Raw genomic sequence first — 68321 nt, forward strand, 5'->3', positions numbered from 1 at the left:
ACATCTGAGACACTGTACCCCTAGTTTTGCTCTGGGAACTTTTGACATGTCGCACTAAGATGTGGCCAAAGATTGTACTCCCATTAGAGTGACGTGAATCACCTATGCCACCACTGAGGTTATGAGAGAACGTATGGAAGATTTTGGCCTCCTTGGCAACTGCGCTGTCAGGACTCAGACCTTCTCATCCTCTGCTTTCTAGTGCTGAAATATTGCAGGCTCACCGGGCGTGGTGGCCTATGCCTTTAATCCCAGCACTGGGGAGGCAGAGGTAAGAGGATCGCCATGAGTTCCAGCCCAGCATGAGACTCGGTAGTGCATTCCAGGTCAGACTGAGCTAGAGTGAAATGCCAACTCAACCCCCCCCTCCAAAAAAACGTGTTGCAGTCTTAATGCACACTGAAGGACAAGGGAAGGACCATGCAGGTGGCTCAGCAGATAAAGGTCTTGTGCAGGGATGGGGATCTGAGTGTGGAATGCAGCAATCCTGTGAAAAGAAGAACGAGGAGGAGGAGGAGGAGGAGGAGGAGGAGAGAAGGAGGAGGAGGAGGAGGAGGAGGAGGAGGAGGAGGAGGAAGAGGAGGAGGAGGAAGAGGAAGAGGAGGAGGAGGAGGAAGAGGAGGGGGAGGAGGAGGAGGAGGAAGAAGAGGAGGAGAAGGAGGAAGAGGAGGAGGAAGAAGAAACAGAAGAAGGCGGCATTGCCATGCTAGTAATCCCAGCATGGGGGAGGTGGAGACAGACAGGTACCTGGGGCTCCCTGGCCAGCTGCTCTTGCTGGATCTGTGACTCATAGGTTCAATCAAAGACCCTGTCTAAAAAAACAAAGGGCAGACTTTTAAATGGCTCAGTATTAAAGGCCACATTCTTACAAATCTTGGTGGCCAGGGTTCAGTTCCCCAGTACCCAGTAAAACTAATGCCACTGGAGTTTGTTTGCAGCAGCAAGTGGTGGTGGCCCTCTCAGAGTCTGTGTCTCTACTCTCTCTCTCACTTTTCTGAAGTAGAGTCTCACACTAGCCCAGCATGATCTGGAATTCAGCATGTAGTGTCAGGTTGGCCTTGAACTCTCAGCAATCCTCATACTCTGCCCCCAAGTGCAGGGATTAAAGGCATGCGTCACCATGCCCCTCTTTTCTCTCTCTTTGGTATCTCTGCCAATGTCTCTCTCATTAAATGAATAAGAAATATTTTAAAAGCTAAGGTGGGAGCTGTTGTAAGATACTCAATGTCTACGTTGGCCTCCACATATGCATACACAGTTGTGTAAAAGCGCACACTCATACAGACACGCCCACTGAAAAGGAACACGAATGGACAATGATGACTCCCTGTTGTAAGGGAGAAGATAAATGTCCTGTTGTATGCACTGTTGGGCTGCTTTCATGACTGCTCACTCATTCTGTCTGGCCATTAGATGCCCTATCATTGCGATGAGGAAGGGGTTGCTCCTCACTCAAGGATGTTGGGATGACCAATGAGAACATGTATGCAGAGGGAAGCATGGCCCCTCCACCTTCCCTGCCTTAGAACAAAGCATTATCTTTATTGCACAGGGTGGACAGAAGGACAGTGAGGAGAAAACAAGTCTGCATCTCTTGCAGTGCCTACACCCTAGCACCTAAGGACCTTGTTCTCCCTGCTTCCCCTACCGACCTTCTGGTTCCCGACATAGGTCCTCTGGTCAGTGTGATCAGACTACTCCATTGTGCTGCACACACCTCTACCTGTGCGGGCACCTAGGTCATGAGTCGTATGCTTCCCAGGCTTTGAATAGGGACCTCCTGAACCAGGATGTCTGGGAGAGCCATAGAGCATCCCTGCCGGCTGTGCCCTAGAACTTATCTCGGAGTTGGTCCCATAAAGGAGCACACTACTAATATGGCTGAGAAATTTTAGGGTAGAGGGACAGTGAGACAGAGGATTAGGGATCCAGCACCAAGGAATCCACTGGAATACAAATCCTTATTGACCACATGAAAGCCCCTGCCATGTCTGTTTTCCCTCATCTTCCTCAGATCTGACACTCCACTCCTGCAGAGCAAAATCCCTTCCCTTCTCTAGTCTGCGCTTCCCTAGCCATGGAGGTTATAAAATTGTGCGGTGAGCGGTGTGTCTCCAACCCAGATGTTGCTGTGCAGAGAATGGCGTGTGAGGCTCAGCACCCATGCAGCTTGTGGAAATCACTTCCTGTCCCAGTCGGGTGGGTTGCTGGAGCATTCACCGAAAACAGAGTGACTTACAAACATCACAAGTTTATTGCTTATAGATAGGGAGGTTAGCAAGGCCAAAAGCAAGATATGGCAGAAGTCATGTCCGCTGAAGGCACATCCTCTCACAGATGGGGTCCTTCCATGTCTTCATGAGCTAAAAGAGGCAAACGACCTCTCGAGGCTCTCTACAATCATGGTCACTCATGTCTTTCATAAAGATCCCACCCCATGGCAGAATCCCCATCCAAAAACCCTACCTCCCATTACTATAACAGTGAGGATGAGGATTTATTTACTTTAGAGAAAGGAAAAAGGAAAGAGAGAGAGAGGGATTGGGTGCTCCAGGATCTTCAACCACTGCAAACAAACTCCACAAGCATGTTCCACCTTGTACCTCTGACTTAATTGGGTCCTGGGGAACCAAAACTGAGTCTTTTGGCATTGCTGGCAAGTGCTTTAACCACTAAACCTTCTCTACAAATTGGCATGAGTATCTTAACTCGTGAATTTTGGAGGGATTTTAACTTTACCTTCTAAAATTCGGGAAAGTGGTTGTATTGGCCGCCCACTTATCTTGATCGGGTGTCACAAGTTCCTTTTTGTGTGCACTCTCTCAGAGTCTTCCCCAGGCCTCTTCTTTGCAACTTTCTGCTCTTCTTAAGAAATGAAGACCGGGCTGGAGACATGGCTTAGTATTAAGCGCTTGCCTGTGAAGCCTAAGGACTCCGGTTCGTGGCTCGGTTCCCCAAGTACCACGTTAGCCAATTGCACAGGGGGTGCATGCATCTGGAGTTCGTTTGCAAAGGCTGGAGGCCTAGGCATGCCCATTCTCTCTCTCTCTCCCTCTATCTGTCTTTCTCTCTGTGTCTGTCACTCTCAAATAAATTAAAAAAGAAAGAAAGAAAGAAAGAAACTGAAGACCGTAGGAAGCAGATCAGTGAGAGCCCAGCCCTTCTGGCCATTGAAACGCTGGGCAAATTTAAATTCTTTATGTATATGCTATTTTAATCTTTTGTAGTCATGGACTGGAGAGAAAGCTCAATGCTTGCTTGGAAAGTTTGCAGGCCTGAGTTCAAATCCACAGCCATCTGTGTAAGGCCAGAGGTCAAAGGTGGTTTGTGTACGTGGAATTCATTCACAGTGGCAGAGTTCCTGGGTACTTACACACACACACACACACACACAGACACACACAAATAAATGAAGGAATAAAAATTAAAAATACCTCAGGGGTGCTGGTGGGATCACTCAGTGGTTAAGATACTGGCCTGCAAAGTCTAATGACCTGGCTTTAATAACCTAGTAACCATGTAAGGTTGTTTGCACCAAGTGTCAAAATGTCCAGAGATCATTACAGATGGTAGAGGTCCTGAATTGCCCATTCATTGTCCCCATCTTTCTCTCTCTCTCTCTCTCTCTCTCCCTCTGTTTCTCTGTGCAAATAAATATATAACTACTTAATAAAAAATTCCTTAGGCCAGGTATAGTGGCTCATGCCTTTAATCCCAGCATTCGAGAGGCAGAGGTAGAAGGACTGCCCAGAGTTCGAGGACAGCCTGAGACTACATAGTGATTTCTAGGACAGCCTGAGCTAGAGTAAGACCCTACCTCGGAAAAACCAAAAAAGATAAAAAGTTCCTCAAAAGTAGAAGGGAGGGGTTCAAGCTTCTCTAGTATGTCCCCAGTCGTGACAGAATAGTAACCTGTGTCTCTTCCTCCCTTTTGACGATCCTCTCTACCAGGCTCCACTGTACAGAGACCACAGAGTCAGTTCCTTTTTGTCTATTGTGGGCCATGCACCCGTACATGACATAGGCGTGCTTATTTTAATTATATATGTTTATATTTTTTCACACAAGTTCTTATAAATCCCAAGCTCATCTGAGACTCATTATGTAGACAAGCATGACCTAAACTCCTGATTTTCCTGCCTCCACCACCTCCTTTAATGCTGAGATTACAGGCATGCAACTCCTAGTTGAGCTTGTGAGGTGCTGGCTTTGAACCCACTGCCTTGTCTTACAGAGCAATCAATCTTCAAGCAGAGATATACTCCCAGTCCTCTGTGGGTTTCAATGGGAAGTACGCTCACCGCCACCTCTGCAGAGTCTCCTCTGCTCATGTCACTGATTGTAAAAAGAAGCCTGGCCTCGAATCTGGGTCAGGTAAACCCTTCACTCAACCTGCCACTTCCCCACTGAGCCTCCTCCCATGGGGAGTTCCTGCCACTGGAAGATCTCTCATCTTCTCCACGGAAAGTAATATGTGGGGGACAGGGTCCAGGCCACTGTGCAGAGTGTGCCATGACAGACTGCTGAGAAAATCAGGGTCACATCCTCCCCCAGCTTCCTGTGGGGCCTCCTTCCAGTTCCTCCTAGAAGCGTCCAGTAGGGCAGACTTTCCACGGAGGCCCTGAGCTACAGCTAGACATGCGGCCGCTCCTTCTGCTCCTGCTGCTCTGGGGCCCTGAGAGGGTGGATGGCGTGAGGAGTTCCCATGAGGATTACGTGCTGAATGTGCCAAGTCAGGTTACCGTGCAGGAGGGCCTCTGTGTCCATGTGCCCTGCAATTTCTCCTACCCCCGGTATGTGGACTGAATCAGACCCAGTTTATGGCTTCTGGTTCTGGAAAGGGTCCCGTACAAACCATGATTCTCCAGTGGCTACTAACAAGCCAGAGATTCCCGTCCAGAAGTCTACTGTGGGCAGATTCTACCTTGTTGGGGATCCACAGGACAACAACTGTACCCTGGAAATCAGAGATGCCAGGAAGAACGACACGAAGTCATACTTCTTTCGGCTAGAGAGAAGATATACAAAGTGGTACTATCAGAAATATCTACTTGTGAATGTGAAAGGTAAGTGAATGTAAACTTATATTCAGCCACATAGGAAGGTTATGGGTGTCCCAAGACAAGGCCAGGATGTTACCTTGACCTCAGGGATGCTGGGCTGGATCATCAGAGCTCAGTGGGGGGAGGTGGATCAAAGCCTGCACTTTCCCACAGCTGGACCTCCCCCATCCTCACTCAGTGCCTCTTCTGTTCACCAGCCCTCACTCACAACCCCCACATCGACGTCCCAGAGACCTTAAAGGCCGGCCAGCCCAGCAACCTGACCTGCTCTGCTCCCTGGGCATGTGAATCGGGCCCACCCCCCATGGTATCCTGGACTGTGGGCTCTGTGACAACCCTGGGCCCCAGTAACACTCGCTCCTTGGTGTTGAGCCTCATGCCCCGGCCCCAGGACCATGGCACCAATCTCACCTGCATGGTGACTCTACCTGGACGCAATGTGACCAGGAGAACGACCACCTATCTCAACGTGTCATGTGAGTCTAGGCTGAGACATTAGGATGTCTGATGGAGTGGGGTCCCCAGAGCATTGGGATCTTGGTCATCTTCTGTGTTCTGAGTAATGAGTGCTATAATCTTGGTGCTGGAGCTGGTCAGGAGTATCATGCCCTCACCATCCCTATGCAGTGTGTATACCGAGCTTCCTACTGATTGCCTTTCATGTTCCTGTTCTAGATGCTCCACAGAACCTGACTGTGACCACCTGGGAAGGAGTTGGAGGAGGTAGGTAGATCCTCTGTGGTCTGCGGGTGCAGGGCTAGCCTTACCTCACCCTAAGCTCACCCCAGTGGCAGAGATCCCTTGTTGGAGACATGTTCCCTCCTACATATTGTCCCCTCAGCTTCATTAGTACGTGTCACTGATTCTACCACTCTTTCGCTTGCTCATTGGTGATTAAAGGGACAAGATGACATTCACAAAGCAGAGCGACACATTCTAAGTCCTTCTCATCCATGGATACATTAATCTTCATCTTTGGCTTTTCATTCGCCTTATGATTTTTATTTGAATGCTTTCTCAAAGAGACAGGGCCACAGAGGAAACATTCAGAACACACACGGGAGTCTGACCCCAGTAGCTCAGTCACTTCCCTAGAAGTGACCAGTGCCTGCACAGGTTGTTTGAGCCTGGCTTGTCCAGCAGAGTATCTAAGAGGTGAATGCATGATAGGTACACAGACAGTCCTCATTCTCCCCGACTGTGGTTTCCACGGCATGGAAGGACCCGATTCTCTGGCTTCTTGTATCAATGACAGCCATGGCATTGATATACCTGACAATGAAGCAGTGTGCAATGATTAGTCTTATGTCTACATCTGTGTGTACGTGTGTGTTTGCTTGTGTGTTTGATCAGTTCCTAAGTTCAAAATGTTTCTACATTACATGGTGTCTCTACCTTTGAGAGTGACAGTCACATTGACCACACTGAAACCAGACACATTTACATCTTTGCTGGAGAGGGCTGAAAGCATGGATTTCCTGTAGTCTAGTCCATGTTGATGTGTCCACCTCCCTCCCATGTCTCCCGTGTTCTTTGTTTTAATCTCTTTGTCACTTGGTCCCTTCTCTACAGCATCCACATTCCTGGAGAATGGCTCATTTCTCCTAGTTCCAGAGGGACAGTCTCTGAGTCTGCTCTGTGCGGCTGACAGCAACCCCCCTGCTAGACTGAGCTGGTTCTGGGGAAACCTGAGTGTGGACCCTTTGCATCCATCCAACCCTGGTTTGCTCGAATTGTCTCCACTCCATCTCAAAGTGGGAGGAGAGTTCACCTGCAAGGCTCAGAACACTGTGGGCTCCCAGCAGCACTCCTTGAGCCTGGCCATGGAAGGTAAGTGACCGTTGGGTTGGAGCAAGACAAGAGAAGGACAGTGCCTGTTCATTCTTCACTGTCTCCCATCCATACCCAGTTCCCTTAGCTCACAGGAGAGCTTGTTTCCTCCCCGAGCTAAGCTGCAAGTTGTAAAATTTTCCTTTCAGCCACAGCCTGTTTTTAATTTTTCTGTATCCATTTCACTGGGACAAAGCCAGTGGAAGGGCTGTGCCAAAGAGCGTGCTGGGTTCACAAAGTACTGGGCTTTTGTAGCTTGAACTGAAGTCAGATTTTGCCCTTGACATAATATTTAGGGGAAACCAAAACTAAATGTCATAAGAACATTGATAAAACAACTGAAGAAGAAGATGTGTGTGTGTGTGTGTATACATACATACATATATATACACACACACACACACACACACACACACATATATATATATATATATATACACACACACACACACACACACACACACACACACATATAAGCACTGAAGGTTAAACCTGGCACTTAGGTCATTCTGGGCAAGTGCACTGCTATTGAACTACATCCCTAGTCCTCCCCATAGATTCTAAACCAACTTTGTACAACTGAGCCCAACCCCTAGCCCTTTTATTTATTTATTTATGATTATTTATTTGTTTATTAAAGAGAATGGGCATGCCAAGGCATCCTGCTGCTATTAATGAACTCCAGATGTATGTGCCACTTTGTGCATATGGCTTTACAGGGGCAGTAGGGAATCGAATCCAGACTGAACTCAGGCCATCAGGCTCGAGAGCAAGTGCCTTTAACCACTGAGCAATTTTTCCAGCTCCAGTTTATTTATATTTTGATACTGGGTCTCACTAAGTTTCCTAGCACACCTTGAACTTTTGATCCTCCTGTCTTCTTCAGAGGTAGCTGGGATTACAGGCACCTGTCCTCATGCCAGGTGTTGGTTGGTTGGTTGTCATACTTGAGATGTCACCTGGGGCCTGGGCATGCTACTGAAGTGCATTACCACTGAGATACATTGCCAGCCCATGATGCATTTTTTTTAAAACAAGTAAGAATGTATGTGAAATAATTCCAAAACACCGAACTTAAATCAAAGCAAGCCGCAGCACTTGATGCTTCCTCACCCTTGCTAGACTTGACCCGGACCCTGTCCCTTCTGGTCCTTAGTCTGGGTGTATGAGCATGAGGTAGAGAAAGCCAGAAGCCCAGTATCCAACTAGGGTGGGAGAAGAGGGAGGGCTCAAGGGTGCCTCTCCCTCCGCAGGTAACGCAGCTCTGTCCGGAGTGATGTGGGGGGTCTTCGTGGGCGCAGGCACCACAGCCCTGGTCTTCTCATTCTTCTGCATCATTCTCATGTTGTGAGCACTGGTCACGGGAGGGAGGGAGGACCCGTGGTGGGGAAGGACAAACCAGGCACCACACCCTGAGCTCAGAGCTGGACGGACCTGGGTTGGATGGCAGCCAAGGGGAGCTGAGTTCTGGGAAAATGTTTTCTGTGTGTCACCCTCAGGCCCCATTGTTCCTGAGGGAGAGAGGCTCCTCAGAACAGCAGCTTCTCTGATAAGAGCACTTTCCAGAGATTTAGTAGGAAGCACAGAGTGCAGGCAGGTACTGTGGTCCTGGATCTTGTCACACTGAAAGATTCTCTGGTGTCCTCACTCAGAGTAATGTTCTGGAGATTGAAGTCAGCAAGTACCATGGCGGAGGTGAAGGATCTCAGTGCCCTCAAGGGCTCAGTGTCTCAGGTGAGTGACATGGGCACCAACCATGTGCAGCCTCCCTGCCTGGACCCTTCTCTTGAGATGACCCACGGACTATTTGGCTGAGCTGGTCCAAGTTGCTCTTCTGTCTCTTGCTAGGAGCTAGCTAGCCTCTTTAGTCTGCTTTCCCATCTTGCTGATTGCAGACAATTCCCTCCACCCTGCAGGTCGAACACAAAGGAAGCCTTAGCTCCTCTCTGTCCTCCCTTTATTTCATTATGGCCCAGATGTCACTGGGTCATATAAGCCTGCTCTCCTGCTCTTGACCCCTGTCATTGCTGAAGTTGTCCCTTTCAATCTTGGACCTCCTCGGTTCCCTGTCTCTGTTCCCTGCCTACTACCAGAAGTTAGTGACCAAGAGCCAGTTTTATCCAGTTCCTTTGCATTTTAACATCTGTCCCCCAGCCCCTTTGTCTAGAGTAGCACCCTATTAACTTGATTGTTTTTCATTTATGTATTTGAGATACAGAAAGATAGAAAAGGAGAGAGAGAGAGAGAGCATGTCAGGGCTTCCTGCCATTGCAAACAAACTCCAGATACACTTTGTGCATCTGGCTTTATGTGGGTACTGGGGAATCAAACCCAGGCTATCAGGCTTTGCAAGCAAGTGCCTTTAACTACTGAGGCATCTCCCTAGGCCCCATAAACTTATTTTAAAAATATTTTACTTGGGCTGGAGAGATGGCTTAGCAGTTAAGCGCTTGCCTGTGAAGCCTAAGGACCCTGATTCAAGGCTCAGTTCCCCAGGTCCCACGTTTGCCAGATGCACAAGGGGCGTACGCGTCTGGAGTTCGTTTGCAGAGGCTGGAAGCCCTGGCGCGCCCATTCTCTCTCTCTCCCTCTATCTGTCTTTCTCTCTGTGTCTGTCGCTCTCAAATAAATAAATAAATAAAAATATTTTACTTGTATTTATTTATGATGGGGGGGAGAAAGGAAGGAAGGAAGGAAGGAAGGAAGGAAGGAAGGAAGGAAGGAAGGAAGGAAGGAAGGTAGGAAGGAAGGAAGGAAGACAGGAAGGAATGAAGGAAGGAAGACAGGTAGAGAATAGACACATCAGGGCCTCCAGCCACTACAAATGAACTCTAGATGCACACACCACCTTGCACATCTGGTTTATGTGGGTCCTGGGGAATCAAGCTTGGTCCTCTGGCTTTTCTCACAAGCACCTTAATGGCTCAGCCATCTCTCCAGCCCCCCCCCCACCCATAAACATTTATTTAAATTTATTTATTTATTTATTTATTTGTTTGAGAGCAATAGACACAGAGAGAAAGACAGATAGAAGGAGCGAGAGAGAACGGGTACGCCAGGGCTTCCAGCCTCTGCAAACGAACTCCAGACCCAGTGATATCTGGGCCATAATGAAAGAAAGGGAGGACAGAGAGGAGCTAAGGCTTCCCTCGTGTTCGACCTGCAGGGTGGAGGGAATTGTCTGCAATCAGCAAGATGGGAAAGCAGACTAAAGAGGCTAGCTAGCTCCTAGCCAGAGACAGAAGAGCAACTTGGACCAGCTCAGCCAAGTAGTCCCTGGGTCATCTCAAGAGAAGGGTCCAGGCAGGGAGGCTGCACATGGTTGGTGCCCATGTCACTCACCTGAGACACTGAGCCCTTGAGGGCACTGAGATCCGTCACCTCCGCCGTGGTACTTGCTGACTTCCTTCTCCAGAACATTACTCTGAGTGAGGAGCTCTCCAAAGCTTGACAAGCTGCCAAATGAGCATCAAGCATTGACCTCTCTATGCCTCCCCATCATTGGGCTTCTAGATACTCATCAACTTCCTTGGCAATTTCCCATGAGTTCTGAGGATTGAACCCATATTGTCTTGCTTCACCAGACAAGAGCTGTATTCAGTGGGTTTCTTCATCATCATACTCTTCCTTCTGCACTTATGCTATTGTATTGTTCAATAGTTCTAGAGAGAGTCCCTTCCCAACAGGGACTCATTAATCCACTTCCTTATCTGCTACCTTCCCTGCCCCCTTTCTTCCCACAAACACAGACTTTTGCCTTCATCACCTTCACTCTCCCTCCTCCACAATTTCTCCCACTATAGCCCATATCTCTCAATGTTCACTTCAGAAGGGTCATAAACCCAGAACTGGCCCTGTCCTTCCCCTGTCCAAACTTTTCAGCACCCGCTGAGCTCCCAGCACCTTCAGCAGTGCGTCTCTGTGCAGAAATAAGGGGCAGGAAAGCTGTCGGGGTTTTGGCATGTCACCTGGGGAGGTGTTGGGATATGTAGTGGAAAGAAGTGCTGGGACAAGGATGTCATGTCCTCCTTTTTCCTCTTCCTTTCTGTTGCAGATGAGAAGCAAAAGGACTCCTGGCCACTGGTCTTCACTCTGATCAGGGGGTCTGTCATGGGAACTGTCTTCCTCCTCATCTATGGCCTCACTTGGATCTACTATACCAGGTGAGTAGGTCTGCCCCTCTCCAGTGTGGCACCCCAATTTCCAGCTGGGGTAGAGCTGTCTTATACCACCTGTTGTTGTTGCTGTTGTTGTTGTTTGTTCATCTTCTTCTTCTTCTTTTTCTTTCTTGTTTTTGAGGTAGGGTCTCAATCTAGCTCAGGCTGTCATGGAATTCACTGTGGAGTCTCAGGGTAGCCTCAAACTCACAGCAACCCTCCCACTTCTGCCTCTGGAGTGTTGGAATTACAGGCATGTGCCAGTACACCAGGCCCACCTGTTATTCTTAAGCCACTGAGTCTGATGTGAGAGCCTATGGGTTGTGCAGGGGTGCCGGTGTCTATGGTGCCGGGCTCTGACACTTCACTAGTCCCCTCCTTGTTGACTCAGGACGTGCCGGTGGTCCGAGACCAGGAAAAGGAACATGGAACTGTCACTGTTGGCTTCTCCCTGGGAGCTCTCAAGTGACACCCCCCCCCATCCCTCAGCCCAGTGCTCTGATGCAGAGGTGTCCTTTGATGACTGTACTCTTATCACTGTAACATTCCTCTGTTTATGCCTACTACGTATTTGTGTTTTGCTTCTAGATTAAAATCACCGTCCACTTTGGTCCAAGAAACTTCTGCTTGCAGTGAGCATTGGTGACCACAGAGACTCCTAACTGGTCACAGTCTTGAGAATGAGAGAGTGGGCAATGCTCAGCCATAAATTGGAAACGTGCATCACCCCTGTATGGCTGAGGGACCATGGCAGAAAAATGTGGCAGCATTAGAGCTGGAGAAACTGGAGGAGAGGCGTGGAACTCTGTCTCCTGGACATGGCATGGCTGTGGCAGTGATGACTGAACTTACACCAAGTGTGGTTTCATGCACAAGACCTGTGAAAGGTTGGGCCTCTGAATACTTTGTTAAAGAAGAGGAAAGGGCTGTGAAGGGAGATTTGTGTATAAATAATAGTATTATATGGGAGGGAGTATTCAAGGAGGGATTTTTGCATAATTAATGGTTTATGAGGAAGGGAGTTACCAAGGAGGATTTTTCTGTGTAATTAACGGTTTCTGGGGCAGGATGTTATGAAGGGCGATTTGTGTATAACTAATGGCTTATGATTGAGGGAGTTATAAAGGGGGATTTGTGTATAATAGTTTTTAGTAGAGGGAGAGCCACTTTCTTCACTGGTGAAGCTGTTGGTAAGTTGTCCATGCTCGAACAAGTTACTGTAAGGAAAGTCACTGGTGGCCGTACACACGGATAAAAAGACATGAAATTAGAAGGGAAACTGGTTGGAAGAGGATGAGGATTGGCAGTGGGGAAGGGTTCATAAAAGTGTGATGGGGGGTAATGTGACAGAAATGCATTGTGTCCATGTAGGAAAATGTCACAAGCTTATTAGTATGAATAAAAATATGAATAAATCCTGTATTTTTTGGTTTTTCAAGGTGGGATAATGCAGTAGCTCAGGCTGAGCAGGATTTCATTATGTAGTTGCAGGGTGACCTCAAACTCACAGCAATCCTCCTACTTCTGCCTCCCAAGTGCTGGGATTCAAGGCGTGCGCCACCACATCCTGCTAACAAATCATGTTTATAAGTGCCCTAGTTAGCTTTGATTATGGCTCACTCACTACAGTGCTTTCTTGTGAGCAGGACCCGAGATGGAATCCCAAGGCTCACATAAACGCCATGCATGATCCCATGTAACTACAGTTCCAGTTGTGTGGAGGGAGAGACAGGAGGATTCAAGGGGCTCACTCAGCAGACATTTAGCTGACTTTGTGAGTTGTAGATCTATATGGAAATTTGAATATGAAATGTCCCACAAAGCCTCATGTTTGATAAGCCTCACTCTCAAATTTCCGGGTGGTGTCATTTTGGGAGGTGGAGGCTGGCAAAGGTGTGCTTCTGGGGGTGGCTTTGGGGCATTGAAGCTGCGCTCCCACTGCTCAGAGTTCAGCTCTCTCTCTTGCTGTCCCCTCCCAACTGCTGTGGCAAATGTGATGCCCAGAATCTGATCTATTATGCTTATCTCATGAGATGAAATGTACCTTCAACTCTGTAATACTCATAGAAACATCCTCTTCCCATAAGCTACTCCGGCTTAGGTGTTCTACCCCAGCCATGAGAAGGTGAATGGAACACTTGTCATTTCTGAGGCTCCAAGTGCATGGACTACCTGAGGATGACACATGACTGTTATCTCTAGCATGTACATGCTCAAGCACACGTGTGCCTGCACACATATGAACATGCATCCACATACAACTTCCCTTGCTAACCCGATAATTTTAAACACAGGCAGTGGCTCTTATGGTTATTCCACATGTGTTATCCCATAAACTATGAATCTGTATCTTTCTTAAAAAATTATATAGTTTTACTTATTTATTTGCAAGTAGGAACAGATAGAGAAGAGACAGAAGGCATGGGCGTATCAGGCCCTCCAGCCACTGCATCAAACTCCACATGCATGTGCCTTCTTGTGCATCTGGCTTTACATGGGCACTGGGGAATCAAACCCAGGTAGTTTGGCTTTGTAGACAAGATACTTAAGTGCTGAGCCACCTCTCCAGCCTAGGAATCTGTATTTTTCCCTCACCTACATTGAATGAAGCGCAGATCAAGCGTTCTGGCTGTGGATGAGTGTCGGCAGCCCTTGGGGACCAGAATCACCAGCCATGACAGTGGCTGATGCTAAACAGTCTTCCTTGCTCTGACCATCAGGATCTCACCCAGCTTGCTCTCCCACAGCCTACCCTGACGAGACAGCAGCAGTTGTTCTCTGAACACATTGACAAGTCCTTCCTCAACTGTCTGACTAACATAAATGTCACTGCCTCTTCTTCCCACTGAGATTATGAGAGAGAAAGAAATATGACTTACAAGACCTTGCACCATGGATCGGTTCCTTTCCTGGGTATATTTCAGGCCCTTCAGAGAAACAGAATCCATGAGTGTGGAATACATGTACACATAAGGGCATGTACACAAACATTTGCATATGCATCAACACTAATGATTTTCACATCGCCGTACATGGACGGTTGGTCTCTCGTCACACACAAGCTGTCTTTTGAAGTGGGGCTTTTTAAAAGAGGACATGAGGATCAGAGGAGGCCCCGCAAATGGGGATTGTCATGGCAGCATAAGTAGGTTTATAAGAAGAAGAACCAAGATCCAAGAGGGAACACTTGCTCTGTCTGCTGTGTAGCTGCTGTCCACCCTGTCATGATGCACACAGAAGGTGTCACCAGATGTCAAGCACATGTGGAGTCACTCTATGAGACCTTCTGAGATCCCAAAACTGTGAGCCAAGTATACACATTCTCTTTATAAACATTGCTGTGGGCTCTTTGGCCACCTCTTGTGTCAGGGTCTCAATGTCTGTTTCCTGTGTATATCTCTGCTGTCTATCCATGCCTCCTGGTCTCTATAACTCTGTCCCGGTCTTCCTCCTGTGTCTGTGTTATTGTCTGTATTTCTGTCTGCATCTCTCTGTGTCTATCTCTTTGCACTATCTTTCTTGGTCTTTCTGACCACATCTCTCTTTGTCTTCCTCAAATATGCCCCCACACACAAACATTCACACATACACTGACAGTCAGCATTGTAAGTATGCAGATGGTCCTTAGTCTACACTTTGCACTTGGGTGAAGGGCTCCTGTGAATAGGCAAAAGGACCCAACTGCATGTCAAAAATCACATACATCAGGGACAACGTCTTGGTGAGACGGTAGAGCTACCTTTGACATCCCCCAGAGTCTTCTGTGTGCCATCATACATTTTCCTTAGGGTGGTATATCTCCAAATCCTTGTGTGAGTTCTCAGCACTCCCTGTTTCATGGGGCTCCCTGAACACACTAAATTCTGCTCAGCATTTGAGCAGCCTTAGGCCACACCACTGAGATGAGTTAATGGATCAGTGACCGTGCATGAAGCTGCAGTGGTCTCGGGTCCCACTGACCTTCTGAGTGCTGTGGCCTCATCAATTTCTGCTTTGCATTGTGATCGGTGCGAAAATGGGCATATTCTGGACACCACAATTCAGCCTGGCTAAGGTGAAGGAATCCCAACTCCACAGGTGTCTTATCACTGGGCTTCATTTCCTGTCAGGCCTGGGTGATGCGCCTCAGCTGGACATATGTTTGTCCTGCATGCAGAGGCTCTTGGTTCTGTCGCTGGCCTTGCACACAGTACTCACGCTGTAATCCCAGAACGCAGGAGGTGTAGGTAGAGACTCAGCAGTTCAAGGTCATTGCCAGGTAGTGAATTTGAATGAAGCCTGGTATACATAAGACAAACAAATCCATAAACAAAGACTACAGACAACATCTGAGACACTCTAGCCCTAGTTTTGCTCTGGGAACTTTTGACATGTCACACTAAGATGTGGCCAAAGATTGTACTCCCATTAGAGTGACTTGAATCACCTATGCCACCACTGAGGTTATGAGAGAACGTATGGAAGATTTTGGCCTCCTTGTCAACTGCGCTGCCAGGACTCAGACCTTCTCATCCTCTGCTCTCTAGTGCTGAAAATATTGTAGGCTCACCAGGCGTCGTGGCGCATGCCTTTAATCCCAGCACTCGGGAGGCAGAGGTAAGAGGATCGCCCTGAGCTCCAGCTCAGCCTGAGACTCCGTATTGAATACCAGATCAGACTGAGCTTGAGTGAAATGCCAACTCAAACCCCCCCTCCAAAAAAACGTGTTGCAGTCTTAATGCACACTGAAGGACAAGGGAAGGACCATGCAGGTGGCTCAGCAGATAAAGGTCTTGTGCAGGGATGAGGATCTGAGTGTGGAATGCAGCAATCCTGTGAAAAGAAGAAGAAGAATGAGGAGGAGGAGGAGGAGGAAGAGGAAGGAGGAGGAGGAAGAGGAGGAGGAGGAGAAACGGGGGAAGGGGGCATTGCCATGCTAGTAATCCCAGCATGGGGGGAGGTGGAGACAGACAGGTACCTAGGGCTCCCTGGCCAGCTGCTCTTGCTGGATCTGTGACTCATAGGTTCAATCAAAGACCCTGTCTAAAAAACAACAGTGCAGACTTTTAAATGGCTCAGTATTAAAGGCCACATTCTTACAAATCCGGGTGGCCAGGGTTAAGTTCCCCAGCACCCAGTAAAACTAATGCCACTGGAGTTTGTTTGCCGCAGCAAGTGGTGGTGGCCCTCTCAGAGTCTGTGTCTCTACTCTCTCTCTCGCTTTTCTGAAGTAGAGTCTCACACTAGCCCAGCATGATCTGGAATTCAGCATGTAGTCTCAGGTTGGCCTTGAACTCTCAGAATTCCTCTTACCTCTGCCCCCAAGTGCATGGATTAAAGGCATGCGTCACCATGCCAATCTTTTCTCTCTCTTTGGTATCCCTGCTAATGTCTCTTTCATTAAATAAATAAGAAATATTTTAAAAGCTAAGGTGGGAGCTGTTGTAAGACACCGAATGTCTACGTTGGCCTCCACGTACGCATACACAGACGTGTACAAGCGCACACACTCAGACAGACACGCCCACAGAAAAGGAACAGAAAGGACGATGATGACTCGCTGTTGTAAGGGAGAAGACAAATGTCCTGTTGTAAGCAACTGTTGGGCTGCTTTCATGACTGCTCACTCAGTCTCTGTGGCCATTAGGTGCCCTGTCTTTGTGATGAGGAAGGGGTTGCTCCTCACTGAAGGATGTTGGGATGACCAATGAGAACGTGTATGCAGAGGCAGCATGGCCTCTCCACCTTCTCTGCCTTGGAACAAAGCATTATCTTTAGGACATTGCAGAGGGTGGACAGAAGGACAGTGAGGAGAAAACAAGTCTGCATCTCTTGCAGTGCCTACACCCTAGCACCTAAGGACCTTGTTCTCCCTGCTTCCCCTACCGTCCTTCTGGTTCCCGACATAGGTCCTCTGGTCAGTGTGATCAGACTGCTCCATTGTGCTGCACACACCTCAACCTGTGCGGGCACCTAGGTCATGAGTCGCATGCTTCCCAGGCTTTGAATAGGGATTTCCTGAACCAGGATGTCTGGGAGAGGCATCGAGCATCCCTGCCGGCTGTGCCCTAGATCTTGATCTCGGGGTTGGTCCCATAAAGGAGTGCACTACTAATATGGCTGAGAAATTTTAGGGTAGAGGGACAGTGAGACAGAGGATTAGGGATCCAGCACCAAGGAATCCACTGGAATACAAATCCTTATTGACCACATGAAAGCCCCTGCCATGTCTGTTTTCCCTCATTTTCCTCAGATCTGACGCTCCACTCCTGCAGAGCAATATCCCTTCCCTTCTCTAGTCTGCGCTTCCCTAGCCATGGAGGTTATAAAATCGTGCGGTGAGCGGTGTGTCTCCCACCCAGATGCTGCTGTGCAGAGAATGGCGCGTGAGGCTCTGCACCCATGCAGCTTGTGGAAATCACATCCTGTCCCAGTCAGGTGGGTTGCTGGAGCATTCAGCGAAAACAGAGTGACTTACAGACATCAGAAGTTTATTACTTATGGATAGGGAGGTTAGGGGGGCCAAAAGCAAGATATGGGAGAAGTCATGTCCGCTGAAGGCACATCCTCTCACAGATGGTGTCCTTCCATGTCTTCATGAGCTAAAAGAGGCAAACGACCTCTCGAGGCTCTCTACAATCATGGTCACTCATGTCTTTCATAAAGATCCTGCCCCATGGCAGAATCCCCATCCAAAAACCCTACCTCCCATTACTATAACAGTGAGGATGAAGATTTATTTACTTATTTATTTACTTTAGAGAAAGGAAAAAGGAAAGAGAGAGAGAGAGAGAGATTGGGTGCTCCAGGGTCTTCAACCACTGCAAACAAACTCCACAAGCATGTGCCACCTTGTACCTCTGACTTAATTGGGTCCTGGGGAACCAAAACTGAGTCTTTTGGCATTGCTGGCAAGTGCTTTAAACACTTAACCTTCTCTACAAACTTGGCAAGAGTATCTTAACCCATGAATTTTGGAGGGATTTTAACTTTACCTTCTGAAAATGGGGAAGGGGTTGTATGGGCCTCCCACTTATCTTGATCGGGTGTCACAAGTTCCCTTTTTGCGTGCCCTCTCTCGGTGTCTTCCCCAGGCCTCTTCTTTGCAACCTTCTGCTCTTCTTAAGAAACTGAAGACCATAGGAAGCAGATCAGAGAGCCCAGCCCTTCTGGCCATTGAAACGCTGGGCAAATTTAAATTCTTTGTGTATATGCTATTTTCATCTTTTGTAGTCATGGACTGGAGAGAAAGCTCAGTGCCTGTGTGGAAAGTCTCCATGCCTGAGTTCAAATCCACAGCCATCTGTGTAAGGTCAGAAGTCAAAAGTGGTTTGTGTATGTGGAATTCATTTGTAGTGGCAGAGTTCCTGGGTACTTACACACACACACACACACACACAAATAAATGAAGGAATAAAAATTAAAAATACCTCAGGGGTGCTGGTGGTATTGCTCAGTGGTTAAGATACTTGCCTGCAAAGTCTAATGACCTGGCTTTAATTCCCTAGTAACCATGTAAGGTTGTTTTCACCAAGTGTCACAGTGTCCAGAGATCATTACAGATGGTAGAGGTCCTGAATTGCCCATTCACTGTCCCTTTCTCTCTCTCTCTCTCTCTTTCTCTGTGCAAATAAATAAATAAATACTTAATAAAAAATTCCTCAGGCCAGGTATAGTGGCTCATGCCTTTAATCCCAGCACTTGGGAGGCAGAGGTAGAAGGATTGCCCAGAGTTCGAGGACAGCCTGAGACTACATAGTGATGTCCAGGACAGCCTGAGCTAGAGTAAGGCCCTACCTCGGAAAAACCAAAAAAGATAAAAAGTTCCTCAAAAGAAGAAGGGAGGGGCACAAGCTTCTCCAGGATGTCCCCTGTTGTGACAGAATAACAACCTGTGTCTCTTCTTCCCTTTTGACGATCCTCTCTACCAGGTTCCACTGTACAGAGACCACAGAGTCAGTTCCTTTTTGTCTATTGTGGGCCATGTCCCCGTACATGACATAGGTGTGCTTGTTTTAATTATATATGTTTATATTTTTTCACACAAGGTCTTATAAATCCCAAGCTCATCTGAGACTCACTATGTGGCCAAGCATGACCTAAATCCTGATTCCCCTGCCTCCACCCGCTTCCCGAATGCTGAGATTACCGGCATGCAACACCTGGTTAGGCTTGTGAGGTGCTGGCTTTGAACCCACTGCCTTGTCTTTACAGAGCAATCACTCTCCCAGCAGAGATATACTCCCAGGCCCCTGTGGGTTTGAATAGGAAGTACACTCACCGCCACCTCTGCACAGTCTCCTCTGCTCATGTCACTGATTGTAAAAAGAAGGCTGGCCTCGAATCTGGGCCAGGTAAACCCTTCACTCAACCTGCCACTTCCCCACTGAGCCTCCTCCCATGGGGAGTTCCTGCTATTGGAAGATCTCTCATCTTCTCCCTGGAAAGTAATATGTTGGGGACAGGGTCCAGGCCACTGTGCAGAGTGTGCCATGACAGACTGCTGAGAAAATCACGGTCACATCCTCCCCCAGCTTCCTGTGGGGCCTCCTTCCAGTTCCTTCTAGAAGCGTCCAATAGAGCAGACTGTCCATGGCGGCCCTGAGCTACAGCCAGACATGCTGCCGCTCCTTCTGCTCCTGCTGCTCTGGGGACCTGAGAGGGTGGATGGCGTGTGGAAATACCCTGAGGGTTACGTGCTGAATGTGCCAAGTCAGGTGACTGTGCAGGAGGGCCTCTGTGTCCATGTGCCCTGCAATTTCTCCTACCAACGGGATTATTGGACTGACTCACATCCATCTTATGGCTTCTGGTTCTTGGAAGGATCCAATACAAGAAATGATTCTCCAGTGGCAACTAACAAGCCAGAAAAACCCGTCCAGAAGGCTGCTTTGGGCCGATTCTCCCTTGTTGGGGATCCAAAGGACAACAACTGTACCCTGGAAATCAGAGATGCCAGGAAGAAGGACAGGAAGTCATACTTCTTTCGGCTAGAGAGAGGGGATACAAAGTGGAACTATCAGAAACATCTACTTGTGAATGTGAAAGGTAAGTCAACATAAACCTCTATTCAGCCACATAGGAAGGTTATGGTTGTCACAGGACAAGGCCAGGATGTCACCTTGACCTCAGGGAGGCTGGGGCTGGATCATCAGAGCTTGGTGGGTGTAGGTGGATCAAAGCCTGCACTTTCCCACAGCTGGACCTCATCCATCCTCACTCAGTGCCTCTTCTGTTCACCAGCCCTCACTCACAACCCCCACATCGACGTCCCAGAGACCTTAGAGGCCGGCCAGCCCAGCAACCTGACCTGCTCTGCTCCCTGGGCATGTGAATCGGGCCCACCCCCCATGGTATCCTGGACTGTGGGCTCTGTGACAACCCTGGGCCCCAGAACCACTCGCACCTTGGTGTTGAGCCTCATGCCCCAGCCCCAGGACCATGGCACCAATCTCACCTGCATGGTGACTCTACCTGGACCCAATGTGACCAGGAGAACGACCACCTATCTCAATGTGTCATGTGAGTCTAGGCTAAGACATTGGGATGTCTAATGGAGTGGGGTCTCCAGAGCATTGGGGTCTGGGTCAGCTTCTGAATTCTGAGTAATGATTGCTAAAATCTGGGTTCTGGGCAGGTCAGGAGGGTCATGCCCTCACCATTCCTAAGCAGTATGGGTACAGAGCCTCCTACTGATTGCCTTTCATGTCTCCCTGTCCTAGATGCTCCACAGAACCTGACTGTGACCACCTGGGAAGGAATTGGAGGAGGTAGGTAGATCCTCTGTGGTTTTCGGGTGCAGTGGTCAACTTACCACTCCCTAGGTTCATCCCAGTGGCAAGGATCCCCTTTGGGAGACAGTGTTCCCTCCTATGTCTTGTCCCCTCAGTTTCGTTGGGACGTGTCACTCATTCTCTGGTGACCAAAGGGATAGGGTAACATTCATCAGGGAGAACCACACATTCTAAGCCTTTCTCATCCATCTATGCATCAATATTCATCTTTGACTCTTTATTCCCCCAATGGTTTTTATGTGAGTGCTTGCTCAAAGAGACGGGACCACAGAGCAACCATTCAGAATGCACAGAAATCTGACCCCAGCTGCTCATTCACTTCCCTAGAAGTGACCAGTGTCTGCACAGGTTGTATGATCCTGGCTTGTCCAGCAGAGTATCTAAGAGGTCAATGGATAGTAGCAACACAGAAAGTCCTCATTCTTCCTTCTCTGGTGCCTACTGCATGGAGGGACCCATTCTGTGACTTCTTGTATCAAAGGCAGCTGTGCCATTGATATACCTCATATCGAAACAGTGTGCAATGATTATCTTTGTCTATATCTGTGTGTATGGGTTTGTGTGTATTTGTTTGCTGAAGTCCTAAGGGCAAAAAGGATCTATGTCATATGATGTCTCTACCTTTGAGAGTGACAGTCACATTGCCCACACTGAAACCAGACCCATTTACATCTCTGCTGGAGATGGCTGAAAGCATGGATTTCCTGTAGTCTATGTTCCATGTTGATGTGTCCAACTCCCTCCCATGTCTCCTGTTTTCTTTGTTTTAATCCCTTTGTCACTTGGACCCTTCTCTACAGCATCCACGTTCCTGGAGAATGGCTCATTTCACCTCATTCCAGAGGGACAGTCTCTGAGTCTGCTGTGTGCGGCTGACAGCAATCCCCCTGCTAGACTGAGCTGGTTCTGGGGAAACCTGATTGTGAGCCCCTTAAATCCATCCAACCCTGGGCTGCTGGAATTGTCTCCGCACCATCTCACAGTAGGAGGAGATTTCACCTGCCAGGCTCAGAACACTGTGGGCTCCCAACGTCTCTCCTTGAGCCTGGCCATGGAAGGTAAGTGAGCATTTCGTTTGAGCAAAACAGGAGAATGTCAGCACCTGTCCATTCTTCATAGGCTCTCCCCAAAAAACAGTTCTCTTATCTTCACAGGACAGCTTGGCTCCAGCTGGGCTAAGCTCTGAGGCCAGGATTTTCTCTGCCACCAAGAGCCTCAATATTTTTTTCCCATAGCCAGTTAGCCGGGAGGAAGAAAGCCACTGGAGGGAACGGGCAACCTTAGTGTGCTGGTAAGACAAGATACTCATTGTTCAGGTCTGGAAATAAGGTGAGGTGTTTGCCCTGGCATAAAATTTAAGGGAACCCAAAGCAAAATAGCACATAAACAAACTTTAAACAATTCAAGATTGAAATATATGTGGCAGTCTGATAAGTAAGGCTAGATGCTAGGGTATTCTTGGCAACACTCTCCTGTTGAGCCATGCACTCAGGCAGTTAGCAGTTATTCTTGGTGTTCATGCTACAGCTGAGTTATACACCCAGCTTCTGGTCACATCTATGTCCAGACAGGGCTTCTTTATGTGACGTAGTTTGATATGAACACACTTTGTAGCATAGAGTGACCTGGAACTTGCAATTCTCCCTCCTTTGCACCCCATAAAATGTGGAAGGGAGGTCACTTCATGGTCCATATCTGCCAAACCACTGTGACTGTAATAAGAACAGCCTAACAAAGAATTTTTCAGAGAGGGTCTGTGATCTTAAGTGCTCTAATAAAATGGGTGTAGTGTGGGGGATCTCCGAGTTGCTTTAGATAGTGGACAACTCATATTTTCATAGTTTTAAGTGGGAACAAGAAAATATGCAGGGTCCTGGGCCAAAGTCTGAGGAGGAAAGTGGACCATGCATGGATCTTTCCTAATCTTCACCTCTCTTATGGGACATTTTCAGAGTCCAGGAACTAAGGCACAAGTGCCACTAAGCTTTAACCTTTCCTCTTTCGTGGCCAAGTTACATATCTTTTTTTGGCGGCCCTGACCTGATATTTGGGGTTAATGCATGATATTCCTTAGACCCTGCCTGCCCCAGGTAATTGATTGACATTGTGCCAGGGCCTTCTGAGCAGGTTGTCTGCTCCATTTCCATTGAGGCAGCCACCCTCATGCCTAGGACTATCAAGTTTACATGGCTGTGTTTATCTTCCCTCTTCAAACTACAACCATTCCATTGTCCACCAGGTTGGAATAACCAAACACCTCTCTTCTGCAACACTTCCTGGGGTGGTTACCCTAGGACCCATGAGGAGAGCGTGAATGGGAAGAGGGGCTCGGAGCACTGGGCACTTTTGTGTCTGGATGCTTTTAAGTGCTGTGGAGCAGGAACGATATCGGTCTCCACTTGTCCAGAGTTGTAAGTTGGGAGGTTGTAATCAACCACAGCTCCATATTGGCAAATATTTCTGTTCTGGAAGCTTCATAGAAGCTGGATTGTAGTGTATTTTGGTGAAGTGGCCATGATAGGGCACAGAAATGATTTTGTTCCTTTATGCATCTCTCACTCACTGAAATCAGCACACAAGCTGCGTCACCAGTTTTTATGTCTTTTCCCAAAGTAAAGACTTTTCCTATACCATCCTTGATAAGCAGACAAGGTTCTTACTCAAATCCCCTAGCCAATGGGGCCAGAGTTTCTGTCCAGAATGGCACTCTCAGAGTTTCTTCCTTGCCATATGGTGAACATAGAAGGATAAAGATTGGGAATGCTGGCATTCCTACAGGGGCCCAGTGAATTTCACTGCTATGACATACCCCAGGGAATTCTCTGACTCAGGTTGGTAAGCCTCTTGATGTAAAACAGGTCAGCTGGAGTTTTTCTAGTGACCAGCAAGTGCATGTGCTTTATGTCCTGGAGGGAGATTTTCTGAGCTTCAAATTTACTTCCTGAGAACATGAACAGCTAAAAAGAACACACTATGTAATATTTTGCATGTGTGGAGAAGAATTAGGGACAACACTAGGGCCCATGGAGGTCTGCACTTGCCATCGAATATTCTAGTCTTCCTTGTGATGGGGGTGCAGGGCTAGCCTTACCTCACCCTAAGCGCATTCCAGTGGCAGAGATCCCTTGTTGGAGACAGTGTTCTGTCCTATCTATTGTCCCTCAGCTTGCTTAGCATGTGTCACTCATTCTCTGGCGACCAAAGGGATAGGGGAACATTCATAAGGCAGAACCACACATTCTGAGACTTTCTCATCCATCTATGCATCAATCTTCATCTTTGGCTCTTTATTCCCCCAATGGTTTTTATATGAGTGCTCAGTCACAGCAAACATTCACAACACACAGAAGTCTGACCCCAGGGGCTCACTCGCCTCCCTAGAAGTGACCGGTGCTTGCACAGGTTGTATGAGCCTGGCTTTGCCCAGAAGAGTATCTGAGGGGTCAATGGATGGTAGTAACACAGACAGTCCTCATTCTTCCTGACTGTGGTGCCCACTGCATGGAGGGACCCCATTTTGTGACTTCTTGTATCCAAAGCAGCCGTGCCGTTGATATATCAAAACAGTGTGCAATGATTACTCTTTGTCTATATCTGTGTGTGTGGGTTTGTGTGTATTTGTTTGCTGAGGTCCTAAGCTCAAAATATATCTATGTCACATGATGTCTCTTCCCTGAGAGTGACAGTCACATTGCCCTCACTGAAACCAGACACATTTACATCTCTGCTGGAGATGGCTGAAAGCATGGATTTCCTGTAGTCTAGTCCATGTTGATGTGTCCACCTCCCTCCCATGTCTCCTGTGTTCTTTGTTATAATCTCTTTGTCACATGGACCCTTATCTACAGAGCCTATTGTCTTGGAGAATGGCTCCTTTTTCCACATTCCAGAGGGCAAGTCTCTGAGCCTACTGTGTGTGGCTGACAGCAATCCCCCTGCTAGACTGAGTTGGACCTGGGGAAACCTGAGGTTGGACCCCTTGCTTCTTTCCAACCCTGGGCTGCTGGAATTGTCTCCACACCATCTCAAAGTGGGAGGAGATTTCGCCTGCCAGGCTCAGAACACTGTGGGCTCCCAACGTCTCTCCTTGAGTCTGGCCATGGAAGGTGAGTGACCACTGGGTTGGAGCAAGACAAGAGAAGGTCAGCACCTGTCCATCCTTCACAGGCCCTCCACAAACAACATTTCCCTTAGCTTCACAGAAAAGCTTGGTTCCAGCTGATTTAGGCTGTGAGACCAGGATTTTCTCTGCCACCAAGAGCCTCACTGTTTTCTTCCCATAGCCAGCTAGCCGGGAAGAAGAAAGCCACTGGAGGGAATGGGCCCCAAGAGTTTGCTGGTAAGACAATGTACTTGTTCTTCAGGTCAGACTTAGGTGAGGTGTTTGTCCTGGCATAAAATTTAAGTGAACCCAAACAAAATAGACATAAACGAACATTAAACAGTTCAAGAATGAAATACATGTGGCGGTCTGATGATTAAGCCTAGATGCTAGGGTATTCTTGGAAACACTCTCCTGTTGGGCCATGCACTTAGGCAGTTAGCGGTTGGTTATTCTTGGTATTCACTCTACAGCTAAGTTATACACCCAGCTTTTGGTCACATCTATGTCCAGACAAGGCTTCTCTACATGACGCATATTGATATGAACACACTTTGTAACATAGAGTGACCTAACTTGCAATTCTCCCTCCTTTGGACCCCAAAAAATCATGGACTGGAGACCTCCACTTCATGGTCCATGTCTGCCCAACCACTGTGACTGTAAGAAGAACAGCCTAGCAAATATTTTTCCAGAGAAGGTCTATGAACTAAGGTGTTCTAAGGAAATGGATGTAGTGTGGGGGTCTCAGACTTGCTTTAGATACGAGCCAACTCAGAATTTCTCCATTTTAAGTGGGAACAAGAAAATTTGCAGGGCCTGGGCCAAAATCAGAAGAGGTAAGTGGACCATGCATGGATCTTTCCTAATCTTCACCTCTCTTATGGGACATTTTCAGAGTCCAGGAACTAAGGCACAAGTCCCACTAAACATTAAACTGTGTTTTTCCTCTTTTGTGGCCAAGTCACCTATCTTTCCTTGGCAGCCCTGACCTGATATCTAGGGTTAGTGCATGATATTCCTTAGAACCTGCCTGCCCCAGGTAATTGATTGACATTTGCTAGGGTTTTCTGAGCAGGTTGTTTCCTCCATTTCCAATGCTGGCAGCCACCCTCATGCCTGGGCATATCAAGTTCACAAGGCTGTGTTCATCTTCCCTCTTCAAACTACAACCGTTCCATTGTCTACCAGGTTGGAGTAACCACACACCAGTTTTGTGCAACACTTCCTTGGGTGGTTATACTAGAACCCATGTGCCTGTGAGGATAGTGTGAATGGGGAGAGGAGCTCAGAGCACTGGGCACTTTTGTGTCTGGATACTGGTACGTGCAGTGAAGCGGGAAAAATATTATTCTCCAGTTGTCCAGGGCTGTCAGTTGGGAGGACGTAATCAAAAGCAGCTCCACGTTGGCAAATCTTTCTGCTCTAGAAGCTTCATAAAAGCTGGACCAGACTGTATTTTGGTAAAGGGGTCAGGATAGAGTACAGAAATTATTTTGTTCCATATGCATCTCTCACTCACTGAACTCAGCACACCAGCTGCGTCACCAGTTTTTATGTCTTTTCCCAAAGGAAAGACTCTTGCTATACCATCCTTAATAAACAGACAAGGGTCTTAACTCAAATCTCTCTCCTCATCAGACATTGGGGCCAAGGTTTTTGTCCAGAATGGCACTGTCGGGGTTCCCTCACTGCCAGATGGTGAACAAGGGAGTTTAGAGATTGAGAATGCTGTCATTCCTAGAGCAGCCCAGTGAATTTCACTACTATGACATACCTCAGGGAATTTTCTGACTCAGGTTGGTAAGCCTCTCGTGATATAAAACAGGTCAGCTGGAGTTTTTCTAGTGACCAGCAAGTGTATGGGCTTTATGTCCTGAAGGGAGAATTTCTGAGCTTCAAATTTACTTCCTGAGAATGTGAACAGCTAAAAAGAATTCACTATCTAATACTTTGCTTGTGTAGAGAAGAATGAGGGACAATAGGGGCTGTGGAGGAGTGCCCTTTGTCATAGAATATTCTAGTCTTCCTTGTGATGTGGGAATATTCAGAATCTATTAAAAAACTTTTCTTTCAAGGAGAGCCTGATGTTCCTACACCTGGGATTGACATAACAGTCCAGAACTTTGGTTGGTCTCAATCAGACAATAGAAATACGTGATGTGCAGTTCCCTTCTCATTTCTGGGACAAAGCTCCTGATCAAAAGCAGCTGATGGAGGAAAGTTATTTTATTCTGGATTGCAGTCTTGAGGGGACACTCCATGATGGCAGGGGAAATCATGACATGAGTAAGGGCTGTACATCACGTCGGCCACCACACGTGGAAAACGGCAGTATGAGAGGAGCAGATCTCAGACAAGGGGAGCTACGCCACTACAAGGGGAGCTACGCCACTACTACGCCCATCACCAACATCAGACCTCCTCCCCAAGGCTGCACTGCCCAAATTGCCACCAGCTAGGGACCAAGCATTCACCCACATGATTTTACAGGGGCGTCTAATTCAAAGAATCACAGTTAGTGAAAACAGAAACTTCACTACTCAGACGAGATATTGTACATTTCACTTTTTCGTGCTCTGTTTATAAAACCTTTCAAAAAGAGGTTAATGGGAGAAAGTCTCTCTGCATTACAATATGGATAGTGATAAGTTGGAGAGTGATTAAACCATCATACTGCCTTTCTCATAATGAAAACCAAAGATTGGTTATCTTCCAGTCATCCTTTATGTGAATCACAGGACCTGCCTTCTAAAATTCTAGGGTTCTTTTCTTTTTCTTCTATTTTGTTTGTGTGCGACAAGGCCCTTTCACTATGCATCCCAGGATTCCCTGAAAATTTCTATATGCTCCTGATGGTGAAATCCACAGGTACCACTCTCCTGAAATATCTATTGTCTCCTCCCTATCCCTTTTCCTGGTCAAATAATTGCCCATAATTTTCTGTGTGTTGTTCCCAGCTTGGCTTTCCCATCCATCTGCGTTGCTAGGAGCATCCACCCATTTTCCCTACTAAGCCTTGAGCTTATTCCTCATCTCCCCCAATTTCCTATCCATTGCCAAGTTTATCTTCACCCCACCCTGCTCATAGATATGGCATCTCTGTCCATCAACAACATCTGCGACATCTTCTTTTTCTTGAATAGATATGTATATGAGAATGTGTACATGCATATGTGTGCCTGTATGTTTGGATGCCACCTTATATCCTGTGGTATCATTCCTTATGAACAGTTCACCTTTTCTGAAAGAAGGGGTATCTTTGGCGTGGAGCTCTCCAAAGCTTGACAAGCTGCCAAATGAGCATCAAGCATTGACCTCTCTATGCCTCCCCATCACTGGGCTTCTAGACACTCACAAACTTCCTTGGCAATTTCCCATGAGTTCTAAGGATTGAATCCATATTGTCTTGCCTCACCAGACAAGAGCTGTATTCAATGGGTTTCTTCATCATCATACTCTTCCTTCTGCACTTATGCTATTGTATTGTTCAATAGTTCTTGAGAGAGTCCCTTCCCAACAGGGACTCATTAATCCACTTCTTTATCTGCTACCTTCCCTGTCCCCGTTTTCCCCACATACAGAGACTTTTGCCTTCATCACCTTCACTCTCCCTCCTCCACAATTTCTCCCACTATAGCCCATGTCTCTCAGTGTTCACTTCAGAAGGGTCATAAACCCAGAACTGGCCCTGTCCTTCCCCTGTCCAAACTTTTCAGCACCCGCTGAGCTCCCAGCACCTTCAGCAGAGCCTGTCTGTGCAGAAATAAGGGGCAGGAAAGCTGTCGGGGTTTTGGCATGTCACCTGGAGAGGTGCTGGGATATGTGGTGGAAAGAAGTGCTGGGACAAGGATGTCATGTCCTCCTTTTTCCTCTTCCTGTCTGTTGCAGATGAGAAGCAAAAGGACTCCTGGCCACTGGTCTTCACTCTGATCAGGGGGTCTGTCATGGGAACTGTCTTCCTCCTCATCTATGGCCTCACTTGGATCTACTATACCAGGTGAGTAGGTCTGCCCCTCTCCAGTGTGGCACCCCAATTTCCAGCTGGGGTAGAGCTGTCTTATACCACCTGTTGTTGTTGTTTGTTCATCTTCTTCTTCTTCTTTTTCTTTCTTGTTTTTGAGGTAGGGTCTCAATCTAGCTCAGGCTGTCATGGAATTCACTATGTAGACTCAGGGTAGCCTCAAACTCACAGCAACCCTCCCACTTCTGCCTCTGGAGTGTTGGAATTACAGGCGTGTGCCAGTACACCAGGCCCACCTGTTATTCTTTAGCCACTGACTCTGATGTGAGAGCCTATGGGTTGTGCAGGGGTGCCGGTGTCTATGGTGCCGGGCTCTGACACTTCACTAGTGCCCTCCTTGTTGACTCAGGACGTGCCGGTGGTCCGAGACCAGGAAAGGGAACATGGAACTGTCACTGTTGGCCTCTCCCTGGGAGCTCTCAAGTGACACGCCCCCCCTTCCCTGTTGACACTTGTGCCCCAACCCATGCAGAGGTGTCCTTTGATGACTGTACTCTTATCACTGTAACGTTGCTCTGTTTATGCCTACTACGTATTTGTGTTTTGCTTCTAGATTAAAATCACTGTCCACTTTGGTCCAAGAAACTTCTGCTTGCAGTGAGCATTGGTGACCATAGAGACTCCTAACTGGTCACAGTCTTGAGAATGAGAGAGTGGGCAATGCTCAGCCATAAATTGGATCACCCCTGTATGGCTGAGGGACCATGGCAGAAAAATGTGGCAGCATTAGAGCTGGAGAAAGTGGAGGAGAGGCGTGGAACTCTGTCTCCTGGACATGGCATGGCTGTGGCAGTGATCACTGAACTTACACCAAGTGTGGTTTCTTGCACAAGACCTGTGAAAGGTTGGGCCTATGAATACTTTGTTAAAGAAGAGGAAAGGGCTGTGAAGGGAGATTTGTGTATAAATAATAGTATTATATGGGAGGGAGTTATCAAGGAGGGATTTTTGCATAATTAATGGTTATGAGGAAGGGAGTTACCAAGGAGGATTTTTCTGTGTAATTAACGGTTTCTGGGGCAGGATGTTATGAAGGGCGATTTGTGTATAATTAATGGCTTATGATTGAGGGAGTTATAAAGGGGGATTTGTGTATAATAGTTTTTAGGGGAGGGAGAGCCACTTTCTTCACTGGTGAAGCTATTGGTAAGTTGTCCATGCTCGAACAAGTTACTGTAAGGAAAGTCACTGGCGGCCGTACACACGGAGAAAAAGAGATGAAATTAGAAGGGAAACTGGTTGGAAGAGGATGAGGATTGGCAGTGGGGAAGGGTCATGAAAGTGTGATGTGGGGTAATGTGACAGAAATGCATTGTGTCCATGTAGGAAAATGTCACAATCTTATTAGTATGAATAAAAATATGAATCCATCCTGTATTTTTTGGTTTGTTGAGGTGGGATTATGCAGTAGCTCAGGCTGAGCAGAATTTCATTATGTAGTTGCAGAGTGGCCTCAAACTCACAGCAATCCTCCTACTTCTGCCTCCCAAGTGCTGGGATTCAAGGCATGCGCCACCACATCCTGCTAACAAATCATTTTTATAAGTGTCCTAGTTAGCTTTGATTATGGCTCACTCACTACAGTGCTTTCTTGTGAGCAGGACCTGAGATGGAATCCCAATGCTCACATAAACGCCACGCATGATCCTATGGAACTACAGTTCTAGTTGTGTGGAGGGAGAGACAGGAGGATTCAAGGGGCTTACTCAGCAGACATTTAGCTGACTTTGTGAGTCGTAGATCTATGTGGAAATTTGAATATGAAATGTCTCCCACAGCCTCATGTTTGATAAGCCTCACTCTCAACTCTCCAGGTGGTGTCTATTTGGGAGGTGGAGGCTGACACAGGTGTGCTTCTGGGGGTGGCTTTGGGGCATTGAAGCTGCGCTCCCACTGCTCAGAGTTCAGCTCACTCTCTTGCTGTTCCCTCCCATCTGCTGTGGCAAATGTGACGCCCAGAATCTGATCTATTATGCTTATCTCATGAGATGAAATGTACCTTCAACTCTGTAATACTCATAGAAACATCCTCTTCCCATAAGCTACTCCGGCTTAGGTGTTCTATCCCAGCCATGAGAAGGTGAATGGAACACTTGTCATTTCTGAGGCTCCAAGTGCATGGACTACCTGAGGATGACACATGACTGTTATCTCTAGCATGTACATGCTCAAGCACACGTGTGCCTACACACATATGAACATGCATCCACATACAACTTCCCTTGCTAACCCGATAATTTTAAACACAGGCAGTGGCTCTTATGGTTATTCCACATGTGTTATCCCATAAACTATGAATCTGTATCTTTCTTAAAAAATCATATAGTTTTACTTATTTATTTGCAAGTAGGAACAGATAGAAAAGAGACAGAAGGCATGGGCGTATCAGGCCCTCCAGCCACTGCATCAAACTCCACATGCACATGCCTTCTTGTGCATCTGGGTTTACATGGGCACTGGGAAGTAAAACCCAGGTAGTTTGGCTTTGTAGACAAGATACTTAAGTGCTGAGCCGCCTCTCCAGCCTAGGAATCTGTATTATTCCCTCACCTATGTTGAATGAAGCACAGATCAAGCATTATGGCTGTGGATGAGTGTCAGCAGCCCTTGGGGACCAGAATCACCAGCCATGACAGTGGCTGATTCTAAACAGTCTTCCTTGCTTTGACCATCAGGATCTCACCCAGCTTGCTCTCCCACAGCCTACTCTGACGAGACAGCAGCAGTGGTTCCCTGAACACACTGGCAAGTCCTTCCTCAACTGGCTGACTAACATACCTGTCACTGCCTCTTCTTCCCACTGAGATTATATGAGAGAAAGAAATATGACTTACAAGACTTTGCATCACGGATCGGTTCATTTCCTAGGTGTATTTCAGGTCCTTCAGAGAAAAAGAATCCATGAGTGTGGAATACATGTACACATAAGGGCATGTACACAAACATTTGCATATGCATCAACACTATAGATTTTCACATGCCCGTACATGGACGGTTGGTCTCTCGTCACACACAAGCTGTCCTTGAAAGTGGGGCTTTTTTAAAGAGGACATGAGGATCAGAGGAGGCCCTGCAATTGGGGATCATCATGGCAGCATAAGTAGGTTTATAAGAAGAACCAAGACCCAAGGGAACACTTGCTCTGTCTGCTGTGTAGCTGCTGTCCACCCCGTCATGATGCAGTGAGAAGATGTCACCAGAAGCTAAGCATACCCAGAGTCACACTTTGAGAACTTGCCAGGTCCTGAAACTGTGAGCCAAGTATACACGTTCTCTTTAAAACATTGCTGTGGGCTATTTGGCAACCTTTGTGTCGGGGTCTCAATCTCTGTTTCTTGTCTCAATATCTCTGCTGTCTATCCATGCCTCCTGGTCTCCATAACTCTGTCCCGGTCTTCCTCCTTCTGTCTCTATGTCGCTGTCTATATTTCTGTCTGTATCTGTCTGTGTCTCTTTATCTGTCTTTGCACTATCTTTCTTGGTCTTTCTGACCACATCTCTCTTTGTCTTCCTCAAACATGACCCCACACACAAACACTGACATTCGGCATCGTAAGTTTGCAGATGGTCCTTAGTCTACACTTTGCACTGGGTGAAGGGCTCCTGTGAATAGGCAAAAGGGCCCAACTGCATGTCAAAAATCACATACATCAGGGACAACGTCTTGGTGAGACAGAAGAGCTACCTTTGACATCCCCCAGGGTCTTCTGTGTGCCAGCATGCATTTTCCTTAGGGTGGTGTGTCCCTAAATCCTTGTGTGAGTTATCAGCACTCCCTGTTTCATGGGGCTCCCTGAACACCCTAAATTCTGTTCAGCATTTGAGCAGCCTTATGCCACACCACTGAGGTGAGTTAATGGATCAGTGACCGTGCATGAAGCTGCAGTGGTCTCGGGTCCCACTGATCTTCTGAGTGCTGTGGCCTCATCAATTTCTGCTTTGCTTTGTGGTCAGTGTGAACCTGGACATATTCTGGACACCACAGTTCAGCCTGGCTAAGGTGAAGGAATCCCAGCTCCATAGGTGTCTTATCACTGGGCTTCGTTTCCTGTCAGGCCTGGGTGATGCGCCTCAGCTGGACATATGCTTCTCCTGCATGCAGAGGCTCTTGGTTCTGTCGCGGCCTTGCACACAGTACTCACGCTGTAATCCCAGAACTCAGGAGGGGGAGGTAGAGACTCGGCAGTTCAAGGTCACTGCCAGTTAGTGAATTCGAATGAAGCCTGGTATACATAAGACACTGTATCAAACAAATCAATAATCAAAGACAACAGACAACATCTGAGACACTGTACCCCTAGTTTTGCTCTGGGAACTTTTGACATGTCGCACTAAGATGTGGCCAAAGATTGTACTCCCATTAGAGTGACATGAATCACCTATGCCACCACTGAGGTTATGAGAGAACGTATAGAAGATTTTGGCCTCCTTGGCAACTGGGCTGTCAGGACTCAGACCTTCTCATCCTCTGCTTTCTAGTTCTGAAATATTGCAGGCTCACCGGGCGTGGTGGCCTATGCCTTTAATCCCAGCACTGGGGAGGCAGAGGTAAGAGGATCGCCATGAGTTCCAGCCCAGCATGAGACTCGGTAGTGCATTCCAGGTCAGACTGAGCTAGAGTGAAATGCCAACTCAACCCCCCCCCAAAAAAACGTGTTGCAGTCTTAATGCACACTGAAGGGCAAGGGAAGGACCATGCAGAAGGCTCAGCAGATAAAGGTCTTGTGCAGGGATGGGGATCTGAGTGTGGAATGCAGCAATCCTGTGAAAAGAAGAACGAGGAGGAGGAGGAGGAGGAGGAGGAGGAGAAGGAGGAGGAGGAGGAAGAGGAGGAGGAGGAGGAGGAAGAGGAGGAGGAGGAAGAGGAGGGGGAGGAGGAGGAGGAAGAAGAAGAGGAGGAGGAGGAGAAGGAGGAACAGGAGGAGGAAGAAGAAACAGAAGAAGGCGGCATTGCCATGCTAGTAATCCCAGCATGGGGGAGGTGGAGACAGACAGGTACCTGGGGCTCCCTGGCCAGCTGCTCTTGCTGGATCTGTGACCCATAGGTCAATCAAAGACCCTGTCTAAAAAAAACAACAGTGCAGACTTTTAAATAGCTCAGTATTAAAGGCCACATTCTTACAAATCCGGGTGGCCAGGGTTCAGTTCCCCAGCACCCAGTAAAACTAATGCCACTGGAGTTTGTTTGCAGCTGCAAGTGGTGGTGGCCCTCTCATAGTCTGTGTCTCTACTCTCTCTCTCACTTTTCTGAAGTAGAGTCTCACACTAGCCCAGCATGATCTGGAATTCAGCATGTAGTGTCAGGTTGGCCTTGAACTCTCAGCAATCCTCATACTCTGCCCCCAAGTGCAGGGATTAAAGGCATGCGTCACCATGCTCCTCTTTTCTCTCTCCTTTCGTATCGCTGCCAATGTCTCTCTCATTAAATAAATAAGAAGTATTTTAAAAGCTAATGTGGGAGCTGTTGTAAGATACTCAATGTCTACGTTGGCCTCCACATACACATACACAGATGGGTAAAAGCGCACACACTCATACAGACACGCCCACTGAAAAGGAACACGAATGGACAATGATGACTCCCTGTTGTAAGGGAGAAGATAAATGTCCTGTTGTATGAACTGTTGGGCTGCTTTCATGACTGCTCACTCATTCTGTCTGGCCATTAGACACCTTATCTTTGCGATGAGGAAGGGGTTGCTCCTCACTCAAGGATGTTGGGATGACCAATGAGAACATGTATGCAGAGGGAAGCATGGCCCCTCCACCTTCCCTGCCTTAGAACAAAGCATTATCTTTATTGCACAGGGTGGACAGAAGGACAGTGAGGAGAAAACAAGTCTGCACCTCTCGCAGTGCCTACACCCTAGCACCTAAGGACCTTGTTCTCCCTGCTTCCCCTACTGACCTTCTGGTTCCCGACATAGGTCCTCTGGTCAGTGTGATCAGACTGCTCCATTGTGCTGCACACACCTCAACCTGTGCGGGCAGCTAGGTCATGAGCTGCATGCTTCCCAGGCTTTGAATAGGGATCTCCTGGACCAGGATGTCTGTGAAAGGCATAGAGCATCCCTGCCGGCTGTGCCCTAGATCTTGATCTCGGGGTTGGTCCCATAAAGGAGCACGCTACTAATATGGCTGAGAAATTTTAGGGTAGAGGGACAGTGAGACAGAGGATGAGGGATACACCACCGAGGAATCCACTGGAATACAAATCCTTATTGACCACATGAAAGCACCTGCCATGTCTGTTTTCTCTCATCTTCCTCAGATCTGACGCTCCACTCCTGCAGAGCAAAATCCCTTCCCTTCTCTAGTCTGCGCTTCCCTAGCCATGGAGGTTATAAAATCGTGCAGTGAGCGGTGTCTCCCATCCAGATGTTGATGTGCAGAGAACGGCATGTGAGGCTCGGCACCCATGCAGCTTGTGGAAATCACATCCTGTCCCAGTCAGGTGGGTTGCTGGAGCATTCAGCGAAAACAGAGTGACTTACAGACATCAGAAGTTTATTACTTATGGATAGGGAGGTTGGGGGGCCAAAAGCAAGATATGGGAGAAGTCATGTCCGCTGAAGACACATCCTCTCACAGATGGTGTCCTTCCATGTCTTCATGAGCTAAAAGAGGCAAACGACCTCTCGAGGCTCTCTACAATCATGGTCACTCATGTCTTTCATAAAGATCCTGCCCCATGGCAGAATCCCCATCCAAAAACCCTACCTCCCATTACTATAACAGTGAGGATGAAGATTTATTTACTTATTTATTTACTTTAGAGAAAGGAAAAAGGAAAGAGAGAGAGAGAGAGAGATTGGGTGCTCCAGGGTCTTCAACCACTGCAAACAAACTCCACAAGCATGTGCCACCTTGTACCTCTGACTTAATTGGGTCCTGGGGAACCAAAACTGAGTCTTTTGGCATTGCTGGCAAGTGCTTTAAACACTGAACCTTCTCTACAAACTTGGCAAGAGTATCTTAACCCGTGAATTTTGGAGGGATTTTAACTTTACCTTCTGAAAATGGGGAAGGGGTTGTATGGGCCTCCCACTTATCTTGATCGGGTGTCACAAGTTCCCTTTTTGAGTGCCCTCTCTCGGTGTCTTCCCCAGGCCTCTTCTTTGCAACCTTCTGCTCTTCTTAAGAAACTGAAGACCATAGGAAGCAGATCAGAGAGCCCAGCCCTTCTGGCCATTGAAACGCTGGGCAAATTTAAATTCTTTGTGTATATGCTATTTTCATCTTTTGTAGTCATGGACTGGAGAGAAAGCTCAGTGCCTGTGTGGAAAGTCTCCAGGCCTGAGTTCAAATCCACAGCCATCTGTGTAAGGTCAGAAGTCAAAAGTGGTTTGTGTATGTGGAATTCATTTGCAGTGGCAGAGTTCCTGGGTACTTACACACACACACACACACACACACAAATAAATGAAGGAATAAAAATTAAAAATACCTCAGGGGTGCTGGTGGTATTGCTCAGTGGTTAAGATACTTGCCTGCAAAGTCTAATGACCTGGCTTTAATTCCCTAGTAACCATGTAAGGTTGTTTGCACCAAGTGTCACAGTGTCCAGAGATCATTACAGATGGTAGAGGTCCTGAATTGCCCATTCACTGTCCCTTTCTCTCTCTCTCTCTCTCTTTCTCTGTGCAAATAAATAAATAAATACTTAATAAAAAATTCCTCAGGCCAGGTATAGTGGCTCATGCCTTTAATCCCAGCACTTGGGAGGCAGAGGTAGAAGGATTGCCCAGAGTTCGAGGACAGCCTGAGACTACATAGTGATGTCCAGGACAGCCTGAGCTAGAGTAAGGCCCTACCTCGGAAAAACCAAAAAAGATAAAAAGTTCCTCAAAAGAAGAAGGGAGGGGCACAAGCTTCTCCAGGATGTCCCCTGTTGTGACAGAATAACAACCTGTGTCTCTTCTTCCCTTTTGACGATCCTCTCTACCAGGTTCCACTGTACAGAGACCACAGAGTCAGTTCCTTTTTGTCTATTGTGGGCCATGTCCCAGTACATGACATAGGTGTGCTTGTTTTAATTATATATGTTTATATTTTTTCACACAAGGTCTTATAAATCCCAAGCTCATCTGAGACTCACTATGTGGCCAAGCATGACCTAAATCCTGATTCCCCTGCCTCCACCCGCTTCCCGAATGCTGAGATTACCGGCATGCAACACCTGGTTAGGCTTGTGAGGTGCTGGCTTTGAACCCACTGCCTTGTCTTTACAGAGCAATCACTCTCCCAGCAGAGATATACTCCCAGGCCCCTGTGGGTTTGAATAGGAAGTACACTCACCGCCACCTCTGCACAGTCTCCTCTGCTCATGTCACTGATTGTAAAAAGAAGGCTGGCCTCGAATCTGGGCCAGGTAAACCCTTCACTCAACCTGCCACTTCCCCACTGAGCCTCCTCCCATGGGGAGTTCCTGCTATTGGAAGATCTCTCATCTTCTCCCTGGAAAGTAATATGTTGGGGACAGGGTCCAGGCCACTGTGCAGAGTGTGCCATGACAGACTGCTGAGAAAATCACGGTCACATCCTCCCCCAGCTTCCTGTGGGGCCTCCTTCCAGTTCCTCTAGAAGCGTCCAATAGAGCAGACTGTCCATGGCGGCCCTGAGCTACAGCCAGACATGCTGCCGCTCCTTCTGCTCCTGCTGCTCTGGGGACCTGAGAGGGTGGATGGCGTGTGGAAAAACCCTGAGGGTTACGTGCTGAATGTGCCAAGTCAGGTGACTGTGCAGGAGGGCCTCTGTGTCCATGTGCCCTGCAATTTCTCCTACCAACGGGATTATTGGACTGACTCACATCCAGCTTATGGCTTCTGGTTCTTGGAAGGATCCAATACAAGAAATGATTCTCCAGTGGCAACTAACAAGCCAGAAAAACCCGTCCAGAAGGCTGCTTTGGGCCGATTCTCCCTTGTTGGGGATCCAAAGGACAACAACTGTACCCTGGAAATCAGAGATGCCAGGAAGAAGGACAGGAAGTCATACTTCTTTCGGCTAGAGAGAGGGGATACAAAGTGGAACTATCAGAAACATCTACTTGTGAATGTGAAAGGTAAGTCAACATAAACCTCTATTCAGCCACATAGGAAGGTTATGGTTGTCACAGGACAAGGCCAGGATGTCACCTTGACCTCAGGGAGGCTGGGGCTGGATCATCAGAGCTCGGTGGGTGTAGGTGGATCAAAGCCTGCACTTTCCCACAGCTGGACCTCATCCATCCTCACTCAGTGCCTCTTCTGTTCACCAGCCCTCACTCACAACCCCCACATCGACGTCCCAGAGACCTTAGAGGCCGGGCAGCCCAGCAACCTGACCTGCTCTGCTCCCTGGGCATGTGAATCGGGCCCACCCCCCATGGTATCCTGGACTGTGGGCTCTGTGACAACCCTGGGACCCAGAACCACTCGCTCCTTGGTGTTGAGCCTCATGCCCAGGCCCCAGGACCATGGCACCAATCTCACCTGCATGGTGACTCTACCTGGACCCAATGTGACCAGGAGAACGACCACCTATCTCAATGTGTCATGTGAGTCTAGGCTAAGACATTGGGATGTCTAATAGAGTGGGGTCTCCAGAGCATTGGGGTCTGGGTCAGCTTCTGAATTCTGAGTAATGATTGCTAAAATCTGGGTTCTGGGCAGGTCAGGAGGGTCATGCCCTCACCATTCCTAAGCAGTATGGGTACAGAGCCTCCTACTGATTGCCTTTCATGTCTCCCTGTCCTAGATGCTCCACAGAACCTGACTGTGACCACCTGGGAAGGAATTGGAGGAGGTAGGTAGATCCTCTGTGGTTTTCGGGTGCAGGGGTCAACTTACCACTCCCTAGGTTCATCCCAGTGGCAAGGATCCCCTTTGGGAGACAGTGTTCCCTCCTATGTCTTGTCCCCTCAGTTTCGTTGGGACGTGTCACTCATTCTCTGGTGACCAAAGGGATAGGGTAACATTCATCAGGGAGAACCACACATTCTAAGCCTTTCTCATCCATCTATGCATCAATATTCATCTTTGACTCTTTATTCCCCCAATGGTTTTTATGTGAGTGCTTGCTCAAAGAGACGGGACCACAGAGCAACCATTCAGAATGCACAGAAATCTGACCCCAGCTGCTCATTCACTTCCCTAGAAGTGACCAGTGTCTGCACAGGTTGTATGATCCTGGCTTGTCCAGCAGAGTATCTAAGAGGTCAATGGATAGTAGCAACACAGAAAGTCCTCATTCTTCCTTCTCTGGTGCCTACTGCATGGAGGGACCCATTCTGTGACTTCTTGTATCAAAGGCAGCTGTGCCATTGATATACCTCATATCGAAACAGTGTGCAATGATTATCTTTGTCTATATCTGTGTGTATGGGTTTGTGTGTATTTGTTTGCTGAAGTCCTAAGGGCAAAAAGGATCTATGTCATATGATGTCTCTACCTTTGAGAGTGACAGTCACATTGCCCACACTGAAACCAGACCCATTTACATCTCTGCTGGAGATGGCTGAAAGCATGGATTTCCTGTAGTCTATGTTCCATGTTGATGTGTCCAACTCCCTCCCATGTCTCCTGTTTTCTTTGTTTTAATCCCTTTGTCACTTGGACCCTTCTCTACAGCATCCACGTTCCTGGAGAATGGCTCATTTCACCTCATTCCAGAGGGACAGTCTCTGAGTCTGCTGTGTGCGGCTGACAGCAACCCCCCTGCTAGACTGAGCTGGTTCTGGGGAAACCTGATTGTGAGCCCCTTAAATCCATCCAACCCTGGGCTGCTGGAATTGTCTCCGCACCATCTCACAGTAGGAGGAGATTTCACCTGCCAGGCTCAGAACACTGTGGGCTCCCAACGTCTCTCCTTGAGCCTGGCCATGGAAGGTAAGTGAGCATTTCGTTTGAGCAAAACAGGAGAATGTCAGCACCTGTCCATTCTTCATAGGCTCTCCCCAAAAAACAGTTCTCTTATCTTCACAGGACAGCTTGGCTCCAGCTGGGCTAAGCTCTGAGGCCAGGATTTTCTCTGCCACCAAGAGCCTCAATATTTTTTTCCCATAGCCAGTTAGCCGGGAGGAAGAAAGCCACTGGAGGGAACGGGCAACCTTAGTGTGCTGGTAAGACAAGATACTCATTGTTCAGGTCTGGAAATAAGGTGAGGTGTTTGCCCTGGCATAAAATTTAAGGGAACCCAAAGCAAAATAGCACATAAACAAACTTTAAACAATTCAAGATTGAAATATATGTGGCAGTCTGATAAGTAAGGCTAGATGCTAGGGTATTCTTGGCAACACTCTCCTGTTGAGCCATGCACTCAGGCAGTTAGCAGTTATTCTTGGTGTTCATGCTACAGCTGAGTTATACACCCAGCTTCTGGTCACATCTATGTCCAGACAGGGCTTCTTTATGTGACGTAGTTTGATATGAACACACTTTGTAGCATAGAGTGACCTGGAACTTGCAATTCTCCCTCCTTTGCACCCCATAAAATGTGGAAGGGAGGTCACTTCATGGTCCATATCTGCCAAACCACTGTGACTGTAATAAGAACAGCCTAACAAAGAATTTTTCAGAGAGGGTCTGTGATCTTAAGTGCTCTAATAAAATGGGTGTAGTGTGGGGGATCTCCGAGTTGCTTTAGATAGTGGACAACTCATATTTTCATAGTTTTAAGTGGGAACAAGAAAATATGCAGGGTCCTGGGCCAAAGTCTGAGGAGGAAAGTGGACCATGCATGGATCTTTCCTAATCTTCACCTCTCTTATGGGACATTTTCAGAGTCCAGGAACTAAGGCACAAGTGCCACTAAGCTTTAACCTTTCCTCTTTCGTGGCCAAGTTACATATCTTTTTTTGGCGGCCCTGACCTGATATTTGGGGTTAATGCATGATATTCCTTAGACCCTGCCTGCCCCAGGTAATTGATTGACATTGTGCCAGGGCCTTCTGAGCAGGTTGTCTGCTCCATTTCCATTGAGGCAGCCACCCTCATGCCTAGGACTATCAAGTTTACATGGCTGTGTTTATCTTCCCTCTTCAAACTACAACCATTCCATTGTCCACCAGGTTGGAATAACCAAACACCTCTCTTCTGCAACACTTCCTGGGGTGGTTACCCTAGGACCCATGAGGAGAGCGTGAATGGGAAGAGGGGCTCGGAGCACTGGGCACTTTTGTGTCTGGATGCTTTTAAGTGCTGTGGAGCAGGAACGATATCAGTCTCCACTTGTCCAGAGTTGTAAGTTGGGAGGTTGTAATCAACCACAGCTCCATATTGGCAAATATTTCTGTTCTGGAAGCTTCATAGAAGCTGGATTGTAGTGTATTTTGGTGAAGTGGCCATGATACGGCACAGAAATGATTTTGTTCCGTTACGCATCTCTCACTTACTGAAATCAGCACACAAGCTGCGTCACCAGTTTTTATGTCTTTTCCCAAAGTAAAGACTTTTCCTATACCATCCTTGATAAGCAGACAAGGTTCTTACTCAAATCCCCTAGCCAATGGGGCCAGAGTTTCTGTCCAGAATGGCACTCTCAGAGTTTCTTCCTTGCCATATGGTGAACATAGAAGGATAAAGATTGGGAATGCTGGCATTCCTACAGGGGCCCAGTGAATTTCACTGCTATGACATACCCCAGGGAATTCTCTGACTCAGGTTGGTAAGCCTCTTGATGTAAAACAGGTCAGCTGGAGTTTTTCTAGTGACCAGCAAGTGCATGTGCTTTATGTCCTGGAGGGAGATTTTCTGAGCTTCAAATTTACTTCCTGAGAACATGAACAGCTAAAAAGAACACACTATGTAATATTTTGCATGTGTGGAGAAGAATTAGGGACAACACTAGGGCCCATGGAGGTCTGCACTTGCCATCGAATATTCTAGTCTTCCTTGTGATGGGGGTGCAGGGCTAGCCTTACCTCACCCTAAGCGCATTCCAGTGGCAGAGATCCCTTGTTGGAGACAGTGTTCTGTCCTATCTATTGTCCCTCAGCTTGCTTAGCATGTGTCACTCATTCTCTGGCGACCAAAGGGATAGGGGAACATTCATAAGGCAGAACCACACATTCTGAGACTTTCTCATCCATCTATGCATCAATCTTCATCTTTGGCTCTTTATTCCCCCAATGGTTTTTATATGAGTGCTCGGTCACAGCAAACATTCACAACACACAGAAGTCTGACCCCAGGGGCTCACTCGCCTCCCTAGAAGTGACCGGTGCTTGCACAGGTTGTATGAGCCTGGCTTTGCCCAGAAGAGTATCTGAGGGGTCAATGGATGGTAGTAACACAGACAGTCCTCATTCTTCCTGACTGTGGTGCCCACTGCATGGAGGGACCCCATTTTGTGACTTCTTGTATCCAAAGCAGCCGTGCCGTTGATATATCAAAACAGTGTGCAATGATTACTCTTTGTCTATATCTGTGTGTGTGGGTTTGTGTGTATTTGTTTGCTGAGGTCCTAAGCTCAAAATATATCTATGTCACATGATGTCTCTTCCCTGAGAGTGACAGTCACATTGCCCTCACTGAAACCAGACACATTTACATCTCTGCTGGAGATGGCTGAAAGCATGGATTTCCTGTAGTCTAGTCCATGTTGATGTGTCCACCTCCCTCCCATGTCTCCTGTGTTCTTTGTTATAATCTCTTTGTCACATGGACCCTTATCTACAGAGCCTATTGTCTTGGAGAATGGCTCCTTTTTCCACATTCCAGAGGGCAAGTCTCTGAGCCTACTGTGTGTGGCTGACAGCAATCCCCCTGCTAGACTGAGTTGGACCTGGGGAAACCTGAGGTTGGACCCCTTGCTTCTTTCCAACCCTGGGCTGCTGGAATTGTCTCCACACCATCTCAAAGTGGGAGGAGATTTCGCCTGCCAGGCTCAGAACACTGTGGGCTCCCAACGTCTCTCCTTGAGTCTGGCCATGGAAGGTGAGTGACCACTGGGTTGGAGCAAGACAAGAGAAGGTCAGCACCTGTCCATCCTTCACAGGCCCTCCACAAACAACATTTCCCTTAGCTTCACAGAAAAGCTTGGTTCCAGCTGATTTAGGCTGTGAGACCAGGATTTTCTCTGCCACCAAGAGCCTCACTGTTTTCTTCCCATAGCCAGCTAGCCGGGAAGAAGAAAGCCACTGGAGGGAATGGGCCCCAAGAGTTTGCTGGTAAGACAATGTACTTGTTCTTCAGGTCAGACTTAGGTGAGGTGTTTGTCCTGGCATAAAATTTAAGTGAACCCAAACAAAATAGACATAAACGAACATTAAACAGTTCAAGAATGAAATACATGTGGCGGTCTGATGATTAAGCCTAGATGCTAGGGTATTCTTGGAAACACTCTCCTGTTGGGCCATGCACTTAGGCAGTTAGCGGTTGGTTATTCTTGGTATTCACTCTACAGCTAAGTTATACACCCAGCTTTTGGTCACATCTATGTCCAGACAAGGCTTCTCTACATGACGCATATTGATATGAACACACTTTGTAACATAGAGTGACCTAACTTGCAATTCTCCCTCCTTTGGACCCCAAAAAATCATGGACTGGAGACCTCCACTTCATGGTCCATGTCTGCCCAACCACTGTGACTGTAAGAAGAACAGCCTAGCAAATATTTTTCCAGAGAAGGTCTATGAACTAAGGTGTTCTAAGGAAATGGATGTAGTGTGGGGGTCTCAGACTTGCTTTAGATACGAGCCAACTCAGAATTTCTCCATTTTAAGTGGGAACAAGAAAATTTGCAGGGCCTGGGCCAAAATCAGAAGAGGTAAGTGGACCATGCATGGATCTTTCCTAATCTTCACCTCTCTTATGGGACATTTTCAGAGTCCAGGAACTAAGGCACAAGTCCCACTAAACATTAAACTGTGTTTTTCCTCTTTTGTGGCCAAGTCACCTATCTTTCCTTGGCAGCCCTGACCTGATATCTAGGGTTAGTGCATGATATTCCTTAGAACCTGCCTGCCCCAGGTAATTGATTGACATTTGCTAGGGTTTTCTGAGCAGGTTGTTTCCTCCATTTCCAATGCTGGCAGCCACCCTCATGCCTGGGCATATCAAGTTCACAAGGCTGTGTTCATCTTCCCTCTTCAAACTACAACCGTTCCATTGTCTACCAGGTTGGAGTAACCACACACCAGTTTTGTGCAACACTTCCTTGGGTGGTTATACTAGAACCCATGTGCCTGTGAGGATAGTGTGAATGGGGAGAGGAGCTCAGAGCACTGGGCACTTTTGTGTCTGGATACTGGTACGTGCAGTGAAGCGGGAAAAATATTATTCTCCAGTTGTCCAGGGCTGTCAGTTGGGAGGACGTAATCAAAAGCAGCTCCACGTTGGCAAATCTTTCTGCTCTAGAAGCTTCATAAAAGCTGGACCAGACTGTATTTTGGTAAAGGGGTCAGGATAGAGTACAGAAATTATTTTGTTCCATATGCATCTCTCACTCACTGAACTCAGCACACCAGCTGCGTCACCAGTTTTTATGTCTTTTCCCAAAGGAAAGACTCTTGCTATACCATCCTTAATAAACAGACAAGGGTCTTAACTCAAATCTCTCTCCTCATCAGACATTGGGGCCAAGGTTTTTGTCCAGAATGGCACTGTCGGGGTTCCCTCACTGCCAGATGGTGAACAAGGGAGTTTAGAGATTGAGAATGCTGTCATTCCTAGAGCAGCCCAGTGAATTTCACTACTATGACATACCTCAGGGAATTTTCTGACTCAGGTTGGTAAGCCTCTCGTGATATAAAACAGGTCAGCTGGAGTTTTTCTAGTGACCAGCAAGTGTATGGGCTTTATGTCCTGAAGGGAGAATTTCTGAGCTTCAAATTTACTTCCTGAGAATGTGAACAGCTAAAAAGAATTCACTATCTAATACTTTGCTTGTGTAGAGAAGAATGAGGGACAATAGGGGCTGTGGAGGAGTGCCCTTTGTCATAGAATATTCTAGTCTTCCTTGTGATGTGGGAATATTCAGAATCTATTAAAAAACTTTTCTTTCAAGGAGAGCCTGATGTTCCTACACCTGGGATTGACATAACAGTCCAGAACTTTGGTTGGTCTCAATCAGACAATAGAAATACGTGATGATGTGCAGTTCCCTTCTCATTTCTGGGACAAAGCTCCTGATCAAAAGCAGCTGATGGAGGAAAGTTATTTTATTCTGGATTGCAGTCTTGAGGGGACACTCCATGATGGCAGGGGAAATCATGACATGAGTAAGGGCTGTACATCACGTCGGCCACCACACGTGGAAAACGGCAGTATGAGAGGAGCAGATCTCAGACAAGGGGAGCTACGCCACTACAAGGGGAGCTACGCCACTACTACGCCCATCACCAACATCAGACCTCCTCCCCAAGGCTGCACTGCCCAAATTGCCACCAGCTAGGGACCAAGCATTCACCCACATGATTTTACAGGGGCGTCTAATTCAAAGAATCACAGTTAGTGAAAACAGAAACTTCACTACTCAGACGAGATATTGTACATTTCACTTTTTCGTGCTCTGTTTATAAAACCTTTCAAAAAGAGGTTAATGGGAGAAAGTCTCTCTGCATTACAATATGGATAGTGATAAGTTGGAGAGTGATTAAACCATCATACTGCCTTTCTCATAATGAAAACCAAAGATTGGTTATCTTCCAGTCATCCTTTATGTGAATCACAGGACCTGCCTTCTAAAATTCTAGGGTTCTTTTCTTTTTCTTCTATTTTGTTTGTGTGCGACAAGGCCCTTTCACTATGCATCCCAGGATTCCCTGAAAATTTCTATATGCTCCTGATGGTGAAATCCACAGGTACCACTCTCCTGAAATATCTATTGTCTCCTCCCTATCCCTTTTCCTGGTCAAATAATTGCCCATAATTTTCTGTGTGTTGTTCCCAGCTTGGCTTTCCCATCCATCTGCGTTGCTAGGAGCATCCACCCATTTTCCCTACTAAGCCTTGAGCTTATTCCTCATCTCCCCCAATTTCCTATCCATTGCCAAGTTTATCTTCACCCCACCCTGCTCATAGATATGGCATCTCTGTCCATCAACAACATCTGCGACATCTTCTTTTTCTTGAATAGATATGTATATGAGAATGTGTACATGCATATGTGTGCCTGTATGTTTGGATGCCACCTTATATCCTGTGGTATCATTCCTTATGAACAGTTCACCTTTTCTGAAAGAAGGGGTATCTTTGGCGTGGAGCTCTCCAAAGCTTGACAAGCTGCCAAATGAGCATCAAGCATTGACCTCTCTATGCCTCCCCATCACTGGGCTTCTAGACACTCACAAACTTCCTTGGCAATTTCCCATGAGTTCTAAGGATTGAATCCATATTGTCTTGCCTCACCAGACAAGAGCTGTATTCAATGGGTTTCTTCATCATCATACTCTTCCTTCTGCACTTATGCTATTGTATTGTTCAATAGTTCTTGAGAGAGTCCCTTCCCAACAGGGACTCATTAATCCACTTCTTTATCTGCTACCTTCCCTGTCCCCGTTCTCCCCACATACAGAGACTTTTGCCTTCATCACCTTCACTCTCCCTCCTCCACAATTTCTCCCACTATAGCCCATGTCTCTCAGTGTTCACTTCAGAAGGGTCATAAACCCAGAACTGGCCCTGTCCTTCCCCTGTCCAAACTTTTCAGCACCCGCTGAGCTCCCAGCACCTTCAGCAGAGCCTGTCTGTGCAGAAATAAGGGGCAGGAAAGCTGTCGGGGTTTTGGCATGTCACCTGGAGAGGTGCTGGGATATGTGGTGGAAAGAAGTGCTGGGACAAGGATGTCATGTCCTCCTTTTTCCTCTTCCTTTCTGTTGCAGATGAGAAGCAAAAGGACTCCTGGCCACTGGTCTTCACTCTGATCAGGGGGTCTGTCATGGGAACTGTCTTCCTCCTCATCTATGGCCTCACTTGGATCTACTATACCAGGTGAGTAGGTCTGCCCCTCTCCAGTGTGGCACCCCAATTTCCAGCTGGGGTAGAGCTGTCTTATACCACCTGTTGTTGTTGTTTGTTCATCTTCTTCTTCTTCTTTTTCTTTCTTGTTTTTGAGGTAGGGTCTCAATCTAGCTCAGGCTGTCATGGAATTCACTATGTAGACTCAGGGTAGCCTCAAACTCACAGCAACCCTCCCACTTCTGCCTCCGGAGTGTTGGAATTACAGGCGTGTGCCAGTACACCAGGCCCACCTGTTATTCTTTAGCCACTGACTCTGATGTGAGAGCCTATGGGTTGTGCAGGGGTGCCGGTGTCTATGGTGCCGGGCTCTGACACTTCACTAGTGCCCTCCTTGTTGACTCAGGACGTGCCGGTGGTCCGAGACCAGGAAAGGGAACATGGAACTGTCACTGTTGGCCTCTCCCTGGGAGCTCTCAAGTGACACGCCCCCCCCTTCCCTGTTGACACTTGTGCCCCAACCCATGCAGAGGTGTCCTTTGATGACTGTACTCTTATCACTGTAACGTTGCTCTGTTTATGCCTACTACGTATTTGTGTTTTGCTTCTAGATTAAAATCACTGTCCACTTTGGTCCAAGAAACTTCTGCTTGCAGTGAGCATTGGTGACCATAGAGACTCCTAACTGGTCACAGTCTTGAGAATGAGAGAGTGGGCAATGCTCAGCCATAAATTGGATCACCCCTGTATGGCTGAGGGACCATGGCAGAAAAATGTGGCAGCATTAGAGCTGGAGAAAGTGGAGGAGAGGCGTGGAACTCTGTCTCCTGGACATGGCATGGCTGTGGCAGTGATCACTGAACTTACACCAAGTGTGGTTTCTTGCACAAGACCTGTGAAAGGTTGGGCCTATGAATACTTTGTTAAAGAAGAGGAAAGGGCTGTGAAGGGAGATTTGTGTATAAATAATAGTATTATATGGGAGGGAGTATTCAAGGAGGGATTTTTGCATAATTAATGGTTTATGAGGAAGGGAGTTACCAAGGAGGATTTTTCTGTGTAATTAACGGTTTCTGGGGCAGGATGTTATGAAGGGCGATTTGTGTATAATTAATGGCTTATGATTGAGGGAGTTATAAAGGGGGATTTGTGTATAATAGTTTTTAGGGGAGGGAGAGCCACTTTCTTCACTGGTGAAGCTATTGGTAAGTTGTCCATGCTCGAACAAGTTACTGTAAGGAAAGTCACTGGCGGCCGTACACACGGAGAAAAAGAGATGAAATTAGAAGGGAAACTGGTTGGAAGAGGATGAGGATTGGCAGTGGGGAAGGGTCATGAAAGTGTGATGTGGGGTAATGTGACAGAAATGCATTGTGTCCATGTAGGAAAATGTCACAATCTTATTAGTATGAATAAAAATATGAATCCATCCTGTATTTTTTGGTTTGTTGAGGTGGGATTATGCAGTAGCTCAGGCTGAGCAGAATTTCATTATGTAGTTGCAGAGTGGCCTCAAACTCACAGCAATCCTCCTACTTCTGCCTCCCAAGTGCTGGGATTCAAGGCATGCGCCACCACATCCTGCTAACAAATCATTTTTATAAGTGTCCTAGTTAGCTTTGATTATGGCTCACTCACTACAGTGCTTTCTTGTGAGCAGGACCTGAGATGGAATCCCAATGCTCACATAAACGCCACGCATGATCCTATGGAACTACAGTTCTAGTTGTGTGGAGGGAGAGACAGGAGGATTCAAGGGGCTTACTCAGCAGACATTTAGCTGACTTTGTGAGTCGTAGATCTATGTGGAAATTTGAATATGAAATGTCTCCCACAGCCTCATGTTTGATAAGCCTCACTCTCAACTCTCCAGGTGGTGTCTATTTGGGAGGTGGAGGCTGACACAGGTGTGCTTCTGGGGGTGGCTTTGGGGCATTGAAGCTGCGCTCCCACTGCTCAGAGTTCAGCTCACTCTCTTGCTGTTCCCTCCCATCTGCTGTGGCAAATGTGACGCCCAGAATCTGATCTATTATGCTTATCTCATGAGATGAAATGTACCTTCAACTCTATAATACTCATAGAAACATCCTCTTCCCATAAGCTACTCCGGCTTAGGTGTTCTATCCCAGCCATGAGAAGGTGAATGGAACACTTGTCATTTCTGAGGCTCCAAGTGCATGGACTACCTGAGGATGACACATGACTGTTATCTCTAGCATGTACATGCTCAAGCACACGTGTGCCTACACACATATGAACATGCATCCACATACAACTTCCCTTGCTAACCCGATAATTTTAAACACAGGCAGTGGCTCTTATGGTTATTCCACATGTGTTATCCCATAAACTATGAATCTGTATCTTTCTTAAAAAATCATATAGTTTTACTTATTTATTTGCAAGTAGGAACAGATAGAAAAGAGACAGAAGGCATGGGCGTATCAGGCCCTCCAGCCACTGCATCAAACTCCACATGCACATGCCTTCTTGTGCATCTGGGTTTACATGGGCACTGGGAAGTAAAACCCAGGTAGTTTGGCTTTGTAGACAAGATACTTAAGTGCTGAGCCGCCTCTCCAGCCTAGGAATCTGTATTATTCCCTCACCTATGTTGAATGAAGCACAGATCAAGCGTTATGGCTGTGGATGAGTGTCAGCAGCCCTTGGGGACCAGAATCACCAGCCATGACAGTGGCTGATGCTAAACAGTCTTCCTTGCTTTGACCATCAGGATCTCACCCAGCTTGCTCTCCCACAGCCTACCCTGACGAGACAGCAGCAGTGGTTCCCTGAACACACTGGCAAGTCCTTCCTCAACTGGCTGACTAACATACCTGTCACTGCCTCTTCTTCCCACTGAGATTATATGAGAGAAAGAAATATGACTTACAAGACTTTGCATCACGGATCGGTTCATTTCCTAGGTGTATTTCAGGTCCTTCAGAGAAAAAGAATCCATGAGTGTGGAATACATGTACACATAAGGGCATGTACACAAACATTTGCATATGCATCAACACTATAGATTTTCACATGCCCGTACATGGACGGTTGGTCTCTCCTCACACACAAGCTGTCTTTGAAAGTGGGGCTTTTTTAAAGAGGACATGAGGATCATAGGAGGCCCTGTAATTGGGGATTATCATGGCAGCATAAGTAGGTTTATAAGAAGAACCAAGACCCAAGGGAACACTTGCTCTGTCTGCTGTGTAGCTGCTGTCCACCCCGTCATGATGCAGTGAGAAGATGTCACCAGAAGCCAAGCATACCCAGAGTCACACTTTGAGAACTTCCCAGGTCCTGAAACTGTGAGCCAAGTATACACGTTCTCTTTGAACATTGCTGTGGGCTATCTGGCCACCTTTGTGTCGGGGTCTCAATCTCTGTTTCTTGTCTCAATATCTCTGCTGTCTATCCATGCCTGCTGATCTCCATAACTCTGTCCCGGTCTTCCTCCTTCTGTCTCTATGTCGCTGTCTATATTTCTGTCTGTATCTGTCTGTGTCTCTTTATCTGTCTTTGCACTATCTTTCTTGGTCTTTCTGACCACATCTCTCTTTGTCTTCCTCAAACATGACCCCACACACAAACACTGACATTCGGCATCGTAAGTTTGCAGATGGTCCTTAGTCTACACTTTGCACTGGGTGAAGGGCTCCTGTGAATAGGTAAAAGGGCCCAACTGCATGTCAAAAATCACATACATCATGGACAACGTCTTGGTGAGACAGAAGAGCTTCCTTTGACATCCCCCAGGGTCTTCTGTGTGCCAGCATGCATTTTCCTTAGGGTGGTGTGTCCCCAAATCCTTGTGTAGGTTATCAGCACTCCCTGTTTCATGGGGCTCCCTGAACACCCTAAATTCTGTTCAGCATTTGAGCAGCCTTATGCCACACCACTGAGGTGAGTTAATGGATCAGTGACCGTGCATGAAGCTGCAGTGGTCTCGGGTCCCACTGATCTTCTGAACATTGTGGCCTCATCAATTTCTGCTTTGCTTTGTGGTCAGTGTGAACCTGGACATATTCTGGACACCACAGTTCAGCCTGGTTAAGGTGAAGGAATCCCAGCTCCATAGGTGTCTTATCACTGGGCTTCATTTACTGTCAGGCCTGGGTGATGTGCCTCAGCTGGACATATGCTTCTCCTGCATGCACAGGCTCTTGGTTCTGTCGCGGCCTTGCACACAGTACTCACGCTGTAATCCCAGAACTCAGGAGGGGGAGGTAGAGACTCGGCAGTTCAAGGTCACTGCCAGTTAGTGAATTCGAATGAAGCCTGGTATACATAAGACACTGTATCAAACAAATCAATAATCAAAGACAACAGACAACATCTGAGACACTGTACCCCTAGTTTTGCTCTGGGAACTTTTGACATGTCGCACTAAGATGTGGCCAAAGATTGTACTCCCATTAGAGTGACGTGAATCACCTATGCCACCACTGAGGTTATGAGAGAACGTATGGAAGATTTTGGCCTCCTTGGCAACTGCGCTGTCAGGACTCAGACCTTCTCATCCTCTGCTTTCTAGTGCTGAAATATTGCAGGCTCACCGGGCGTGGTGGCCTATGCCTTTAATCCCAGCACTGGGGAGGCAGAGGTAAGAGGATCGCCATGAGTTCCAGCCCAGCATGAGACTCGGTAGTGCATTCCAGGTCAGACTGAGCTAGAGTGAAATGCCAAGTCAACCCCCCCCCTCCAAAAAAACGTGTTGCAGTCTTAATGCACACTGAAGGACAAGGGAAGGACCATGCAGGTGGCTCAGCAGATAAAGGTCTTGTGCAGGGATGGGGATCTGAGTGTGGAATGCAGCAATCCTGTGAAAAGAAGAACGAGGAGGAGGTGGAGGAGGAGGAGGAGGAGGAGAAGGAGGAGGAGGAGGAAGAGGAGGAGGAGGAGGAGGAGGAAGAGGAGGAGGAGGAAGAGGAAGAGGAGGAGGAGGAGGAGGAAGAGGAGGGGGAGGAGGAGGAGGAGGAAGAAGAGGAGGAGGAGGAGAAGGAGGAAGAGGAGGAGGAAGAAGAAACAGAAGAAGGCGGCATTGCCATGCTAGTAATCCCAGCATGGGGGAGGTGGAGACAGACAGGTACCTGGGGCTCCCTGGCCAGCTGCTCTTGCTGGATCTGTGACTCATAGGTTCAATCAAAGACCCTGTCTAAAAAAACAAAGGGCAGACTTTTAAATGGCTCAGTATTAAAGGCCACATTCTTACAAATCTTGGTGGCCAGGGTTCAGTTCCCCAGTACCCAGTAAAACTAATGCCACTGGAGTTTGTTTGCAGCAGCAAGTGGTGGTGGCCCTCTCAGAGTCTGTGTCTCTACTCTCTCTCTCACTTTTCTGAAGTAGAGTCTCACACTAGCCCAGCATGATCTGGAATTCAGCATGTAGTGTCAGGTTGGCCTTGAACTCTCAGCAATCCTCATACTCTGCCCCCAAGTGCAGGGATTAAAGGCATGCGTCACCATGCCCCTCTTTTCTCTCTCTTTGGTATCTCTGCCAATGTCTCTCTCATTAAATGAATAAGAAATATTTTAAAAGCTAAGGTGGGAGCTGTTGTAAGATACTCAATGTCTACGTTGGCCTCCACATATGCATACACAGTTGTGTAAAAGCGCACACTCATACAGACACGCCCACTGAAAAGGAACACGAATGGACAATGATGACTCCCTGTTGTAAGGGAGAAGATAAATGTCCTGTTGTATGCACTGTTGGGCTGCTTTCATGACTGCTCACTCATTCTGTCTGGCCATTAGATGCCCTATCATTGCGATGAGGAAGGGGTTGCTCCTCACTCAAGGATGTTGGGATGACCAATGAGAACATGTATGCAGAGGGAAGCATGGCCCCTCCACCTTCCCTGCCTTAGAACAAAGCATTATCTTTATTGCACAGGGTGGACAGAAGGACAGTGAGGAGAAAACAAGTCTGCATCTCTTGCAGTGCCTACACCCTAGCACCTAAGGACCTTGTTCTCCCTGCTTCCCCTACCGACCTTCTGGTTCCCGACATAGGTCCTCTGGTCAGTGTGATCAGACTACTCCATTGTGCTGCACACACCTCTACCTGTGCGGGCACCTAGGTCATGAGTCGTATGCTTCCCAGGCTTTGAATAGGGACCTCCTGAACCAGGATGTCTGGGAGAGCCATAGAGCATCCCTGCCGGCTGTGCCCTAGAACTTATCTCGGAGTTGGTCCCATAAAGGAGCACACTACTAATATGGCTGAGAAATTTTAGGGTAGAGGGACAGTGAGACAGAGGATTAGGGATCCAGCACCAAGGAATCCACTGGAATACAAATCCTTATTGACCACATGAAAGCCCCTGCCATGTCTGTTTTCCCTCATCTTCCTCAGATCTGACACTCCACTCCTGCAGAGCAAAATCCCTTCCCTTCTCTAGTCTGCGCTTCCCTAGCCATGGAGGTTATAAAATTGTGCGGTGAGCGGTGTGTCTCCAACCCAGATGTTGCTGTGCAGAGAATGGCGTGTGAGGCTCAGCACCCATGCAGCTTGTGGAAATCACTTCCTGTCCCAGTCGGGTGGGTTGCTGGAGCATTCACCGAAAACAGAGTGACTTACAAACATCACAAGTTTATTGCTTATAGATAGGGAGGTTAGCAAGGCCAAAAGCAAGATATGGCAGAAGTCATGTCCGCTGAAGGCACATCCTCTCACAGATGGGGTCCTTCCATGTCTTCATGAGCTAAAAGAGGCAAACGACCTCTCGAGGCTCTCTACAATCATGGTCACTCATGTCTTTCATAAAGATCCCACCCCATGGCAGAATCCCCATCCAAAAACCCTACCTCCCATTACTATAACAGTGAGGATGAGGATTTATTTACTTTAGAGAAAGGAAAAAGGAAAGAGAGAGAGAGATTGGCTGCTCCAGGATCTTCAACCACTGCAAACAAACTCCACAAGCATGTTCCACCTTGTACCTCTGACTTAATTGGGTCCTGGGGAACCAAAACTGAGTCTTTTGGCATTGCTGGCAAGTGCTTTAACCACTAAACCTTCTCTACAAATTGGCATGAGTATCTTAACTCGTGAATTTTGGAGGGATTTTAACTTTACCTTCTAAAATTCGGGAAAGTGGTTGTATTGGCCGCCCACTTATCTTGATCGGGTGTCACAAGTTCCTTTTTGTGTGCACTCTCTCAGAGTCTTCCCCAGGCCTCTTCTTTGCAACTTTCTGCTCTTCTTAAGAAATGAAGACCGGGCTGGAGACATGGCTTAGTATTAAGCGCTTGCCTGTGAAGCCTAAGGACTCCGGTTCGTGGCTCGGTTCCCCAAGTACCACGTTAGCCAATTGCACAGGGGGTGCATGCATCTGGAGTTCGTTTGCAAAGGCTGGAGGCCTAGGCATGCCCATTCTCTCTCTCTCTCCCTCTATCTGTCTTTCTCTCTGTGTCTGTCACTCTCAAATAAATTAAAAAAGAAAGAAAGAAAGAAAGAAACTGAAGACCGTAGGAAGCAGATCAGTGAGAGCCCAGCCCTTCTGGCCATTGAAACGCTGGGCAAATTTAAATTCTTTATGTATATGCTATTTTAATCTTTTGTAGTCATGGACTGGAGAGAAAGCTCAATGCTTGCTTGGAAAGTTTGCAGGCCTGAGTTCAAATCCACAGCCATCTGTGTAAGGCCAGAGGTCAAAGGTGGTTTGTGTACGTGGAATTCATTCACAGTGGCAGAGTTCCTGGGTACTTACACACACACACACACACACACAGACACACACAAATAAATGAAGGAATAAAAATTAAAAATACCTCAGGGGTGCTGGTGGGATCGCTCAGTGGTTAAGATACTGGCCTGCAAAGTCTAATGACCTGGCTTTAATAACCTAGTAACCATGTAAGGTTGTTTGCACCAAGTGTCAAAATGTCCAGAGATCATTACAGATGGTAGAGGTCCTGAATTGCCCATTCATTGTCCCCATCTTTCTCTCTCTCTCTCTCTCTCTCTCTCCCTCTGTTTCTCTGTGCAAATAAATATATAACTACTTAATAAAAAATTCCTTAGGCCAGGTATAGTGGCTCATGCCTTTAATCCCAGCATTCGAGAGGCAGAGGTAGAAGGACTGCCCAGAGTTCGAGGACAGCCTGAGACTACATAGTGATTTCTAGGACAGCCTGAGCTAGAGTAAGACCCTACCTCGGAAAAACCAAAAAAGATAAAAAGTTCCTCAAAAGTAGAAGGGAGGGGTTCAAGCTTCTCTAGTATGTCCCCAGTCGTGACAGAATAGTAACCTGTGTCTCTTCCTCCCTTTTGACGATCCTCTCTACCAGGCTCCACTGTACAGAGACCACAGAGTCAGTTCCTTTTTGTCTATTGTGGGCCATGCACCCGTACATGACATAGGCGTGCTTATTTTAATTATATATGTTTATATTTTTTCACACAAGTTCTTATAAATCCCAAGCTCATCTGAGACTCACTATGTAGACAAGCATGACCTAAACTCCTGATTTTCCTGCCTCCACCACCTCCTTTAATGCTGAGATTACAGGCATGCAACTCCTAGTTGAGCTTGTGAGGTGCTGGCTTTGAACCCACTGCCTTGTCTTACAGAGCAATCAATCTTCAAGCAGAGATATACTCCCAGTCCTCTGTGGGTTTCAATGGGAAGTACGCTCACCGCCACCTCTGCAGAGTCTCCTCTGCTCATGTCACTGATTGTAAAAAGAAGCCTGGCCTCGAATCTGGGTCAGGTAAACCCTTCACTCAACCTGCCACTTCCCCACTGAGCCTCCTCCCATGGGGAGTTCCTGCCACTGGAAGATCTCTCATCTTCTCCACGGAAAGTAATATGTGGGGGACAGGGTCCAGGCCACTGTGCAGAGTGTGCCATGACAGACTGCTGAGAAAATCAGGGTCACATCCTCCCCCAGCTTCCTGTGGGGCCTCCTTCCAGTTCCTCCTAGAAGCGTCCAGTAGGGCAGACTTTCCACGGAGGCCCTGAGCTACAGCTAGACATGCGGCCGCTCCTTCTGCTCCTGCTGCTCTGGGGCCCTGAGAGGGTGGATGGCGTGAGGAGTTCCCATGAGGATTACGTGCTGAATGTGCCAAGTCAGGTTACCGTGCAGGAGGGCCTCTGTGTCCATGTGCCCTGCAATTTCTCCTACCCCCGGTATGTGGACTGAATCAGACCCAGTTTATGGCTTCTGGTTCTGGAAAGGGTCCCGTACAAACCATGATTCTCCAGTGGCTACTAACAAGCCAGAGATTCCCGTCCAGAAGTCTACTGTGGGCAGATTCTACCTTGTTGGGGATCCACAGGACAACAACTGTACCCTGGAAATCAGAGATGCCAGGAAGAACGACACGAAGTCATACTTCTTTCGGCTAGAGAGAAGATATACAAAGTGGTACTATCAGAAATATCTACTTGTGAATGTGAAAGGTAAGTGAATGTAAACTTATATTCAGCCACATAGGAAGGTTATGGGTGTCCCAAGACAAGGCCAGGATGTTACCTTGACCTCAGGGATGCTGGGCTGGATCATCAGAGCTCAGTGGGGGGAGGTGGATCAAAGCCTGCACTTTCCCACAGCTGGACCTCCCCCATCCTCACTCAGTGCCTCTTCTGTTCACCAGCCCTCACTCACAACCCCCACATCGACGTCCCAGAGACCTTAAAGGCCGGCCAGCCCAGCAACCTGACCTGCTCTGCTCCCTGGGCATGTGAATCGGGCCCACCCCCCATGGTATCCTGGACTGTGGGCTCTGTGACAACCCTGGGCCCCAGTAACACTCGCTCCTTGGTGTTGAGCCTCATGCCCCGGCCCCAGGACCATGGCACCAATCTCACCTGCATGGTGACTCTACCTGGACGCAATGTGACCAGGAGAACGACCACCTATCTCAACGTGTCATGTGAGTCTAGGCTGAGACATTAGGATGTCTGATGGAGTGGGGTCCCCAGAGCATTGGGATCTTGGTCATCTTCTGTGTTCTGAGTAATGAGTGCTATAATCTTGGTGCTGGAGCTGGTCAGGAGTATCATGCCCTCACCATCCCTATGCAGTGTGTATACCGAGCTTCCTACTGATTGCCTTTCATGTTCCTGTTCTAGATGCTCCACAGAACCTGACTGTGACCACCTGGGAAGGAGTTGGAGGAGGTAGGTAGATCCTCTGTGGTCTGCGGGTGCAGGGCTAGCCTTACCTCACCCTAAGCTCACCCCAGTGGCAGAGATCCCTTGTTGGAGACATGTTCCCTCCTACATATTGTCCCCTCAGCTTCATTAGTACGTGTCACTGATTCTACCACTCTTTCGCTTGCTCATTGGTGACCCAAGTGACGAGATGACATTCACAAGGCAGAACGACACATTCTAAGTCCTTCTCATCCATGGATACATTAATCTTCATCTTTGGCTTTTCATTCGCCTTATGATTTTTATTTGAATGCTTTCTCAAAGAGACAGGGCCACAGAGGAAACATTCAGAACACACACGGGAGTCTGACCCCAGTAGCTCAGTCACTTCCCTAGAAGTGACCAGTGCCTGCACAGGTTGTTTGAGCCTGGCTTGTCCACCAGAGCATCTGAGAGGTGAATGCATGATAGGTACACAGACAGTCCTCATTCTCCCCGACTGTGGTTTCCACGGCATGGAAGGACCCGATTCTCTGGCTTCTTGTATCAATGACAGCCATGGCATTGATATACCTGACAATGAAGCAGTGTGCAATGATTAGTCTTATGTCTACATCTGTGTGTACGTGTGTGTTTGCTTGTGTGTTTGATCAGTTCCTAAGTTCAAAATGTTTCTACATTACATGGTGTCTCTACCTTTGAGAGTGACAGTCACATTGCCCACACTGAAACCAGACACATTTACATCTTTGCTGGAGAGGGCTGAAAGCATGGATTTCCTGTAGTCTAGTCCATGTTGATGTGTCCACCTCCCTCCCATGTCTCCCGTGTTCTTTGTTTTAATCTCTTTGTCACTTGGTCCCTTCTCTACAGCATCCACATTCCTGGAGAATGGCTCATTTCTCCTAATTCCAGAGGGACAGTCTCTGAGTCTGCTCTGTGCGGCTGACAGCAACCCCCCTGCTAGACTGAGCTGGTTCTGGGGAAACCTGAGTGTGGACCCTTTGCATCCATCCAACCCTGGTTTGCTCGAATTGTCTCCACTCCATCTCAAAGTGGGAGGAGAGTTCACCTGCAAGGCTCAGAACACTGTGGGCTCCCAGCAGCACTCCTTGAGCCTGGCCATGGAAGGTAAGTGACCGTTGGGTTGGAGCAAGACAAGAGAAGGACAGTGCCTGTTCATTCTTCACTGTCTCCCATCCATACCCAGTTCCCTTAGCTCACAGGAGAGCTTGTTTCCTCCCCGAGCTAAGCTGCAAGTTGTAAAATTTTCCTTTCAGCCACAGCCTGTTTTTAATTTTTCTGTATCCATTTCACTGGGACAAAGCCAGTGGAAGGGCTGTGCCAAAGAGCGTGCTGGGTTCACAAAGTACTGGGCTTTTGTAGCTTGAACTGAAGTCAGATTTTGCCCTTGACATAATATTTAGGGGAAACCAAAACTAAATGTCATAAGAACATTGATAAAACAACTGAAGAAGAAGATGTGTGTGTGTGTGTGTATACATACATACATATATACACACACACACACACACACACACACACACATATATATATATATATACACACACACACACACACACACACACACACACACACATATAAGCACTGAAGGTTAAACCTGGCACTTAGGTCATTCTGGGCAAGTGCACTGCTATTGAACTACATCCCTAGTCCTCCCCATAGATTCTAAACCAACTTTGTACAACTGAGCCCAACCCCTAGCCCTTTTATTTATTTATTTATGATTATTTATTTGTTTATTAAAGAGAATGGGCATGCCAAGGCATCCTGCTGCTATTAATGAACTCCAGATGTATGTGCCACTTTGTGCATATGGCTTTACAGGGGCAGTAGGGAATCGAATCCAGACTGAACTCAGGCCATCAGGCTCGAGAGCAAGTGCCTTTAACCACTGAGCAATTTTTCCAGCTCCAGTTTATTTATATTTTGATACTGGGTCTCACTAAGTTTCCTAGCACACCTTGAACTTTTGATCCTCCTGTCTTCTTCAGAGGTAGCTGGGATTACAGGCACCTGTCCTCATGCCAGGTGTTGGTTGGTTGGTTGTCATACTTGAGATGTCACCTGGGGCCTGGGCATGCTACTGAAGTGCTTTACCACTGAGATACATTGCCAGCCCATGATGCATTTTTTTTAAAACAAGTAAGAATGTATGTGAAATAATTCCAAAACACCGAACTTAAATCAAAGCAAGCCGCAGCACTTGATGCTTCCTCACCCTTGCTAGACTTGACCCGGACCCTGTCCCTTCTGGTCCTTAGTCTGGGTGTATGAGCATGAGGTAGAGAAAGCCAGAAGCCCAGTATCCAACTAGGGTGGGAGAAGAGGGAGGGCTCAAGGGTGCCTCTCCCTCCGCAGGTAACGCAGCTCTGTCCGGAGTGATGTGGGGGGTCTTCGTGGGCGCAGGCACCACAGCCCTGGTCTTCTCATTCTTCTGCATCATTCTCATGTTGTGAGCATTGGTCACGGGAGGGAGGGAGGACCCGTGGTGGGGAAGGACAAACCAGGCACCCCACCCTGAGCTCAGAGCTGGACGGACTTGGGTTGGATGGCAGCCAAGGGGAGCTTATTCTGGGTAAATGTTTTCTGTGTGTCACCCTCAGGCCCCATTGTTCCTGAGGGAGAGAGGCTCCTCAGAACAGCAGCTTCTCTGATAAGAGCACCTTCCAGAGATTTAGTAGGAAGCACAGAGTACAGGCAGGTACTGTGGCCCTGGATCTTGTCACACTGAAAGATTCTCTGGTGTCCTCACTCAGAGTAATGTTCTAGAGAAGGAAGTCAGCAAGTACCACGGCGGAGGTGACGGATCTCAGTGCCCTCAAGGGCTCAGTGTCTCAGGTGAGTGACATGGGCACCAACCATGTGCAGCCTCCCTGCCTGGACCCTTCTCTTGAGATGACCCAGGGACTACTTGGCTGAGCTGGTCCAAGTTGCTCTTCTGTCTCTTGCTAGGAGCTAGCTAGCCTCTTTAGTCTGCTTTCCCATCTTGCTGATTGCAGACAATTCCCTCCACCCTGCAGGTCGAACACAAAGGAAGCCTTAGCTCCTCTCTGTCCTCCATTTATTTCATTATGGCCCAGATGTCACTGGGTCATATAAGCCTGCTCTCCTGCTCTTGACCCCTGTCATTGCTGAAGTTGTCCCTTGCAATCTTGGACCTCCTCGGTTCCCTGTCTCTGTTCCTTGCCTACTACCAGAAGTTAGTGACCAAGAGCCAGTTTTATCCAGTTCCTTTGCATTTTAACATCTGTCCCCCAGCCCCTTTGTCTAGAGTAGCACCCTATAAACTTGATTGTTTTTCATTTATGTATTTGAGATACAGAAAGATAGAAAAGGAGAGAGAGAGAGAGAGAGCATGTCAGGGCTTCCTGCCATTGCAAACAAACTCCAGATACACTTTGTGCATCTGGCTTTATGTGGGTACTGGGGAATCAAACCCAGGCTATCAGGCTTTGCAAGCAAGTGCCTTTAACTACTGAGGCATCTCCCTAGGCCCCATAAACTTATTTTAAAAATATTTTACTTGGGCTGGAGAGATGGCTTAGCAGTTAAGCGCTTGCCTGTGAAGCCTAAGGACCCTGATTCAAGGCTCAGTTCCCCATGTCCCACGTTTGCCAGATGCACAAGGGGCGTACGCGTCTGGAGTTCGTTTGCAGAGGCTGGAAGCCCTGGCGCGCCCATTCTCTCTCTCTCTCCCTCTATCTGTCTTTCTCTCTGTGTCTGTCGCTCTCAAATAAATAAATAAATAAAAATATTTTACTTGTATTTATTTATGATGGGGGGGCGAAAGGAAGGAAGGAAGGAAGGAAGGAAGGAAGGAAGGAAGGAAGGAAGGAAGGAAGGAAGGACGGAAGGAAGACAGGTAGAGAATAGACACATCAGGGCCTCCAGCCACTACAAATGAACTCTAGATGCACACACCACCTTGCACATCTGGTTTATGTGGGTCCTGGGGAATCAAGCTTGGTCCTCTGGCTTTTCTCACAAGCACCTTAATGGCTCAGCCATCTCTCCAGCCCCCCCCCTAAACATTTATTTAAATTTATTTATTTATTTGTTTGAGTGCAATAGACACAGATGGAAAGACAGATAGAGGGAGCGAGAGAGAACGGGCACGCCAGGGCTTCCAGCCTCTGCAAACGAACTCCAGACCCAGTGACATCTGGGCCATAATGAAAGAAAGGGAGGACAGAGAGAAGCTTAGGCTTCCCTTGTGTTCGACCTGCAAGGTGGAGGGAATTGTCTGCAATCAGCAAGATGGGAAAGCAGACTAAAGAGGCTAGCTAGCTCCTAGCAAGAGACAGAAGAGCAACTTGGACCAGGTCAGCCAAATAGTCCCTGGGTCATCTCAAGAGAAGGGTCCAGGCAGGGAGGCTGCACATGGTTGGTGCCCATGTCACTCACCTGAGACACTGAGCCCTTGAGGGCACTGAGATCCTTCACCTCCGCCGTGGTACTTGCTGACTTCCTTCTCCAGAACATCACTCTGAGTGAGGAGCTCTCCAAAGCTTGACAAGCTGCCAAATGAGCATCAAGCATTGACCTCTCTATGCCTCCTCATCACTGGGCTTCTAGATACTCACCAACTTCCTTGGCAATTTCCCATGAGTTCTGAGGATTGATCCCATATTGTCTTGCTTCACCAGACAAGAGCTGTATTCGGTGGGTTTCTTCATCATCATACTCTTCCTTCTGCACTTATGCTATTGTATTGTTCAATAGTTCTTGAGAGAGTCCCTTCCCAACAGGGACTCATTAATCCACTTCCTTATCTGCTACCTTCCCTGTCCCCTTTCTTCCCACAAACACAGACTTTTGCCTTCATCACCTTCACTCTCCCTCCTCCACAATTTCTCCCACTATAGCCCATATCTCTCAATGTTCACTTCAGAAGGGTCATAAACCCAGAACTGGCCCTGTCCTTCCACTGTCCAAACTTTTCAGCACCCGCTGAGCTCCCAGCACCTTCAGCAGTGCGTCTCTGTGCAGAAATAAGGGGCAGGAAAGCTGTGGGGGTGTTGGCATGTCACCTGGAGAGGTGTTGGGATATGTAGTGGAAAGAAGTGCTGGGACAAGGATATCATGTCCTCCTTTTTCCTCTTCCTTTCTGTTGCAGATGATAAGCAAAAGGACTCCTGGCCACTGGTCTTCACTCTGATCAGGGGGTCTGTCATGGGAACTGTCTTCCTCCTCATCTATGGCCTCACTTGGATCTACTATACCAGGTGAGTAGGTCTGCCCCTCTCCAGTGTGGCACCCCAATTTCCAGCTGGGGTAGAGCTGTCTTATACCACCTGTTGTTGTTGCTGTTGTTGTTGTTTGTTCATCTTCTTCTTCTTCTTTTTCTTTCTTGTTTTTGAGGTAGGGTCTCAATCTAGCTCAGGCTATCATGGAATTCACTATGTAGTCTCAGGGTAGCCTCAAACTCATAGCAACCCTCCTACTTCTGCCTCCGGAGTGTTGGAATTACAGGCATGTGCCAGTACACCACGCCCACCTGTTATTCTTAAGCCACTGACTCTGATGTGAGAGCCTATGGGTTGTGCAGGGGTGCCGGTGTCTATGGAGCCGGGCTCTGACACTTCACTAGTCCCCTCCTTGTTGACTCAGGACATGCCGGTGGTCCGAGACCAGTAAAAGGAACATGGAACTGTCACTGTTGGCTTCTCCCTGGGAGCTCTTAAGTGACACCCCCCCCCATCCCTCAGCCAAGTGCTCTGATGCAGAGGTGTCCTTTGATGACTGTACTCTTATCATTGTAACATTCCTCTGTTTATGCCTACTACGTATTTGTGTTTTGCTTCTAGATTAAAATCACCGTCCACTTTGGTCCAAGAAACTTCTGCTTGCAGTGAGCATTGGTGACCATAGAGACTCCTAACTGGTCACAGTCTTGAGAATGAGAGAGTGGGCAATGCTCAGCCATAAATTGGAAACGTGCATCACCCCTGTATGGCTGAGGGACCATGGCAGAAAAATGTGGCAGCATTAGAGCTGGAGAAAGTGGAGGAGAGGCGTGGAACTCTGTCTCCTGGACATGGCATGGCTGTGGCAGTGATGACTGAACTTACAGCAAGTGTGGTTTCATGCACAAGACCTGTGAAAGGTTGGGCCTCTGAATACTTTGTTAAAGAAGAGGAAAGGGCTGTGAAGGGAGATTTGTGTATAAATAATAGTATTATATGGGAGGGAGTATTCAAGGAGGGATTTTTGCATAATTAATGGTTTATGAGGAAGGGAGTTACCAAGGAGGATTTTTCTGTGTAATTAACGGTTTCAAGGGCAGGATGTTATGAAGGGCGATTTGTGTATAACTAATGGCTTATGATTGAGGGAGTTATAAAGGGGGATTTGTGTATAATAGTTTTTAGGGGAGGGAGAGCCACTTTCTTCACTGGTGAAGCTATTGGTAAGTTGTCCATGCTCGAACAAGTTACTGTAAGGAAAGTCACTGGCGGCCGTATACACGGAGAAAAAGAGATGAAATTAGAAGGGAAACTGGTTGGAAGAGAATGAGGATTGGCAGTGGGGAAGGGTTCATGTAAGTGTGATGGGGGGTAATGTGACAGAAATGCATTGTGTCCATGTAGGAAAATGTCACAATCTTATTAGTATGAATAAAAATATGAATCCATCCTGTATTTTTTGGTTTGTCGAGGTGGGATAATGCAGTAGCTCAGGCTGAGCAGAATTTCATTATGTAGTTGCAGAGTGACCTCAAACTCATAGCAATCCTCCTACTTCTGCCTCCCAAGTGCTGGGATTCAAGGCGTGCGCCACCACATCCTGCTAACAAATCATTTTTATAAGTGTCCTAGTTAGCTTTGATTATGGCTCACTCACTACAGTGCTTTCTTGTGAGCAGGACCTGAGATGGAATCCCAATGCTCACATAAACGCCACGCATGATCCTATGTAACTACAGTTCCAGTTGTGTGCAGGGAGAGACAGGAGGATTCAAGGGGCTTACTCAGCAGACATTTAGCTGACTTTGTGAGTCGTAGATCTATGTGGAAATTTGAATATGAAATGTCCCCCACAGCCTCATGTTTGATAAGCCTCACTCTCAAATCTCCAGGTGGTGTCTATTTGGGAGGTGGAGGCTGGCATGGGTGTGCTTCTGGGGTTGGCTTTGGGGCATTGAAGCTGGGCTCCCACTTGCCAGAGTTCAGCTCACTCGCTTGCTGTTCCTTCCCAATTGCTCTGGCAAATGTGATGCCCAGAATCTGATCTATTATGCTTATCTCATGAGATGAAACATACCTTCAACTCTTTTATCCTGATAGAAACATCCTCTTCTCATAAACTACTCCGGCTTGGGTGTTCTACCCCAGCCATGAGAAGGTGAATGGAACACTTGTCATTTCTGAGGCTCCAAGTGCATGGACTACCTGAGGATGACACATGACTATTATCTCTAGCATGTACATGCTCAAGCACACGTGTGTCTACACACATATGAACATGCATCCACATACAACTTCCCTTGCTAACCCAATAATTTTAAACACAGGCAGTGGCTCTTATGGTTATTCCACATGTGTTATCCCATAAACTATGAATCTGTATCTTTCTTAAAAAATTATATAGTTTTACTTATTTATTTGCAAGTAGGAACAGATAGAAAACAGACAGAAGGCATGGGCATGTCAGGCACTACATCAAACTCCACATGCACATGCCTTCTTGTGCATCTGGGTTTACATGGGCACTGGGAAGTAAAACCCAGGTAGTTTGGCTTTGTAGACAAGATACTTAAGTGCTGAGCCGCCTCTCCAGCCTAGGAATCTGTATTATTCCCTCACCTATGTTGAATGAAGCACAGATCAAGCGTTATGGCTGTGCATGAGTGTCAGCAGCCCTTGGGGACCAGAATCACCAGCCATGACAGTGGCTGATGCTAAACAGTCTTCCGTGCTTTGACCATCAGGATCTCACCCAGCTTGCTCTCCCACAGCCTACTCTGACGAGACAGCAGCAGTGGTTCCCTGAACACACTGGCAAGTCCTTCCTCAACTGGCCGACTAACATACCTGTCACTGCCTCTTCTTCCCACTGAGATTATATGAGAGAAAAAATATGACTTATAAGACTTTGCATCACGGATCGGTTCATTTCCTAGGTGTATTTCAGGTCCTTCAGAGAAAAAGAATCCATGAGTGTGGAATACATGTACACATAAGGGCATGTACACAAACATTTGCATATGCATCAACACTATAGATTTTCACATGCCCGTACATGGACGGTTGGTCTCTCGTCACACACAAGCTGTCTTTGAAAGTGGGGCTTTTTTAAAGAGGTCATGAGGATCAGAGGAGGCTCTGCAATTGGGGATCATCATGGCAGGATAAGTAGGTTTATAAGAAGAACCAAGACCCGAGGAAACACTTGCTCTGTCTGCTGTGTAGCTGCTGTCCACCCCGTCATGATGCAGTGAGAAGATGTCACCAGAAGCCAAGCATACCCAGAGTCACACTTTGAGAACTTCCCAGGTCCTGAAACTGTGAGCCAAGTATACACGTTCTCTTTGAACATTGCTGTGGGCTATCTGGCCACCTTTGTGTCGGGGTCTCAATCTCTGTTTCTTGTCTCAATATCTCTGCTGTCTATCCATGCCTGCTGATCTCCATAACTCTGTCCCGGTCTTCCTCCTTCTGTCTCTATGTCGCTGTCTATATTTCTGTCTGTATCTGTCTGTGTCTCTTTATCTGTCTTTGCACTATCTTTCTTGGTCTTTCTGACCACATCTCTCTTTGTCTTCCTCAAACATGACCCCACACACAAACACTGACATTCGGCATCGTAAGTTTGCAGATGGTCCTTAGTCTACACTTTGCACTGGGTGAAGGGCTCCTGTGAATAGGCAAAAGGCCCCAAATGCATGTCAAAAATCACATACATCAGGGACAACGTCTTGGTGAGACAGAAGAGCTACCTTTGACATCCCCCAGGGTCTTCTGTCAGCATGCATTTTCCTTAGGGTGGTGTGTCCCCAAATCCTTGTGTGAGTTATCAGCACTCCCTGTTTCATGGGGCTCCCTGAACACCCTAAATTCTGTTCAGCATTTGAGCAGCCTTATGCCACACCACTGAGGTGAGTTATGGATCAGTGACCGTGCATGAAGCTGCAGTGGTCTCGGGTCCCACTGACCTTCTGAACATTGTGGCCTCATCAATTTCTGCTTTGCTTTGTGGTCAGTGTGAACCTGGACATATTCTGGACACCACAGTTCAGCCTGGCTAAGGTGAAGGAAACCCAACTCCACAGGTGTCTTCTCAGTGGGCTTCATTTCCTGTCAGGCCTGGGTGATGCGCCTCAGCTGGAAATATGCTTGTCCTGCATGCAGAGGCTCTTGGTTCTGTCGCTGGCCTTGCACACAGTACTCACGCTGTAATCCCAGAACTCAGGAGGGGGAGGTAGAGACTCGGCAGTTCAAGGTCACTGCCAGGTAGTGAATTCGAATGAAGCCTGGTATACATAAGACACTCTATCAAACAAATCAATAATCAAAGACAACAGAGAACATCTCAGACACTGTACCCCTAGTTTTGCTCTGGGAACTTTTCACATGTCACACTAAGATGTGGCCAAAGATTGTACTCCCATTAGAGTGAATTGAATCACTTATTCCACCAGTTATGAGAGAACGTATGGAAGATTTTGGCCTCATTGGCAACTGGGCTGTCAGGACTCAGACCTTCTCATCCTCTGCTTTCTAGTGCTGAAAGTATTGCAGGCTCACCGGGCGTGGTGGCCTATGCCTTTAATCCCAGCACTGGGGAGGCAGAGGTAAGAGGATCACCATGACTTCCAGCCCAGCCTGAGACTCGGTAGTGCATTCCAGGTCAGACTGAGCTAGAGTGAAATGCCAAGTCAACCCCGCCTCCAAAAAAACGTGTTGCAGTCTTAATGCACACTGAAGGACAAGGGAAGGACCATGCAGAAGGCTCAGCAGATAAAGGTCTTGTGCAGGGATGGGGATCTGAGTGTGGAATGCAGCAATCCTGTGAAAAGAAGAACAAGGAGGAGGAGGAGGAAGAACAGGAGGAGGAGGAGAAACAGGGGAAGGCGGCATTGCCATTCTAATAATCCCAGCATGGGGGGAGGTGGAGACAGACAGGCACCTGGGGCTCCCTGGCCAGCTGCTCTTGCTGGATCTGTGACCCATAGGTTCAATCAAAGACCCTGTCTATAAAAACAAAGAGCAGACTTTTAAATGCCTCAGTATTAAAGGCCACATTCTTACAAATCCTGGTGGCCAGGGTTCAGTTCTCCAGTACCAAGTAAAACTAATGCCACTGGAGTTTGTTTGCAGCTGCAAGTGGTTGTGGCCCTCTCATAGTCTGTGTCTCTACTCTTTCTCTCTCACTTTTATGAAGTAGAGTGTCACACTAGCCCAGCATGATCTGGAATTCAGCATGTAGTCTCAGGTTGGCCTTGAACTCTCAGAATTCCTCTTACCTCTGCCCCCAAGTGCATGGATTAAAGGCATGCGTCACCATGCCAATCTTTTCTCTCTCTTTGGTATCCCTGCTAATGTCTCTTTCATTAAATAAATAAGAAATATTTTAAAAGCTAAGGTGGGAGCTGTTGTAAGACACCCAATGTCTACGTTGGCCTCCACGTACGCATACACAGACGTGTACAAGCGCACACACTCAGACAGACACGCCCACAGAAAAGGAACAGAAAGGACGATGATGACTCGCTGTTGTAAGGGAGAAGACAAATGTCCTGTTGTAAGCAACTGTTGGGCTGCTTTCATGACTGCTCACTGAGTCTCTGTGGCCATTAGGTGCCCTGTCTTTGTGATGAGGAAGGGGTTGCTCCTCACTGAAGGATGTTGGGATGACCAATGAGAACGTGTATGCAGAGGCAGCATGGCCTCTCCACCTTCTCTGCCTTGGAACAAAGCATTATCTTTAGGACATTGCAGAGGGTGGACAGAAGGACAGTGAGGAGAAAACAAGTCTGCACCTCTTGCAGTGCCTACACCCTAGCACCTAAGGACCTTGTTCTCCCTGCTTCCCCTACCGACCTTCTGGTTCCCGACATAGGTCCTCTGGTCAGTGTGATCAGACTGCTCCATTGTGCTGCACACACCTCAACCTGTGCGGGCACCTAGGTCATGAGTCGCATGCTTCCCAGGCTTTGAATAGGGATTTCCTGAACCAGGATGTCTGGGAGAGGCATCGAGCATCCCTGCCGGCTGTGCCCTAGATCTTGATCTCGGGGTTGGTCCCATAAAGGAGTGCACTACTAATATGGCTGAGAAATTTTAGGGTAGAGGGACAGTGAGACAGAGGATTAGGGATCCAGCACTGAGGAATCCACTGGAATACAAATCCTTATTG

The 68321-nt window shown here is 47.6% G+C and overlaps 2 protein-coding genes, 1 long non-coding RNA gene and 2 pseudogenes across 3 annotated transcripts; all 5 read left to right on the forward strand.

Annotated features, from left to right (window-relative positions):
• Nucleotides 1–4638: 4638 nt before the first annotated feature.
• LOC123454636 lies at nt 4639–11696 on the forward strand (annotated as a pseudogene).
• Nucleotides 11697–19631: 7935 nt separating this feature from the next.
• Nucleotides 19632–20807, forward strand: LOC123454637 (sialic acid-binding Ig-like lectin 9). Its single transcript, XM_045133360.1, has 3 exons — nt 19632–20077; nt 20273–20551; nt 20752–20807. The coding sequence occupies exons 1-3, from the start codon at nt 19648–19650 to the stop codon at nt 20805–20807; spliced, it is 765 nt and encodes a 254-aa protein (XP_044989295.1). The 5' UTR covers nt 19632–19647.
• Nucleotides 20808–21799: 992 nt separating this feature from the next.
• On the forward strand, nt 21800–29635 carry LOC123454826. Its single transcript, XR_006633497.1, has 3 exons — nt 21800–21881; nt 28817–28925; nt 29503–29635. It is a non-coding gene; the product is annotated as an uncharacterized LOC123454826 (long non-coding RNA).
• A 7948-nt stretch (nt 29636–37583) lies between these two features.
• Nucleotides 37584–47575, forward strand: LOC123454638 (sialic acid-binding Ig-like lectin 8). Its single transcript, XM_045133361.1, has 6 exons — nt 37584–38013; nt 38209–38487; nt 38688–38735; nt 39560–39817; nt 46756–46864; nt 47443–47575. Exons 1-6 carry the CDS (start codon nt 37584–37586, stop codon nt 47498–47500), a joined length of 1182 nt encoding a protein of 393 aa, XP_044989296.1. The 3' UTR covers nt 47501–47575.
• Nucleotides 47576–55815: 8240 nt separating this feature from the next.
• LOC123454639 lies at nt 55816–59419 on the forward strand (annotated as a pseudogene).
• Nucleotides 59420–68321: the final 8902 nt, after the last annotated feature.

The sequence above is a fragment of the Jaculus jaculus genome, chromosome 14 (genome assembly GCF_020740685.1).
Source record: "Jaculus jaculus isolate mJacJac1 chromosome 14, mJacJac1.mat.Y.cur, whole genome shotgun sequence".
Classification (NCBI taxonomy): Eukaryota; Metazoa; Chordata; class Mammalia; order Rodentia; family Dipodidae; genus Jaculus; species Jaculus jaculus.

Excerpts from the sequence above, each read along its gene's own strand:
- LOC123454637 (XM_045133360.1), top strand. The coding sequence starts at position 19,648 with ATGCTGCCGCTCCTTCTGCTCCTGCTGCTCTGGGGACCTGAGAGGGTG. Across the intron at positions 20,078-20,272 it reads TCTACTTGTGAATGTGAAAG|CCCTCACTCACAACCCCCAC; the intron begins GTAAGTCAACAT and ends TCTGTTCACCAG. Across the intron at positions 20,552-20,751 it reads CACCTATCTCAATGTGTCAT|ATGCTCCACAGAACCTGACT; the intron begins GTGAGTCTAGGC and ends TCCCTGTCCTAG.
- LOC123454638 (XM_045133361.1), top strand. The coding sequence starts at position 37,584 with ATGCTGCCGCTCCTTCTGCTCCTGCTGCTCTGGGGACCTGAGAGGGTG. Across the intron at positions 38,014-38,208 it reads TCTACTTGTGAATGTGAAAG|CCCTCACTCACAACCCCCAC; the intron begins GTAAGTCAACAT and ends TCTGTTCACCAG. Across the intron at positions 39,818-46,755 it reads CTTGAGCCTGGCCATGGAAG|ATGAGAAGCAAAAGGACTCC; the intron begins GTAAGTGAGCAT and ends TTTCTGTTGCAG.